General features: G+C 40.5%; 1 protein-coding gene across 5 annotated transcripts; it reads right to left on the bottom strand.

The window, feature by feature from the left end:
- Positions 1–18168: 18168 nt before the first annotated feature.
- On the bottom strand, positions 18169–51587 carry PCDH10 (protocadherin 10). Of its 5 annotated transcripts, none has more exons than XM_062611719.1 (7): positions 48084–51587; positions 46528–46586; positions 45852–45958; positions 37140–37469; positions 24125–24214; positions 22118–22192; positions 18169–19765 (listed from the first exon to the last, which is right to left on the bottom strand). In XM_062611719.1, exons 1-6 carry the CDS (start codon positions 50685–50687, stop codon positions 22158–22160), a joined length of 3225 nt encoding a protein of 1074 aa, XP_062467703.1. In that variant the 5' UTR covers positions 50688–51587; the 3' UTR covers positions 18169–19765; positions 22118–22157. The 5 variants fall into 5 exon arrangements, with proteins under 5 accessions (XP_062467703.1, XP_062467704.1, XP_062467706.1 ...); XM_062611720.1 differs by having other exon boundaries at positions 37140–37445; XM_062611722.1 differs by lacking the exon at positions 24125–24214.
- Positions 51588–72089: the final 20502 nt, after the last annotated feature.

Raw genomic sequence — 72089 nt, 5'->3', positions numbered from 1 at the left:
CCCAGGGCCGCACCCCGCCCAGCTCTAAGGCGCAGCTGCTCAATACCTTCCCCTCAGTCCGGTCAGACCCGCCTTCCCATTCCCAGCCTGGGTGGTCCATCCCGCACCCCCCTCCCAGCAAAACGAGGACCTAGTCTGAAACCTTCAGGTGCTGGTCGAAATAAAGTAACTTAAAGTAAGTTTTTAAAAGCCCCAAACTTCTCACTAATGTGTGACTCAATGGTTTAAAAAGGCATGTGTTTCAGGGGGCCTGAATGAAAACCCTTTCTGTGCAGACATGAATAAAAATCCCCATCACCTTAAACATTCTGCAGTTTAAAATACATTTTGATTGAAATACATTAGCTTAAAATACATTTTGAACAAAAATGGGCTATATATGCACGTAACATGGCAGGTTGCATGAAATTAAAATTGTAACTAGATGTTCTTCAAGCTGCCTTACAACCCAAACCATTCTAAAATGGACACATGAGAAAATGCTTTATATACAAAGGGACCTGATGTATTTGCATTCATGGGAAGAATTTGCGTGGCTTTACTTTCAATTATGGTGCAGGTAGCTATTTTGCCAATGTTATGTTTTCACACTGTTATAATAGTATCCTGTGGAACAGGGCATGTACCTTTCCCATCTCTCCTGTACTGCTGCCCGGGGTGTCCACCATGTCTGGGAGGCAGAAGTTGGCTCCTCCATGAGGGAAGAGGCAGAGCCCCACTCTTGCATGCCCAGAATGGTGATCCTGTCTGTCAGGGCTGGGAGCAGGCTTTCCATTTACACAAAAAGATAAAGTAATAAATAAATCAAGCCAGAGGGTGGTGGGTGGCTTCATGGCTTCCCACCTCTCTAGCCCACAGGGGCAGCCCTCAGCCCCCCACAAACAGGCTTCTCCAGCCACATTGAGGGTGGCCCCAAAGTCTGGGGTGAGAAGCACTATTGTTAGAAACACAGTATTTTTATAGTATATAAAATAACATAACAGCCATGATGGCAGGGGACTGCCTGGGGCAACGGTGGCCTGGCTGTTCCCCCCTGGTCCAGGAGCCCAGAGCCAGCCTGGGGCCTGGGGCCAGCCTGCAGATTGCAGCTTTCCTGGCGTTCCTCTTCTCCTACCTCACTTGGCACCTACTTACCTTTCCCTATTAAAAAAGAGAGCTGTAGGCTGATCAGCCCTCCCTAGGCAGCATTTCTGTGCTGCCCAAGACAGACTGTGGCTGCAAAGATCCTTCAGTAACTTGTCAGGAGCTGACGTCTCTGTGTAAAGAGGTGTTCGTCCCTATATCTCATTTTAGAGGGATGTACGTGCCACTTTCATATCCTTCAGCTCAGCATAACATTTGCCCTTTCATGTTCTCATTTAAGCTATTGGGAATTCAAAGCCTGTTTCAAAGCGTAATTATAGCAATCTGCATGTAAAAGGCTATATGTCCTACGGAGGGTTCAGGGAAAGAAAAGGGGAAAAAAAAGGCAAACTCCTCAAGAGAAGAAAATTAGGAGTAAATCCCACATCTAAGATTCAGTAAAGTGAGTACATTTTTCATCTGATGTGAACAATCTTTGGATTCATAAAGCCACCAGAAAATTGCCTAAGCCACTCCACTGAGTCACTCTGTGTACAAAGGGAGGAAAATGTAGCTGCTACAAGGGTCCCATGGTTTTAAAGCTTGCTGCCAGAAGGGGTGTGCAGTGGGGTCTTGTTAATCTCAAGGTGCCCTGCAAGGTGGGTTTGTTGAAATAAGTTCTGAAGGACCCTCCTACCTTCATCACCTTACTTGCTGGGGGCTGTTGCAGGCTGTTGAGGAAGGAGGGGTCTGTTGCTACAGACCTACATTACTTGCTTAAGACATCATGAAAGAGATACAGAAAAGGACTTTTAAATAGGTACATGCATCGAGTAGTCCTCACACAAAAAAAAATTCACTGTGATAATTAAATGTATAATATTGGGTTTGACTGTATAATATCACCCTGTTATATAACAAAATTGAGATACAGAAATTATATCCACAAGCGCTATGCATGCTACATCACAGAAATCAATTCACTCTCTCTACTCCTTACACTGAACACTCAGAGTTAACCTCATGAAAGTCATGAAAATGCTAAAAGTCATTGGAGTGTTTTTAATTTACCTTACTCGCTTTATGCACTTGACTTAAAATCTCTTTGACAGCTAGAAATACATATATTTCTTAAATTTAAAGTTGAGCTGCACATAATCAGAGGACTTGAGGAACATGGTAATAAAACTTGAATATTTGCAACATAATCGTGAATGTTGGTAATACTGATTCTCTGGGTATTACGTTTCAGAGGGGGTTTCCATACCCTGCAACTTCTCCTTCCTCCTCTTTCTAATTTTCCTGGGACTATGTTTTCTGGGAATTAAGTTTCTGGGGTTTAAATTTCTGGGAGTATGTTTCAGAGGTGGTTTCCCTACCATATAGCTTTTCCTTCTCTCTAATTTTCCAGCCTCTCTCCCCACCTCCCCCACTGACTTGTCATCACACTCTACTTCATGCTAGTCACTTTTCAGTTCTCCTTAAGCTCAGTCTCCCTCATCAGCTTCTTTCTTCTTCATAAATTTCGACAGCATGTAGAGGTTGTTTTCAAATGAGCATAAAGGTACTGGGAAAGCGACTCCAGCAGAGCTGCCTTTTTCCTCTCCCACTACCTTCTGCAAAAGCAGCCAGCCATTTCACCCTCCCTAAGTGATACACTGCAGACAAATCCCTGTCTTTCTGTTTTTCTAGGAAAAGCGTGGTAATGATTGTTTGTAAAAAAAAAAAAAGCCATGCAACAAGTTAAAAACAATATTATCAATGATGCCAAAGAGAATTTGCATCTTGGATATTTAGAAATGCAGAGATGTATGACTTTTCTATACAGCTGTATTGTGCAGAGGCTTGCACACATGATTCCATTTTAATAATAGCAGATGACAATAGTCCGGACCCTCAAAGATACTAGAAAAATTTAGGGAAATCAGTGAAAAATCCAGGAAATTTACTACTAACATTTCTGTATTTATAGCCTCTTGGTAATCAAATACATGTCTTTTAACATTTACCAAATTTGTTTTCTCTCTCTTTGAGGAAGATATTGCATTGATTTCTAAATTGTAAGAAAGAACTTTTGATATGAGTTCAGCTCTGATTAAATTTTCTAGGCCAAAAGACGGTAGTGAAATTAATAACAATAATTGCTTATTTTAAAAAAAAACTTAAAAACATCTCTTTGATTATAGGCAATTCCAGTGTGAGCATGTACTGGTAAACACATAGTACAAAAAAGAATTAAATGCTGGCAAAAAAGATTACAAGTAGAAAGAGACGATTTCTCAGAAGTCCATGAGAAGCATCATTCAGTCCTGATTAAAAGTGTTTTCCTGCTTGTTATTTGCAAATGCCATAATTTGCTTTTATTTTAAAATCACATATACTTTAGAAAATGGATAACTTAAGGCTTTTAGCATAGAGCCATTGAAGCATATGGTAATCCCAGTCCCAAACACCAAAGTGTGCCTGTCTCTGCCAGCTCTTAATTACCAGCTCATTAACACTCAGGTGTCAATTGCTGGTGGCAAAGGCAATACTCAGTTGGCCTGGTTTCTGTCATGCACAATGTAATTAAATTGACCTCCGAAAAAGGAGCCCAGTAGTTGCCTGATACCACTTGGACACTGATTGCCGCACTAATCACAATCGTGTAATTTAGTGAATCACACAGTGTAATGAGGGAAAGACTCTGGAGAGTGCCAAATTGTACTTGCATATGTAATAATGACTTTAAGGACAATTAGGGAAATAATCACTGCTCTGTTTTCTTCCAAGCTAATAATGAACTGCAGTTAACTGTTTGAGTTCTGTTGTTGATTTAAAACTTTAGCTGCTATCTTCTATTTTAAAATAATGGTTAGAAGCAATTAAAATGTAAAAAAAGAATAAAATTCAATGCTGTTTTTTGGCTGGGGTGTAGTTAATTTTCTTCACAGTAGCTGGAATGGGGCTGTGTTTTGGATTTGTGCTGGAAAGAGTGCTGGTCGCTCAAGGATGTTTTCATTACAGCTGAGCAGTGCTCACACAAGAGTCAAGACCTTTTCTGCTCCTCACTCCACTCCACTAGTGAGTAGGCTGAGGTTGCACAGGAAGTTGGAGGGGACACAGCTGGGACAGCTGAGCCCAACTGACCCAAGGGATATCCCACACCCTAGAATATCATGGTCAGCACACAAAACTAGGGATGAGAAGAGGGAAGGGGAGGATGTTCTGAGTGATGGCATTTGTCTTCCCAAGTCACCATCGCTCATGTGGAGCCCTGCATTCCTGGGGATAGCTGAACACCTGCCTGACCATGGGAGGTACTGAATGAATTCTTTGTTTTGCTTTGCTTTCATGTGAAGCTTTTGCTTTACCTGACAAACTGTCTTTATCTCAACCTGCGAGTTTCCTCACTTTACCCTTCTGATTCTCTCCCCTATTTCACAGGGCGGGAATGAGCAAGTGGCTATGTTGCCACCAGGGACTAAACCACGACTTGTAAATTTAATACAAGTGAAAAACCTCCATCTTCATTGTTAATAGCCCCCCAACAGTTTATACCTTCAAGTACTACTGGCTGCCTGGTTAGTATCTGAGACCTGTATTAGATGGTGGGTCCCAAGAGGAAAGAGTGATTAAATGTACTTCGCTGATACTCCAAACGGGCCAGCATGCAGCCACCCTCTCACCTCATGTGCCTGTGCATGTGACAGTGAGATGAAGGAAACCAGCCAGGGCTATGGATAGTGGGTGACAATGGGCATGCCACTCCTCAGGTGCAGGCTCTAACTTTGGCATCAACACGTGAATGATGTGTACGAATGCAATTACTAGTTTAGCTGAGATTTAAAAAATGCAGCTTCCTCTGGTCAGTGTACAGCTTCTGAAGAGGACTCTCTGTCTTGGTACCTAAGAAGATGGGCACTTAAAAGAAGCATCAAAATTTGGAGCATAGTTATCTTTAGCTGCCTTTTGACCAAGCAAGCAGCACCAGCAGTCATTTCTGTGCTGCTTCAATTTCTCACTCTTCTCTCTTTCCCTGTATTATTTAGCACCTTACTGCTTTATGCTAGTGAGGTCACCTAACGTCAGTGGCTAAACTTGGATGGGATTGATCTGGGCTGTGACATGCAACTACAATTCAAACTTGTGAATTGCCAAAAGGTCACAGCCTTAACTCAGCCACACCTTAACTTCAGCGTTTTGTCTTCATTACTTCTGAAGGCTACGAGTCCCTGGGCAAAACTCTGGTCTTACACAAGTCCTGAAATTCTGGGCTTAATATTTCTATGGAGAAAAGCTCAGATCTTTAACTTTTTTTCATCCCTGCTCATTCTCTACCAGCAGGCCATCTTTCCTGCACATCTTTTATGCAGTACCACCAAATTTCAGTACTGTATAGATTAAGTTCCCACTTCTCATTGCTGGGTATTTTCCCTGGTGGTGCTCCATTTGTTTGTCTAAAGCCTGCTGTTGACTTTAATAATTAAACTGCTAAGATCAGTGAGGTGAGGGCATATCTTATAAGTGTGTTTGTGTATTACTAGTACAACTGTCTCTGCCTGTGAATGTTTTTTACCAAAGAATAAAAATCTGATGTCCACACTCAAGTATGAGTAAAACCAGGTATTTTGTCTTTGTACTGATGCACTGCATCCATTTAATTCATCAAAAAATCACATAAAATATGAAGCTGATTTTTATGATACATGCAAGTAACTTTTTTATATGAAATATGGAATGCCAAGTATATTTGTGTGGGGACACTGGATGATGTTGATTTGTAGCACACACTAAACCTAAAACTTGAAAAGTTAAGACTCTGATGAAGGCATTTTACAGATAATAAAAATCCAGATATTAGATTTTTCTTTTACACTGATACCAGGGGGATATCTGAGCCGTGGTCTTGTGTATGATCAATTCATTTGTCAAGGTGAGTGGTTAAAAATCCACCACTAAAGCATGCAAGCATCTGACAAATAGATACTGAGCTTGGAGAAGAACAAAGACTTTTTAAAAAGTGAAAACTTTAGTTCTCTGAGAGTGAGGTAAACAGATTTGCTGTCAAGTTTATGCAAAACACATAGAAGGAGCAAAATAATTTCTAGAGATGTTACAAAATCTACAGAATAGATGAAAGTATTTTGTCAATGATGTGTTTATTAAAGATTGTGAATTCTGGAGAAGTGATCCACCTAACAAAGAGAAAGCAATGCTGTGCAGGGTTTAGGAACAAAAGGGAAGGATCCTTCTTGAAGAGTGACAGGCCATCAAGGAAAGACACTTCCCAGTGAAGTGCTAACAGATGTAGCAGGTGCTCAAATCAGTTGTACCCAATCTACAAACATTCAGCATTGTTTCATGCAGAAGATCCTACCTGCAAAACAGCGCTCAGCATGGATCGCACAAATGTGCAGGTAAGGGAAGAAGAAAAAGGCACAGTACCTTCCCAGCCCACATTTGTAAACGTATCTTGTGTTTGTTGAACCAAGAAAGCTTAATGTTGAAATAAAAATGATGAAAGTACTACATCTGTAATCGTGGGAGAAAGGAAGTTGGACTTCTTTTTAGTGTACTACCTTACTTCTGGAAAACAGTGAGTATACCTGGCACCCTTTGACCTCTGGTTGCTCAGAAATCTTTTTAATCGTGACTTGGAGACATGGAGAATTTTTAGATGAAAAATACACTCAACAGCTAATTTCTGTTTGGTTGTGAGTAGTAAAGGAGCTTCTCTTCAGTTTGCATATGGACCAAGCGACAGTTCCACAGGAATGACCTGCTCCCCACTGTAGTCAAAGAAAGGTAACCAATGTGTGGCTCCACAGGGAAGACCCGTTGAAGTGAGCTCATGGTGCTAAGAAGCAGATGGAGTTATCTGTGACCTTCTGAAACTCTAAAGTTTTGCTTATTGTAGCAACTGTTGTACAACATAAGTACACATAAACAATCCTAATAAAAATGCTTGACATTTAAAAGCATTTTCCATTACTTTGAGAGGCAATACACAATGCAAATTCAGACAGAAGTACTGAGATATGTAAATGATTCTTATAAGGTACTTGCCCCATCCTCCTTTTACAACATTGCTAGTTATTCATTTAGCACCTGTGTTGTCTGTACTCCTCCACTTCTATTTCATTTTGCTTTCTTCCCCTAAGGAATCAAGCCCTCATTTTCATCTGTATGTTTATCCCCTCCAACACTGACTATCACTCTTCCTGATCGTGACAGCTGCTGGTGATTTAATGTACAAATGGCAGGCAGAAATCAGCAGGCCACAGATTGTCATTTGTTATGCCATTTTGTCTTTAACTCTAAGGGCAATAAAGAGAAGGATGGTACTGATATAATTCAAGGTGATGAGCAGACTCTTCTAACTTGAATGGGCTTCTTGTGATCTTCCATATTCTTTAAGGGTTCAAAGCCTTCTGAGATTTTGATCTTTTTAAGAAGACCATTTTCTCCCCATTTAGCTTCTGTATGTTGAATAAGTGGATGGAGAATACAACAGGGGATTAAAATACAAGATCAATCCAGAGAAGTATTCTCACCAGCAGCAAGACAGAGCAGTCTCTGATTCTCTCTTCTTTCTTCTTCAAAGACCCAAAGGCAACACAAATCCTGGGAATAGGATGGGAGAAGGGAGAGATCTTCACTTCTAGCAATATAATCCGGAAGCAGTATAGTCTGGATGTCTGCTGAAAAATAGACAAGCTCCTGGTACAATCAGCTTATCTCAAGAGTGCAGGGTGATTAATTCAGATAACCTTTTAGATCATCTCATTTATTCTTCTCTTTGAGTTCTGTGCCATGGCTTTGAGAGGCACAACCCCTTTTCTCACTTTTTAATTCAGTTTCCATTCATTGATTATTTATGTATATTCACTCAACAAGAACATGATAGTTTTACATAAATGTTTGTATTTTGGTTAATGTGTCAGTTTACCTTCTTTATAATGGACCTTGTAGGGCAAGAGGTTCACCTGTAACAGACTGGAATTACGCAAGTATACATAGGCTAAGAATCCGCCTTTATTCTGCTTGTTTTATTTTGACTAAACTGGACTTGAAGTAGGATTTTACACGTACAACAAAAAGTGTGCAAAATTCTTCAAATTATTTCTTTCCCCTATTGTCTCCTAATTTCTCCCCCTGTCTTACTTGCTTGTGGTACTGCTAGGCCAATTTAAGTGTCTTGTGAGGACACTGGGGAAAGAGGGAGAGACAGAAATGTTATAAGTGCAAGGATTTTCTTTAAAAGCAAACCAAGACCAAGAAGATAAACCAAGGACCTGGAGTAACATTAACAGCAACATATGCTCAGGAAATATTCTTGTCTGTTTTACTGGAAACAGCTATTATACTGCAATCTAAATACTCTAGTGTTTCACAGTCACATAACAGCAATGAAATAAAACTATCAAAACAAAACTCCATCTCAAAATGAAATATTCCTTTTTCCATCCTGTTTGGAATCTGTCTTCTACAACGCAGGCTTGTTGTGCCCACAGTAATACAGTCTGTAAGAACAGGTTAGGTAAACACAAATTGGCAATGGCATTCAACATGATGATCCTGCAGCAAGGCAGGAGAATTGGGAATGATGAATTCCCAGTGCAAGGGTGCTGAGGGGCTGGGGGCTTCCTCGGGACTGAGGCCTCCCAGCCAGGAGAAGGGCAGAGAGCAGCCAGGGAAAGCCAAGGCCCTGGGCATTGAGCATCTCCCTGGGGAAGGGCTGTAATGCTGGCCTATGGGTGGAGGTCAGTATCAGGCCTGGTGAGGGGAACCAGGGAGAGACGCAGTCCTTCCTGATAATGTGTTTTGTTAGTGTAAGATTTTCAGACTGCTTTTACCACCATTAGGTCCAAGTGTTTTCTGATAACTGTAGAATCATATCACAGAATCATAGAATTCTTTGGGTTGGAACGGTCTCTAAAGCTCACCTAGTTCCAACCCCCTGCCTCGGGCAGGGACGCCTTCCTCTAGACCAGGTTGCTCCAAGCCTCATCCAACCTGTATTAATGGAATAATACATTCATCTGTATGACTAAGATGTCAGGTGTGGTTTGCTGTCTTGATCTCTCACTTTGGCAGGAAGGCAAGCTCTCTCAACAATTTTGTTTTATGCCTAGTGTCACTCTGTGTGTCATGTACAATACCTACTGAGCAAAATTTGTTATACAGTACTAGATACTCACTGAAGAGCAAGAGAGCCTATATTTAATCAGTGATTTGCCGTAGAAGGTGGCACACATGCCGAGTTCCTGCACCAAGAGATGTTTAAATGCTTTTCTAGGCTGGAAAGCGCAACAGGAGATAATCCTCCAACTTGCTGCTTAGAAATTCTTTTAAGCTGGATATGGAGGAAGAAGTTATCTGTGATGGAGAGAAGTGAGTACAGATTGCTCACATGCTGAAAAAATATTCCAAAAGTCATACCATCTGCTCTGCAAATCTTACGTACTTAACAAACATCCTAACAAAATAGGATCCTATTTTCAAGTGCCCTTTAAGTGCCCTGGGCAGACATGTATTGAACAGAAAAATGCCACAGAAAAAAATGCCGATAGAGGCCCTTTTTGTAGCATAATGGTCATCGTATTTACCTGTAATGTGGGCTGCTGAGGACAAATGCTTCTTTTATATGATTGTGGATCTTTTTTTTTTCCCAGTCCTCCCTAGTCATCAGATCCAAAAGGATTTAGGCTCTGAGTGGAAAGTTGAAGAGCTCTTCATTTTTCTTCTCAAAGCTGTCCCATTTTGCAAAGAATAATTATGTATTCTTCAGACAGACAGACCAAGGGCACCAAATTACACATTGCTTTCTAGACTACTAGTTAGCTCATTAACCTGCACATTGGGAGAGCTCAGCATTGTAGCATTCATGTGGTTTTACAGTATTTTATATCATAATCGTTGTTGTGGTGGGTTTTTTCTTACTATTTTGATTTAGTAACTAGGTTCTATTCCCACCTCTGCAATATACTGCATTATGAAATTCCTCAATTATGGTTCAGTAAAATAAGGATAGTGAAGCAGGCATCTGTCATAACACTGAAGTATGTTTTGCTTACTAATAAAGGATATAAAAGCACACAGAACAGCAATCAATAGAAATCTGACTTTAAAATAAATGTTTTTTCGATTTCCAGCTCTGCGTAGATTTTCCAGTGCTCAAGATTATTTTTGGATGTGAACATTAAGATTTTGTTTTTTTTTTTTTCCTGAAGCTTTAGACCTGTGAATATTAGCAACACGTGCAGTGAAATTGTAGATTTCACTCTGCATATGAAGAATTAAGCACCTGACAAGCCTGCATGCAAATGGTGGTTTCCAGTTTATTCCAGATGATAGAATGCAAACAGGAAAGGCATTTCCTCATTCCAGTAACACATTGTGCAGGCTTCAAATATTTTCTGTGACTGCATTTCATGTCCTTACCCCTGAAAATTGGCAAGTCCAGAAATCATTTATACAAATGAGAAAAAAAACTGTAAACTACCTGGTTTAGCCCGGATTTTTTTCTGGATAAATGGTAATTATTTACTAAACAAACCTTTACTTCATTTTATTTCATTAATAATGACATGAAATTAATTGCTGTGTTGTCACCCAGAAAGTGACAGTACAGGAATTAAAGTAGCAAAATTAAACCCAGAAACTTTAATATTGGCTCCTATATGATAAGGGCTAATTGAACTCCACCTATAATTATAATGGTGTAATTTGAAAGTTAGACTAGTATGTCTATTACTTAACTATACATAGTGGCAGGAAGCCCCAAAATACAGCTGACCATTTTTGTGAAAAGCACGATGAAGTAACATCCATTACAAGTAGTATTTGAAGCAGATATAATCATAGATAGAATCATAGAATCATAGAATAATTAGGGTTGGAAAGGACCTTAAGATCATCTAGTTCCAACCCCCCTGCCATGGGCAGGGACACCTTACACTAAATTGTATCACCCAAGGCCTCGTCCAACCTGGTTTTGAACACTGCCAGGGATGGAGCATTCACAACCTTCCTGGGCAACCCATTCCAGTGCCTCACCACCCTAACAGGAAAGAATTTCCTCCTTAAATCCAATCTAAACTTCCCCTCTTTAAGTTTTAACCCGTTACCCCTTGTCCTATCACTACAGTCTCTAATGATGAATCCCTCTCCAGCATCCCTATAGGCCCCCTTCAGATACTGGAAGGCTGCTATGAGGTCTCCACACAGCCTTCTCTTCTCCAGGCTGAACAGCCCCAACTTCCTCAGCCTGTCTTCATATGGGAGGTGCTCCAGTGCCCTGATCATCCTCGTGGTCCTCCTCTGGACTTGTTCCAACAGTTCCATGTCCTTTTTCTGTTGAGGACACCAGAACTGCACACAATACTCCAGGTGAGGTCTCAGGAGAGCAGAGTAGAGGGGAAGGATCACCTCCTTCGACCTGCTGATCAAGCTCCCTTTTATGCAGCCCAGGATATGGTTGGCTTTCTGGGCTGCAAGCGCACACTGCCGGCCCATGTTCATTTTCTCATCAACCAACACCCCCAAGTCCTTCTCCACAGGGCTGCTCTGAATCTCTTCTCTGCCCAAGCTGTAGCTGTGCTGGGATCGCTCCGACCCAGGTGTAGGACCTTGCACTTGGCATGGTTAAACCTCATGAGGTTGGCATCAGCCTACCTCATAAGCGCGTCAAGGTCCCTCTGGATGGCATTCCTTCCCTCCAGCGTATCAACCGAACCACACAGCTTGGTGTCATCGGCAAATGTGCTGAGGGCACACTCAATCCCACTGTCCATGTCAGCAACAAAGATGTTGAACAAGACCGGTCCCAACACTGATCCCTGAGGGACACCACTCGTTACTGGTCTCCAGCCGGACATTGAGCCATTGACCACAACTCTTTGTGTGCGGCCATCCAGCCAGTTCTTTATCCACCAAGTGGTCCATCCATCAAATTGATGTCGCTCCAATTTAAAGACAAGGATGTCGTGTGGGACAGTGTCGAACGCTTTGCACAAGTCCAGGTAGATGACATCAACTGCTCTACCCCTTCCATCAGTTCTGTAGCCCCATCATAGAAGGCCACCAAATTGGTCTGGCAGGATTTCCCCTTAGTGAAGCCATGTGCCTTAGCATTCCATCCAGGAGAATCTTCTCCAAGATTTTGCCAGGCACAGACGTGAGACTGACTGGTCTGTAATTCCCTGGGTCATCTGTTTTCCCCTTCTTGAAAATGGGGGTTATATTTCCCTTTTTCCAGTCATCGGGAACTTCACCTGACTGCCATGTTTTCTCAAATACGATGGCCAGCAGCTTAGCAACTTCATTTGCCAGCTCCTTCAGGACCTGCGCATGGATCTCATCAGGACCCATGGACTTGTGCACGTTCAGATTTTTAAGATGGTCTCAAACCAGATCCTCTCCTACAGTGGGCCCAAGGTCTTCATTCTCACAGTCCCTGCATCTGACTTCCAAGACTTGGGTGGTTTGGTCAGAGCCTTTGCCAGTGAAGACCAAGGCAAAGAAGTCATTCAGAACCTCAGCCTTCTCCAAATCCTGTGTAGCCAGTTCTCCTGAGAGATTCCTGAGGGGGCCTACATTGTCCCTAGTCTGTTTTTTATTTGCTACATACCTGTAGAATCCCTTCCTGTTATCTTTAATACCTCTAGTTAAGTTTAATATCTGGGAAGGGAGTTTGTAAATTGTCTAGATTTCATAATAGGGTGAGATATTCTCCTGTGGTATTTCTGGGGCTCCGGGCTCAACAGCAGCACAGGCAAGGATTGCCCATTCTACTGGGCCAGGGGTGGCCATGGCCACCTGGGTCCCCAGGGAGCTGCTGGATGTCCACTGGAAATAGGGAGAATATGACATTTCCCATGTCACTATTTTTCAGCTCAGCTGTGATTGATCTAAGAGTGATGTGTACTTAGAATGTCAAGGAGGAGATGTAATTTTTATTTGGGTGGGTTTATTTGTTTCTTTAATTTTTAACAGACGGTTTCCAGAAACTCAGTGAGGTTTAATGATATCATTACAAGGTATATTGCATTTTCTCCCTAGATTATACTAATCAACTTACGTTTACTTCCAGCACTCTGTCTCTCTTTTCTTTGTTGACAGTCAGAATATAAACCAAACCAAGCCTCTTACAAAAACTGAATGGCCATGAGTTCCAAGGGCATAGTTTAGCCTCATCTTCAGGGGGTTGAGCAGGAGAATGTTTGCTTGCATTCATAAATTGTTTTGCAGATAGCATAAGCCACAACAAATATATTGTTCTCATGGTGAAATCTTTCTCTTTCATGATATTTATGTTCCTGAACCAAGCACTATTTAAGTACCAATTAGTGTACTCTGTGAGACGAGGAAAAGCAGAGAATGTTCTCTTTCCTCTCTTTTTCTTCACAGAGGAACAGTGCCACACTACTGGTTTTATGTCAGCATCCCATAGAGTTTCAGCCGTAAATTATTCTGATACCTGTCTGGAAAAGATGTAGTGATGGGAATGGATTTACTAGGTAATTTTGACATCAGACTTCATCTAGGTCTTTTTTTTCCATGCTATTCTCATCAAAAGAGAATACCCTCCTCCCCACCACACTAAGGTGAACATGCAAACCCTTCAGACTGCTTTTATACTCCAAGTCAAAGTTAGACCAGAAAATATAATAGGAAACATTTTTCAGTATAGCTGCAAAAGGAGATGCTGTGCTTAGGATCTTTGTTACCTTCCAAAATAAAACTTTACGAAACATTCATTGTTGAGGCTGGTATTTTCTTTGCTTGCTTTACTGACATTTTTAACCAACAGCTATGGCAATGTAAGAATACTCTGCTCCAATGAATTTTTAATTATCTGCCTTTCTGCACAGTAAAAACGCGTCTGTCTTTTCAGGACTATATTTCTGTCTTTGTCTTTTTAGAAAATCTGAACAGTGGTATTATTTTACTTGTCTTTTTTTGCTTTGAGACAAAGCTATTAGAAACACGTCTGTTTTAAGCTGACATATAGCCATGCCCAGATTTCCAAACTTGATTGTGCAGCTTGTTGAAAGCAGTGCTGGTGAAGTTTATGTTTTCTGGTGTCAAATAATTTTATTGTAGGCTGCTCTTGCTTAAAAATGCATGCGCATAAAGAAAGAAATGAAGACCGCTTTTTGCTCTCCTTCCAATCACTGTGGCTTGGGCCACTGCCTTTAATGGAATTAGGCTCTGATGCATATAAAATACAGTTCAGTTTTGCAACCTGATTGTTTGGATCCAAGACTTCTAAAACTTAAGGTTGGCTTGGTTACATTCCCTTCATCATATTGTCGTAAGGCTTTGTTATAGAACACACTTGGCTGTTAGTGCAACTCAAAGTTGAACTATCCAAAATACACTTTTAAGTTGATCATCTGATGAACTTTAATCTTTGAAGTGCATGCATTTGGAAGCATACTGTTTCACTGTTTGGCTTAACTGAATTTCTCATGTTGTATAATATGCATTAATATGTTAATATTTATTTACCTATTGCCTTTGGATCTCCTCAGTCAGAATGTTAAACGTTGTCTGAATCCTGTTTGCCATTTTTTATACCTTTCAATTGGTTAACATCCAGAGGACACTTTAATCAGTGCTGACTCAGTGAACAAGAAAGCTTCAGCACAGTGTGTTTCATCTTGATTCAGCAAGATTTCCAGCATTCTCATTTATACATTTTTCACAGGATGCTTCCTAAAGAAGCGTTTGCCTTTTGAAGAACTACACCCACATAGATTTAATTTTTCCTGATGCCTATCAATATCATGATCTTTATTAACAAATTCAAATTCAAAATTTCAAGAAAGCTGTCCAAGTTAGTTCTTGCTCATTTCTTATATAAAAGGATATCTACAAAAACATAGATGCTCAACAGTGGATTTTAATGGATGTATTTGTCTATATATATGTATCCATTTCATACCAAGACAGATTAGAGACAAAATAAAATGAAGGAACTCTAACAAGAATCTGAGCTCTGACTGTAGGGATCAGTGCAACAGATTTAACTTACACTTTCAGAATTTCCCATAGCTTAATATAATAATAAAGTCTTATTGGCTGCCTTTTATGTTACTGGAAATAGCATAAACCACTTTCTATTCTCCATGGATGACTGATGCCAATGTTTTGCAATCAAATTGCAATAACTAAATGTATATCAAATATGCTTATTTTAGCCCCTATGCCTTTGTCTAGATTTTAATTCAAAAGTCCCAATGCTGTAAAACTCAAGACTTGAACATGGAACAGTGGCAGGATATGATCAGCTTTCACCATGTAAGACATACAAATATTTAACAGCCTTGCAAAATTGCAATGACAGCTTCTCAGCCTAGGAAGACTATTTATCCACCCTTTACCCTGAGGAATGATAGTACTTTAAAATAAAATAATGAAAAAAAAAAAAAATAAAAGCCTACTATGAGCAGGTAAAATTTTGGAAGTCAAATACTGAAACGTGTGCTTGATTATGGATATAACCCATGAAGAACAGGCTGAATTAGAATCTTGAATGTAAAACTCCATTCTACACTAAGGAACAAGTCTAACTTTGTAATATCATAAACATGTTTCTACCACTCTCTTTTCATTTACGGATAGGAGCGTACTCCTGGAAGAAAAACTCCAGTAGGAACTAACTTACCGGATTTTGAACTATAATTCTTTACACATGCACACATCTCTCCCCACACACATATATAATGACTATAATGCAGGAAGCATAATCTTTACAAATTGTATTTATCTGTGTATTGTTGTTCCACTTTATTTTGCAACAATACTTATGAAAAATTACTACACTTTGTTCAAATCAGCTGAGAATATAGTAATGGAAATACCTCTTTTTCTTTCAATAGGCAGCTTAGTAAAAACCTGCATTAAGTAATTGGACTTTTATTTCAAGTAGTGAAATGGTTTTATTTATTTCTAAGTTTTGGAAGAAGCCCTTTGGAAGAAGCTAAAGTCTAGTTTTGAAGAAATTGAATAGGCAAGCTGCTTAGAAATCCATTGTTATGTATCTCAATCAGGAATTGAAAAGAATAATAAAAAAGAGTGTTTACAGATCTGATTCCATTTTTTTTTAAATCCTTTATATGATCCTGTCTTCTGTGCTGGAACTCACTTCAATTGGAAGTGGAATTCACTTCAAAGACAGCTCTTCACCCAGACAGCTTGTTCTATTATGCTCATAAACTGTAAATTTAAAAATTAAATATTGCTTCTGATAGCTAATTGAAGGATATAACATTCTTATCCCTACAGCTGTGTACAGATCACAGCCTCCAAAGCTTAGCGTGCCCCAGTAGGGACATCACAGAACAACAGGGCTGAGAGGATATTCCATGTTTTTCCTCTGAGGCAAGTTTAAGTACACTTATATCAACCCTGACAGGTATTTTCTGAACTGTTTTTGAAAACCTTTAATGAAGATTTCAGAACCCTCCTTATCCCATCTTATTGGTATAAGTATTTTCCTTTCATATCCAATCTAAACATTTTCTGACTACTTCAGTTTACTTTTCTGTCCAATATGCAAATCAGAGTCCTTAGACATTTGCATCGCATATGCCTGAAAGAAGAGGCAAATACAAAAGCTAATGTTTAAAGGCATTTATCACTGCAGATAGGCACCTAGTAGCATGATGAAATCTATGGGAGATGAACAAGACAAATTCAGTGGGAGTTGGCTGGGTGCAACAGGTATCTTCCCACTAAAACAAAGAAATGGGAGAAATTGAGCCTGTGCTGTCCAATATTCTTCTCAGCACTTCCCCTGGGACACAGCAGCTACGTACTGTTTTGTAATGTGTCCTAAAGTTCATGCTGTCAAACGCTATCATGCTGAAATTCACAGTGAGCTAGGGAAATCAGTAAAAGCTCTATCTTTAAATACCCTGGGATCCCAAGCTGTAGTACTTCAAAACTTCCTTTTCCTCAAGAGTTCTGCATCTATCATGATTCACTCTGGGACTCGCCAATGAACTCAGAAGAATTTCTGTGCATAAGTGGACCAATGTTTACATTTAACATTTTTAAGAAAGAAAATAAATGGGTACGTGTATCACATACACTGTTCACAGGAAGAGCTTAGTTATGGAAATGAACAAGGTATGACATAGTCAAGTTTGTCAGAAAAAAAAATGGTATGCAAAATGTGAAGGCAGTTTCATTAAGTAAAAACACTTCAACTGTCCATGAAATAGAAAGGAAAAATCTTTCCTTTCCCTCTCAAAGACTTAAACCATCCTTAATTTACAGTATATGTCTAATATTAAAGAGATACTTGGAATTAAAAACAATTTTAAGAAGGGCAAGGACTTTCTTGCTGTAAAAGCAGAAACAAGAATTTAACAAACCCCTTTAAATGAAATATTTGCCACAAATTTCATTTTTCTTCATAAAATTAACAAAACCTGTAGGAGACTCAAGGTCCTGCTACCTACAGCTAAAGAAATATTTCACTGCTGTGTTTGCTCAAATCAACAGCTATTGTTGGTGCTTTTAAATGGTCATGTTTTGTATAATATATAAATTTTAAAAAGGATCCCACAAAATATTTTGTAGTTATACAAACGTGCTAGATATACACATTAAAAGTGTTTAACAAGCATATTATTTTTGTTTGGAACATTAAATTAACAACTTCAGGTCTTGATCCAGTTTTTGTTTGCACAAAGAGCTCTCACAAACTGATCAGAAGTCTTGTTTGGGTCTGTAGGAGGATGGTTCCATAAAGGTGATTTATATACTTCTATCTAAAAGAAACTGTCATTATAAACAATCAAACAAAAAAATGGTAACAAAAGGAAGAAACCCAAACTTTTTTATGATATAGCAGTGGCTAAGTAACTTCCCCCATGTTCATCCTATTCTAACATTGTTGGCGATATCAGAATTTCTATATAATGGCATGGTCTGAACTCCACTGCAGTTGGTGAGAGGTTTCCCTGTCTTCCTGAATACTGAATCATTGCTAGGAATTTGTTCAAGTTTGACTAGGCATTTGCTGATAACACAGTGTTCTCTCATTTGTTTTTGATATCAGACATATTAAGATACATTGGAGGAAAATAACCACAATACAAAAAGAAAAAAAAAGAAAAAACATTTTACTAGATTTTTACATTTAGTAAATGGTACTTAAACTCCATGGACATGAAAGTAATTTTAAACTTTACCTTTGAAATTTTATCTTTTTCAATATTTCATAGAAAAGAAACGCTCTAAGATACCGTTCCAGACCACAGAATTATTACAGAACAGAAAGAATATATGCAAGGGCTTCATCCTTTTCCCAACAAAGATGAGAGCCAACCCTATTTAGCTCCAATGGGAGAAAGGTTAGCTGAGAATGTGCCATGTTCCTAATTTCAAATCTCCTTTGTGATAAAAGAGTCAATAGCTTGGCATATACTTTACCTTTGCAATTTGAATTCTATCAACAACTATTCCTAGCCACAAGAGAAATATTTTTAGGCAATATATTTGTATAGTTTCACAAAACTATGTCAAAGAGAGATGTGTGGGTATTTGTGTGTGTGTATGGACATATGAATACTTATGAGTTTGGGATGATTTTCTTAAATTACTTAACTTCACTTACATTATATCTTACACTGCAAAATGTACAGACACCCAGTGTTCTTTTTTAACAACATATACAGGTGAATTTATAGAGCCTTATAAAAGATTTTGTGATTCCAAATTAAAAACCATAGAAATATAATCAAAATAATGGAGAGTGATTTATACCTCTGATAGTACATAGCGCTCATTCTGGTAACATTGACAGCTGTATCTTTGGCATTGAAAATTCATTACAACTTTTAGACAAAATGTTGTTGCTTACAGCTTTTTTTTTTTTTTTTCAACAAGAAAAAACAGGATTGACCAAAATATGAATATTGGGGAAGTACTATTAAAGTTTTAATTTATTTTCGGTTTTAGCAAGGATAGCTTAGGAACCCTGAATTACCTTCTCAGTTTAGTGTATGGTGTAGACTGTATGAATCCATTTAAAAATCAACTAAGTTGTACCACATTTTTCGGAAAATTATATATAATATAATATATATATTTTATATTTATTTAGAAGCTTTGAAATAGTACAGTAAACACTTTGCAACACGGTGTATAAACTACAGAATGTCTTTGATAATTTTGTGGGTCTTCAGATTAACAACATTTTTATGACCCACGGGTGAAAAGAACATGATCACAATCTCTCTTGTAAAGTTGGAATAGTTTGGGGAACACTCTATCACACAAAAATAATATAAAACAGTCAAGTTTAAAACAGTGATATTGCATTTATAATGCACATTTTTTTTATCTGTACGATTGGCTTCTTGTGGTGAATATAAACATCTAAAGGGCTCAGTGACATTTTGGAGAGAGAAAGATATATAGTGCTGTAAACAGGCACACACTGATCAGAGAGGCAAGATCAGTTGCCTCTGAAGTTCCTACAGTTCTACACATTTCAACTCATTTCTCAGGCCTGCTGAGAGCAATTAGGTCCTATTGTTGGCCATGATGTCTCCAACAGCACACAAATCCTTCAGTTACACAGAACTGGATGGCCAAGATAATGAAGTTGAAAATTGATGCTTTTTGTTGGTCGACTTTTGTGCAAATCATGCTGCTTCAGGTAAGTCCTGTAGAAGTGACTAGCATATCCTTTTCCGTGCTGCAGGAAAGAAAGAAAGACACTTCTGAGAGAAAAAAAAAAATATGTATATATATATATATATATATATATAAAAATCAGTCTCCAACAGTTCTTAGGTTTAGTATTTCCTAAGAGAGTAGAGAAACAATCAAAACTTGTCACAAACTGTTGCTTAAAATCCTCATGGTAGCAAACAGTTTGATATTGATTCACTTTTCAGACAAAAGTCTTTTGGAGGCTTGATAGTCTGAAAACCAAACTTCATATGCTGCTTTATTATTCTGTCTGGCATGTCATGGCAAGTATTCCAATGTGCCTATACAGACTCAGTATAAGAACAAGGCAAGTAGCCAGACTTGCAGGTTCTATATTACTGGCATTTCCAAGCCCATTTTTTCCCAGTTCAGCTTGTTATTTTAAGCTAGGTCTAGAAACCCCCAAAGATTCTGAAGTCGGTGTTCCTTCTCTTTCAAACTGAACCATTATCCTCATCAACAAATGACCCTTTAGTCTGGTTTGACAGACAAAAAAAATGGTGCATTAGTGCTACAATTCAAATTTCAGCATTTACTGTCAGGCTGGAAATTAACTCATGTTACACAGATGAAGAAGGTCAATGCATTAGCAAACCCATATCCTAATCCAGCAGCTGCAGTAGCTTTATTACCTCAAGACACTGGCTATTTTAACTGTAATTGGGAGCAAAGGTAACAAATGATTTGTACTAGCATTCAGGAAGACCCTGGGTTAAATTCTGATCTCAGTCACACATGAAGCTGGGACAAGGAACTAGCTCACACTGAAGTATTACTATCATCATCACCTTTGTTATTGTTTAATAAAGCTTGTAATAATAAAATCAGGTTTTACCTTAGCTCCAAATCAGCTAAATCCCTACCTGAAATTCAGTATATTTCTATGCACAAAGTGTTACAACTAAAACAGAAAGCAATTTTTAGAACAAATCCTTGAATCAAACCAGCCATGTATACATATTGATGCTTGCATGCTGACACACAAACACATCCATTCTCCAATCCATTTAACATAAATATATACATTAGTCATACTCATTCATGATATATATTCACCAGTAAACATATGATATGTATCTACAGTATCACAGGGAAGTTAAGATTACTTATAGGAACATGTTAACCTGGGTGTTTTCTGTTTGTCTAATCTATCCTGCCTATGCCACAGGAGGTACTAGAAAAATGGGGAAGACATTTCTGTATAATCTATCTGTTTAACACACAGACAATTGCCAGACATGTTATTAACATTAAAACATCTAATATATTATGTTTGGGATGTTTCAATTCTGTAGCACACTAGTAGCATAATTAGGATTTTTTTAAAGTTTTTGCAAGATATTTTTTAACATTGCAGTTAAGGCTGAGATCAGAATCTTTATGATGTTTGGATGGAGTATATGATCAGACCAATCAAGTTTCTAGACATCTTTTAAAATATCTTTTTAAACATTACAAGACACAATCATTCCAGTTATAGTAATAGCAATAACAAGGCTTATATTTGATCCTTAAAACTTTTTTTACAAAAGTCCACTAATCACTTCTCCTATAAATATGTAAGTGCAGTAGTCTAGATTGATGCCTGATATTGAGGAACTCACACTGCAGTACAGGCACAGTACTTTTCCACGGTAGAAAACTATCCAGATAGGCAGCCAGGGCAATTGTTGCTTTTGTGCAGCACTACTGTCCTTCTGCTCCTGTCTGAAGCTGAGCATTGGTGGTGTTGATGTGGAACTTGAGGTGTGCAGCAAAACCTGATTACACTATTCTTTCATATAACACAGAGACTGAGTTACTGGCTGTGTCTAGTCTTTTGCCATATAAATTAGTGCATTGTTTTCATTTCTAAACTTCAGTTAATATGCCTATATGACATACCGGGCCATTTTATAACTAAATATTACACAAGACAGTGCAGAACACCTGCAACTTTTCCCACCAACAAAAATCCTTGTCCCAAATCCCAAAATACCCTCTGCCAACACATAAAATGCACTGGATTTCAAAGGCAACTTTTGTCTTTGGTGTTTTTTTGGTATTTGCACAGAAATTCATGTGCAAGCAAATCTTTCCACCTTTACACCAGCGTCTGTCTTTTTACAGATGGGGAATATAAACCAGAGAGGTTAAATGGAAAGGAGGATGGACTTAGCTTAAAACGGAGGGGAATGAAAGTTCTGACATCTGCTTCTGGCTCTCTGTGTGTGTGTGTGTGCGTGTGCATGTGTGTGTGCATGCATGCGTGTTCATAAACAAGCTTTAAGAAGAAATACTAAGCCTCTCTGTATCACAATTTCTCCATCTGTAAAATGGGAATAATATTGCTTACCTATCTCCTAGAAGTGCAGGAAGGTTTAAATCACTATTCTTTATAATCCACTTTGAGATCCAGAGATGGCAAGTGCTATAGAAATGGAAGTATCAGAGTCAGTGTAAGAGCTGGAACAAGAACACCATCATTTCTGGTGCCTAATATCTCCTCTGAGATCACAGCTCTCTCATCTCTATTTTATCTTCTGTTCCGAACTCTCAAAACTACTGCACAGGGAAGCTTCAAGTCTGTGCGAGTATGGATACCAGTTAGAAAGAGGGGTTTAATAATAAGCAGGTTCATAATTCTGTTAATGACATTATATTGTTTGTACATATATTCTAATAGTATTTGATGTGAACAAGACAATTAAAGAATCATAAGTATTCCAGTTAAAATTCTTAGGATACGTGATTTGTGCTGTACTAACTACCGATTCTTCCCCAAAGACCTTAACAAAAATTTTGAGTGTTACAGTAAGAGCACTTACTGCATAAAATTTTTACGGAATTGCAATAAAAACTGGAAATAAAACCCAGCAAAAATATATTAAGATTCATTTGATCCTCAGTACACATTAGTAAGGCTCTCATTCAGCGAGATAGTTCTGTGTAGACTGATGAGAGAAGACATGTAAGACAACAGTGGCAGATGAACAGAAAAATAAATGAAAAACACTAACGCAAGAAACAGAAAAGAGAAAATGAAGTATGCGATGATTATTCCTAGCTTATGAATCAGAAATGAACAGAAAACACTGTATAGCCCTAGTCTCTTTACAAATCTTCCCCCTGTTGTGAATCATCCTATTGCATCCAAAGTTGATGTCAGACTGCTACTTTACAGCCATGAATACAGTCATATACATTTCCTCTTTTGGCAAACTCTAGAAGGGATTGCCTGTACTTGGAAGATTTTCAAACTCTCTGAATCAAAACCTTCTCCTGCTTAGTACTGCTAGCTGATCTAACTGGGGCAGAGAGAAGGCCTACAGCTTTCTTCCACATCTGACAACCAAAGCAGCAGTAGGAAACACATCCTATACCTTCTATAACAATTGTCACTTTTGCTCTAGACTATATTTAAGAGTTCCATAAACTCCCACAGCATTATATGTGCTGTAACAGAATGACTGCTGAGCTCCCTCAGGAGCCAACAGTCTAAAGATCCAAATGAACACCTGGGTAATAAAATCTCCAAAGTATATCAAGTGCCAGGAATGCTGCTGCTATTACAGAAATACTGCTGATCCCCATTCATTTTGGAGAAAGAAGACACTTGAACTGAAAACCCTCTCTTTTAAATCAAAGAAAGCCAACCAACAGGAGAACAGGGGGAAAAGCCAGTACGTAAACTGCCATCTTGCTATTTCAGATCCAAGTGCTGTAAGTTAGCACAGTATTTAAGGAATATTTGTCTTCATGTGGGCTTTCAGATATGGCCTTCTATGCAAGCACTCAATGCATTATGTTTTTTGTATGAGTCTCCTGTGAAAAATGTGTGCCTCCTTATGTCACATTTTTGCAGATCAAGTGGTCTCCATGCAACCCTGCAATTGATACAGAGATTACTGGGAGGCTGTCATCTCCTCCACTGCATTCAGAAATATCCCAGGTATTCAGGCTTTACAACGAATGCCTTTCTCTTGTAGTGAACAATAATTTAAAAAGGAGTTCATTACCTCAAGTACACTAGGGCAACGTTGTTCTTTAATTAGCAGTATTAATTTTAACACTACTTTTATGGTTTGGTTTACAGTCTATATGTTAAATGTAGCAGATGAAATATTGCCCTTCACTAAGTCCCATTAGCTTTGACAGAGAAATGGACTATTCTAGTGACAACCAACAGGCTGCAAATTCAGCAATCTTACACCAATTGAATAGAGACTGGGACTTAAGTAGTGGTAAAAGATAATCTATATGAAATAACGTGGAGCTCTAGTTCAGTTATCAGCAATTATATTTTTGGAAAGAGGTCAGCAAGTGAATGGGAATGCAGAGTAAACTATTATAGTTCCCTCACCCTTTGAAGTGGTGCATCCAGGTAAAGGGTGAGACACACGGCTTGGGCTGGGGGATGAAGGATAGGGATTACTCTGCAGCCACCCATGTTCTGTGGATGAAAATGCCAGTCATTGCAGGTGTCAATTCAGTATCTTTTGCAATCCATAGTATTTTTTTTTAAATGAGTTATTACTTAAAGAGGCTTTTTAAAGCACTGCTAGTATTTTATGAAAATTCCACTACTGCTGTTACAAAAACAGATTATCTAACCAAGTCCAATAAACTTTGGTACACAAATATGAAAATAGCATTTTACTCCTACACTTCGTCCTCATGAACTAGTTTTAAGGGGAAGTTTTTTCCCCGTTTTCTTCCATGGCTTTATTTAAGAGATTTTGTGCTTCAAATCTATGTACTCTGTAGAGCAAGCCTGGGTAAAATAGCTTGTGTTCCAGATGCCCATGTTACATTTTACACAATAAATGTGATCCTGTTGAGTTGGTATTACATCAAATAATTGACAAAAAGATGGAACATACTTACTTTTGTACTTTAAAAAAAAGAAGCCAACTCTTCCCTAATCTCAGTGAGTCAGCTGGCTCTGGTGGCCACTGTTTATGTGCTTATGTATATGTCTGAAGACTCCTGAAAGCCACCAACGGAGTTAGGTAAGAACGAGACCACATTCTGCCTGATCATTTCTGGCACGTGACAAGATAGGAAAGGCAGGAGAGCTCCTGCAGGCGAACATGTGCATTGCACCAAGGCAGACTGTCCCTAATAAAGATACGGAATTCAGTATGACTGAAAAGTTCTTTCTGGGATCTGCAAAACCCCAAATACAAATTTCGATTCTAAACCAAACAAACAGCATCTGGACTGATGGGTACAATTGCCCAGATTTCATTGAAACAAAGAAAGAAAAGAAGTGAGCCTTAAATCTTCAGGCTGTGAATAAATGAAGTAGGGTAAAATGCAAAAGTTTGCAAATATTGCACTGAATCTTTTCTGGAAATAGACTTGCTTTTAGCTAAATAAATAAATCCCACAGACCATTAAAATATTTCCTTCCTTTGCAAATACACCTTTACTTCTGGAACAAAGGTGATTATGTCAAAAAGCTATCTTTTGTAAAAAGTAAAAAATGTAACCACATATATTGCCCTTTTGTCTTGCATTAAATGCATACATTTCCATGTCTAAATTCAATTAAAGCGATTCAAGAAACAGTGATTCCCTGCCAAGTCAAAATTTGTCACTGGTGAACACTGCACTGACCGTAATTTACTGGACATGATTAATAGTGTTACCTGCGATAGTGTTACTTACAAAAAAGGGGAAAGAGGTTTGTCCTTTGTATTTAAATACAAAACCACCACTTCTGAAATCTGAACAACAGATTTTTTAAAAACAGTTTATTGACCAAATTTCTGACTGACACACATTGCCATTTCTATTAGCTTCAGTTCAAGATTAGAAAGTACACACTTAAAAAGATATTTTTGATGTTTGCAACATGTCTTGGTAAATATTTTCATATTGCAAGAGGGATGCCTGATACAGTGTTGACACATCACGACAGTCACTGCAATGTTTCTCTGGTACTACTGAGTGCTCTAAGATTTATACTGTACATGGACTTAGCTTATCCTCTGGGAAAAAAATCAAACCAAACCAAAACATTTCAGTACTTAAGTACCCAAGTCCCAGGTCATGCGACAAAATTTCCCTTTGTTTAGGCCTATCCTCAGGCATAGGCTTAACTTTAAGCACTGACTTTAATAAAGAGGTGCTTTACATTAAACATACGATTAAGAAGGATTTTGTTTTGAACCAAGTCCTGGGTTTTGCAATTACTGTTCTGGGGCACATAAGATATGTGCATTTGATTTTCTGTTCTAAATGTTGACTTTTTTTTTTCACTGCAGCAACAGCCCAGTGGCATAATACACGTCAGATTTGATTTATCTCTGGTTGCCATTATTTACTACAGAAACAATGCTCTAGCTACTACAATTCAGCACAGAGAGTGCTAAGCTATATTATATACTGTACCATAAAAAATACCGAAGACAGTTTTCCCACAAGATACAGTGAGCAGAAGAAAGCATTTTTGTCTTTCTGTACTATTATAACTATACTAGCTACCTGAAAACACTAAAGATAATACATGGCATTACCATTATATTCAGAGAATAATGGAATATTTAATTTTACATGAGTTCTTATAATTATGTATTGCATTAAGACCAATTAAATAACTCCTAAATTATTTCTGATATATGTCAAAATTAGCAATCATAGTCCCCAGGAATACTCCATATTCTCCATCAACTACTTGCTCTAGAAATGCATGCGCTTTCTAGTAGCATATTCCCAATCTTCCTGATTCACTCCAAGTTAACAATTTTGGTATTATCCTTAGTAATATCAGTACTGGATTCCCCTGGCTTTTATTTCTTTTCACAAAATTTGCTTATGTATTTGCATGCAGCAATGCCTTCTTCTCTTCAGTATTGTTCTTTTTTTCCTCCATGTGGTTTTCAGTTGGGTTTTGTCTGTTTGCTTCAAAATTCACCATTTTATTGCACTCTTCTGAAATCTACTATATAAATCTCTTTAAGCTGACAAGCCTAAAAATGAACATGTCAGTCCAAGAGTTAACCAATGCAGAATTCACTAAAGGCTGGCTACAATGTGACTTAAAATTCTCAGCGCCCTGGGGAGAAAAGCCATTCCTCCTAAATTGCTCCTAAGTGCCTAACTTCCCAAAAGATTCGAGGCAGAAGACATGTACAAGTCACCATTTGGTGGCCTCCAGAGGTGCCTAAATTAGTCATGGTGGATTTGGCCTGAAATAATGAAATTTACTTGTTCTTACACAAGATAACATGCATTACAGTATTACATCAGCATCACACTGTGTAATCCTACAAAACTTCTCGTTGCCTTGATCTTTCCTCCACCACCTCCCTCTCCTAACAGGAATTAGGTGGCATCAGGATCTGGCAGGTATGCCCTCTCTCTTTTTGTAAATGTTTTAATTTGCAATTTATAAAGGACAGTACTTAACATTATTTTTCATGAGTGGCATACACTCAGATTTCAGAGAGTCCTTCCCAGTTTACCAAGACAATATACTTAATTGTGTCATATAAACGTCTGACAATCCTTTTGAAACTTCTCCTATTCAAAAAGACATATTGGCTTCATTTCTATCCATGAATGAGGTTTGCCCATGCTTCTTTGTCACTTACGACTACAAGAATGAAATGATTTATATCCACATTATTAAAATTTCTCAGCCATATCCAGCAATATATGGGAGCCATAAAGTTCGACCATATTCAATCTCCTTCCAGGAATGGTTCCTGGCCTGTGCTCTGACACCTGCATCATGTCTAGGACTTGTTAGGGAAGAAAGCTAGCTGACACAGGCTACAGGCAGCCACAGAGCGCAGGAGAACAGAAAATAGCATTCCAGTGCTGGGAAGGATGCTGTTTAATAATTAGAAGCAGTGGAGCCATATCAGACATGAAGAATATTGCAAGTACAAAGCACACAGCACTTCACCTCAGGTAGAGCAGAAAAAGCAGTTATTACTGCATCTCATTTGTAAGCAAGAACTTCTTTAGACCTCAGTTCCTACCAGTACCCGCAGCTGTGTGCAGTGACATTCAATTGTTGTCTAAATTCCAGTTCAGAATAGATGGATGTCAAATTAAAGCACAAACAGGCAACTAAAGAAGTCACAAAGTGACAGAATTTTACCCTGACATAAGATGAATCCACAGTATCAACACCTACAAAATTCCTTATGAATAAAGAAAGGTTGCATTCAAGCAGTTTCCTTAATAAATCCTTTTCCAGTGCTGAATGCAGCCATGATGCTGGAGGTGAAAAGATAAAGTCAGAGGACTCAGGTCACTTGCTAAAACAGGAGTCTGTCATCCCTGTAACTTCTTTGGTGAATCTACTCTGCATCCATTTTTTTTCCTTTCTAATTCACATTATTCTTGATTACCTGTGAAAACGTCATGTAAAATAACATCATTTACACATACGAAATAAATTCATGCATATGCAAGAAATGCAGATTTACTCTTGCAACTCATATATGCACAGAATTTTCAGGCAGAATTTAGGAAGCAAGTTCTGCAGATTTGCCTCCCCATGTCCCTAATAGTTTCCCCAACCAATAAGCACCGTTATCCTATCAAAGAAAGAGTTTGAGAGTTTGGATTTTCAGTGAATCCACACTGATTGCTATCATCGCATTTAGTTTATTAGGTACTGAAGTTAAAATTATATTCTAATTGTCTGTATCTCCTACTTCCTGTCTTAGAATAAGGTACCAAATACATCATTTTTCACTCTTCTGACATCACCATACTACGTTTCTAAAACAAATTAAATATATTGACAGGTACTTCCCAGCAGCAGCCATGCTACTGCTAGCGGTGGATTCTCAGTGGCTAGTGTACAAATAGAGCTGTTTATATGCTTGCCACATAAATAGCAACACCAATCCCTGTAGCGTGCTTGTCCAAACACAATAAATAGATGCAGTTCTTTCTTTTACTGGCTATTTGTTGCATTCTTTAAATGGCTTTCCCTATTTTTCCTTCTTTGGCTAAGAAATTGAAAAAGGAACAGTGGATGACATTGGAAAATCAGAGTGACTGTGTGCAGCAAAAGGGACAGAAACAAGAGTAACTTCCTCTGCTGTGCAGGCCAAGGAGTTCCTCAGGTGGACGCAAGCAGAGAGAAAAAGACTTTGCTGAGAACAAACCCAAGATTAGGCACACATTCAATTCTCCAGCTCCTGACTGTCACAATAAAGAGGTTTGTACATTTAAGAACAGCATTTATTCGCAATGAATAGAATTTGCCTATCAAAAATAAATAACTTTAGTGCCTTTGAAAATTTTAACTGCAAACATCTTATTGGTTTCCAAAGAGACTCATGTCAGTAAGTGGCTAAATTACTTTTGTCACAGGATTTAAATTTGTAGGACAAGAAGCATTTTTGAATTTTTAACCGGCGTAACACAGTAATCTCAAAAATTACTCCTCAACTTCAAGCAATCTTTGGGCTGATCTTTTTCATAAATTACATAAATGAATAAATATCGCACCAATCTGAGATAGCCAGATATACAAGACTTCTATGTGTTCCAGTCAGAACTGGCAAATACAGCCTTCTACAGCTACTAGAGGACAAGAAACAGTCGGAATGACATGTTTTAAAGACAAACTAAAAATATAATTTTCTTTCAAGTAACAGTTACTCAGGTTGTTTTAACTTGCTCAGTTATTTTCCTGCACTGTAGTTGCAAAGAGCTCTAGAGTTGTCTAAGGTAAAAGATGCTATGTAAACCTAAAAATGGGTACATGTTTTCACCAGTATTTTGTGCAGTAGAGGGTACTGTTAATTCTGTCCAAGATGACAGTTACATAAACAGATTCAAGCAAACAGTATTTATATATAACAGCTAACCCTGTGCTTTGAAAGTAAAACAAGAATGCTTTTTTTTTATTGTTTTCATTGCATATTTATATATTCCTTTCTAATTTCACTATCTGAAGTATCCATTTCCTTTCCATTATTGCAGTAATACTCTGTAAGTGTTCCTCCCTTTGAGCAATAGCTGCAAGAGGAGTATGTTCTGATGAAGAATGCAAACCAGTTATGAATGTGAGATAAAAATACCTTTCAGAAGTTATGCAATAATCATTGAACAATGAATCATTATAAGTGGTTTATTCAAAACACAGAGTGCCAACAATAACAAGTAAAACTACATCATAGCCTTGCTCTTCCCTTATTATATTTTAATTGGTATTACCTGTTTATTTTAGGTTTTGTAAATCTTTAATTACCTAATTGAGATGTTGTATCTGAAGTGGCAAACTTGAGGTGTAAGTGAATAAATCTCTTAGCATTTCAGATAAAGCAAAAAAATAGAGACGTTCGATTGGATTTTTTAGAAAAGTATTTAATTAGGTTTCCTAGCATTGTTAGATGTCATCTTTTCAACTCAGCCTCCACTTTTGCTGAGCAATTTTGCACGTACAAAGCCATTCTCATTTGTCCAGAAATAAGAACTGTACCCTGTCCCAGAGATAAACTCCTGAATATAAGTGAAGAGTTTCACTGTCTGTAGCAGGAAATGCAGGATATTCAGCTATGCAGATCAGAATTAAAGTTGAAAGATACAATTTTAACATTCTTTTTGAGTACAAAACCATACTATTCAAAAAGGAACAACTCTTTTACTATGCACACATCATTTGTTTATTCATACCAATAAAAATTGCATTTGAATGCCAGTTCAGTTTGTTTTGTTTTTTTTTTAATCCAGCATCACAATGTTTCCTTTCTTCTTACCCCAAGAACTGTAATTTGTACATGCAACTTATTGGTGCCAATTTGTTTGCTTTTATTTCAAAGTATATTGCATTTCTACTTCAAGTATGTGTGAAAATCATAACTCAAGTTAAAAATTATTAATGAAGGGATCAGACAGCTCACAAGTTTACCTGATTTGTATTAGAAACCAAATAGGTTAATTTTAAAAGTAAAACTATAGACAGGCCTAATTTAAAAAAAAAAAAAAAATTAGCAAGTATCCCATTCAAAATAGCTATTATGTTTATGCAAATGCAATGCTATAGTGTCTATCACAGCTGTGACAAAACTACACAAATAATCTCCAGAAAGGAGATGTAACTAAACAAAAAAAAAAAAAAAAAAAAACACCCCAAAAACCCAAAGAAATTCTTCCATTAGTAGATACACAAAATTGTAATTTCCTCTTTTTTTTGAGAACTTCTCCAAAACAGCAAAGACTACTTGCTTAAAATATCTTTCCTATATTTATGTTAAACATCAGCAGGAAATGTTGTGTTACATATCCTGCCATGCAGAAATAGGCCTTTATGATCCTAACTAGATCAAAATACCCCAAAAATATTTACATGCACTTTTTTTATTCCTTTGAAAAATGATCAAAGGATCGTGAGGCACTTCTTGTCCTGGTATAAACACATGAATGTTTTTCTCCTCTAGGTCATTTGTTCTAATCTAATCAGGGCGATGGATAATGACTGTAAGTTAAACTGTTCTTTCTGCTAGCTCTGTAGTAGATTATTGGAAATGAATTGATGGTCCAATTCCTAAACACTGAATTGTGCGTAAGACTTTTTAAAGCTTTTTGATTTCATTTGCACACCAACTTGACTAGTATAAGTCAAGCTGAACATGTGAAAAATATTTTGTAGAACAAGAATGTCGGACTACATCTATAGTTTCACACAAACATAGAGACTTTTGCTCAGACCCACGTTTCCCTGACTGCACACAGAACTTCACAGTACCTCTACTGCAGGGTGAGTCGATGGCTACAGAACAGAGGCTATAGTACAAGGATAAGTTCACCTTTGAAGATTTTGGATAATACAAACAAGTCCCATGCAAGTCATTTGACTCTGCTACCCTGAATCTATGTGCATCTGTCAAAGGTAGTGTTGATGTTTAATAACTATGCCACACAAATCAAAAAATCCCCAAAAAGGGGATATTTTTCCCCTTCCAATTTGCTTTGCTTAATGGCCGGCTTTTTGGCGAAGCGACCAGCTTTTTTATTCTCTCTCTATATATACCTATGTCATACCTAATACGATAAAATCCTCATACGATAAAATCCTCACTCAATGGTTGATGGTGTTGGCAATAATTACCAAGATAATGATATAGTTTCATCAATGAAGATGAAAATGCTTGTGTGTATGTAGAAAATATTGCAGAGCTAATTAGGGGGCTACTTTAAAACCCTGCTATATTTCAGAATATCTGCTTGTAGAAACACTGTTAATCTGCGTAGTAAAATTTGCCTTTATGTAGTTTATTTTAACTGGCTTTTGAAGTAGCTTAACCTGTGCTAAAGCAATTTTTTTAGAGCAAAGTAAGTATTTCTACAGACAAACTTAAGGTATTGTGTCAATTTTTAACTGCGTTCATATATCAAGATTCTTAATAGGAAGAAAAAAATGTTCTATCACTAAAGTGAGTATGTAACACTAGGAAAATTCTCAAGTACTATAAAAGGAATGCACATCTAGAATGATCCACAATTACATAAAAATACTGTAAATTATAGACCAAAGCACTACTGGATGTAATGATGCTGATCCCACTGTTACCTTCTCAGTACCTGGACCAAAGTACTAGAAATAAATCAGAATCAGACTGATCAGGTATTCATTGTGAAGACAGTCTCTGTTAGATAATTTACAGAATCCAGCACAACAGTGTTTGAATTTTGCATTAGGTTTCGGTCACTACAATAGGAATACTTCTAAAAATAATGGTTAATATAACCACCACTGCATAAAAAAAAAAAAAATAAATAGAAATGCTCAGAATCTACTTTAAACATATAGGAACTGTTCAAAAGGTAGGTCTGGGTTTTTTTTCCTCATCAGTGTTATTTCACTGATTTTCTCCAGTCAAGTTCAGAATCTCGTATTTTATGAACATTCAAATCATTATGAAAATTTCTTAACTGTTTGAAGAAGGGCAGTATTCAAATCACATGGATGAGTAAGAAAAGTTAGTGTAAATTATGCACTAAGAAGTGCGTATACATTGGAAGAATCCTGGACACACTGTATGTTTTCAATCCCACCACAATTTATTGATTCCATCACAATTTTATAACTTGTATTCATAATAAATACTTAAAACATGAGTGAAAATATATTCTTTATACTATATTATTTGAGTTCAAAAAGTACAAAACACTTTTGAGTACAAAATACTTTTGGTGTACTCTACTAAAATAATGAACAGAACATGTATGTTTACGTAGAAATTGGTGTGTGAATAAATCTAATGGCTTAGACCAGTAAGGTGAAAATTTGACAATGGGATACAGAGAAACCCTTTCCAGTATGAGCATTTATATCCTTTTCTACAATATAATTTTAAACATAGCTGCTTCTGGTTTCATTTATCCATGCAATGACCTCAAGCAACACAGAAAAATACACCCAAATCCCCAGTAGTGAGCCTTTGGTTTCAATCATGCCCCAAAATAATAAATTTTACAATTACTGTATTATTTGCGTCAAGTGTGTACCATCTTATCAAACATGAATGATTTTACTAGTTTATGACCTACCTGCCCTTCAACTTTTGCTGCCTTGTTGCGCTCTTATCACTGAGAATGGCAAATGAAAGTGCCCAGCTTTCATGCAGTCTCCTTTTTTTTTACTTCATGTCCCTATCACAGATTGTCTGAATTAATTGGTAATAAACTTCTGATATGAGTTTGCATAGAAATATTTTTAGCATTTTTGCTTTTATGCTATGTATTTCTATGGCATTAATAAACTAGAGCAATATAGGGATATATTTTCTGTAAGGTTTTTGTAATAGTTTTTTTGTATTTTTAATCCAATTCCTTTTTACAACCTGGCATTTTATTTGCTTCTTGCTGGCTTTGTACATTGGGGGATACTTTTCCAGGAATTACTCGAATTATTCCATGGTCTTTTTTCCTCAAGAAGAGTTCAAATTTCTCATAATCTACATCGCCTTCCTCGTCTGTCATTTCCAAGGTTCTGCACTGAACATGTCCATTGGAACACAGTGAAGGAACCACCAACCTGACACAAACCTCAGCAGATTCACTCATATGGCACAGTAAAAGCTCCACATAGAGATACTGGTTTATATTTGTAGCTATTGTGTTAATGGCACAACTTAAAAAGTAAGCTCACCCAGTTGTTCCATTGTGTTGACACTGCTCTGCAGCTTTCAATTCAGAGCAAGCTAGGTCAGAAGCAGACTTTTTTTCTGGACCATGCACCGCTGTGCAATGTGGGCATACTTGGTTGTTGGAAACTTGATTGATCTAAACCATTTTCTGTCATCTGCAAATACCGCATCATTTCTCTCATTTCAGCTAATTAATTCTTTTAACTCCATGGATCTCTGCATAAACACTTGGGGAACTCTGCTTCTGCTAAAATGTTTTATTTATCCTTATGAATTTTTACCTTGGGCAGAGAGTCTGGTAATGCTCTGCCCTGTGTCAACACTTGCTTACTTTTGTAGCTTCTTCTACTAAACAAAAGCAATGTTAAAGGCTTTTTTTTGACAGTTCAAATACACTATATTGATTAATTCCCACATACTCTACCAAAATTCTAATAGCTTGACAATCTTTCTGTGCAGTTATCCTGGACAGATGCCAGCTACTTTATTCCTGAACCCCCAACGTTATAATTTTGTGTCCTATGCATTTCTCACTGGTTTCTACTGTACAAAATTTTCTAGCACTTTTTTAAACAATAAGCACATTATCTGTCATTTGTTATCTGTCATTCTTTGGTTACTAGCTTTTGTTAGAAACTGAAAATTAAAGAAACACAAAAGCCACTGACTTCTAACTTGTTTTAGTCAATTTTTCAACAACATCCTCTTCCATGACTTAGTCATGCACATTTATTTGAAATGGCTACCTGGGACTGTGGCTTTCTGAATATGGCTTTCTTCCTCCATCCCTCCCTTAGTAAATATAAATGCAAGAAACAGTTTAGAGTCTCTGCAATGTCCCTGTCCTCACTAACTGCAGCTCAAGAGACCCACCAACTCTCTACTAGCTTACTACACTTGACGTCTTAAAAATTGTCTATATTCACATGCCTTTGGCTATTTCCCCTAATCCCTCTTATCTCCACTAATTGCTATCCTAAAGTTTACCTGCTAGAACTTATGCTTCTTTTGTGGTTGTTTTGCTTAAGAACATTTCTTTTTTTAAGAGACCTCTTTAGTTCATATAGGCTTTGTATTCTGCAATATACTTTTTCTTCTTTGCTACTGATTTTTTATATGTCCATTTTTATACATGCTGCAACTTTTTATACAGTATTTTTGCTGAATATGAAGGTTCTGTTTCATACTTTTTTTTTAAATCATTTTACTGACAAACTGATTTTGATATGACCTTCTTTAGTAAGAAGTTGAATTTAATTTTATTACAGCTGCAATTACCCAGTGGCTCAACTAAAGTTCCTTCTGAATGAAATTCGTCTTAAGAATTCTTCTTGCTTTATTAATTATTAATAATTATTTACTCATTGTTACAACTATTGTGCTCACTTTCTTCTCTTTGCTCTTGTTATTTGCTATACAACTATAATATAAAATTTTACTAAAGAAAATATTCAACAAGAGAAAATAAAACAGCGAAATATTACTCTTGTTTTTTAGCAGTTTTAGCTTTGAGGTCAAAGAAAAAAAGCAAAATTAAACCTGGATTATTAAGTGTGGATTATGTAATATCACTCCTTTATATTGTTTACTTCCCACATTTTACCTCCAATTTTTATGCCCTTGTCCAGGAAAGTGTAAAATGTAGACCAGTGTCTATATGTAAGCACGTTGTTCAATAATACTGCTTATGTTAGCTGAACAAAATATAAAATCCCTAAACTGTCAATAAAATAGGTATTTCACTGTTGTTTCAAATAAAACTCCCAGGCCTAGAATAAACCAGAACAGAACTACCCTTGTTGTGTCACCAGATAAAATCACCATTGTAATGCACAGACTACATCAGAACTCTGTTTTGATTAGACCATCGGTGCTACAAAACAAATTTTTAAATGAAGTGATGGAGATTGAATTAGTACTGCTAGAGTACATCTTACTACTAAGATTCTTAGATGTAAATGATGGAAGACCAGCTTGGGAAAAACAGTTATGAGTTGTTAGGTCATAGTTAAGTGAAGTTTCACACTGGTCTTTAGAGTACAACCAGGTGATTGACACCTGACAGCCTACACAAAATAAACTGATCATATCGGGACACGTTTTTTAGGAATGGCATTCACATATGAGAATTAGTTTCCAAATTTAGAAGTTTTCAGTATAGCAAAACTAAATAAAGTGGCAAAAAGACCTTTCTCAAAGACTGAAATACCTGGAAAACTAATTAAGATGGGAGAACTGACCTGTCTGTTCTGAGTATGATCTGTAGCAAAGATCTTCACATGCCAGGACTGCCAGTGCAGCACCCCTCAAAACAACTAAACACTTTATTAAAATAAAGAAATTAATATGATTCAGTGAGATTCTCTTTTTTTTTTTTACCCTGATCTGCTGTCCTAAAGGACTCCTGTTGCTTTAAAAAGGATATGTGTTGCAGTGTTAATGTCTTTGGCTTATTTGGATGAGATAAACATTGTAAACTCTTGAAGTCAAGGAGATTAAAGTCTCTAATAAAACACAGAAGGCTGCTAAGTAGAATGAAAAGACATATTAGATCAAAGTATTACTCAAGGGTTCTACAACTGGCTGAGACTCCAAAAGGAATTATGAAGATCTTTTTGAGATCTATCACACTCTTTCATACCACCCAGCCATAGTCAAAAGGATTACTAAAGAAAAAGGCAAGATTTTGGAACAAGCAGAAGGCACAGAAGAGCACTGACAAAAGTCAGTACTATGTAGGCTGAAAGATGATCAGACTGAAGGCAAAAAGTTTTGACTTCTTCCTTGCAACCCTGAATGCTAACTATGTTTATAGTTACTTCAAAATAACACACACACTGTTTATTCACAAGATACTGCTTAATCATAAAAAGAAGCTCCTAGGACAGCTCTCTCAATTTTAGTCTCAAAAAATGTTAGCTGGGCGATGTCAATGTTTAAACAATCTATCCAAAAAAACTTTGGAAATAATCCAGCATCAGAAAACAAAATTGAGCAACTCCCCCACTGATATCAGCTGATACTTTTGTTGTTGACTATCATGTCATACTAAAAACAACCAAGGTTTTGTCTTTTTTTCAAAAGCACTGAACAATGCCTTCTTCAGCGGTGCCTGAATCCAAGAGAAGCCATTTTTCCCCACTGCTCCTAAAATGATGTCTGTATTATCCCTACTATGAATAGCAGAAAGAGCTAATTTTTATTCCCGCAAAGGGAACGCTTTCATGCGGCTTTTTGAATAGTACTTACTCAAATATGGTGGTTTGTAAGGCGCTCGTGTATTAGACAGCAGTCCATCCAACTCCTTCCTTTCCAGAGTGTTGTGAAGGGCCTTCTCTTTGCCGAAAGTGGAGAAGGACCTTTCTGCACCCGGCTGGGCTTCTGGTGTTTCAAACACTTCAGTGTCTGGAACGGAGTCCATGCCAGGTACATGCAGATTGCTGCGGTAATCTGCAGCTTGGCGTCCATCGGATGGAACAAAGGAAGGCATCCAGCACCGATCTGAGTGGCCCAGTGCTTTACATTCCTCTGTGCAATTGGAGAAGAGATCCATGCCTGCAAGCATGAGAGAAAAAGAAACTACACATATAAGCTTCAGCATCATGAACAGCTGCTGACAGATAAGAAAGATTATGCCAAGACAAGAGAAAAGTAAAAAGAGGAAGTAAGAACTTCTTCCACTACTTTCATCTCCTCAACAAAAAAAACATCTGATTGTCCAGTCTTCAGGATTCAAGGACAACATTTAATAAGTGTAACTGAATTCCAGAATGTCACACGCACACACAAAAATATCACAAGAAGAAAGGTGTTGGAAAGTCTATCTCAACTTGCAGATCTCACTGTTCAGAACCCATTAAAATAAGGTTCAGTTCCACTTATAAATTGATGTCTGTGATTCAGCAGTTGAAAATACTTGTTTAAGAACACGAAGGAATTGTTTCTACATAAATGTATCCCTGACCAAAGAAATTAAATGTCCTGATTAAGGAACCACATATTTCATTTATGAGAATGAAATATTAATGAGTTCTATAAAGGAACTATCTGTGCATATGTTAGTCTCCAGACAGAGCCTACTGATAGTAAAAGCAGATGTTACAAAGTAGGAATACAGCTTTTAAGTGATCAGGATGGCTTATTTAATTGTTACATCATTCAGAGATAGTTTCACTGCTACTGCAGCAGCCCTTACTATTGTAAAGTCATCCAAGTAAGGGGACAGAATCCTATAATAAATTACTGTAATTAATGGTACAAAAGTAGCTGTAGTCCGATGTGACATGGCTGTGGATACCTTGACAAAATAGTTAATGCTTCCCCTATATAAGTAACTGTTAGTCCCTGCCAACAGAGAACTGTTTGCTTACAAATCTTTTAAGGCTATTAAGATTTCAAATGACAAGTTATGCTTCTATTGATTACCTTCAGATCAGCTTTCCAAAAGAGTCTTTCCTGATTGTGAGTCACTAAGTTGCTGGATTATAATTGTTTTGAGAGGAATGGTGTATGAAATCATAAGCATAGAGTAAAATAAACACCAGCGTATCCAAGTTGATGTTCAACATCGCACCGAAAAGCAGAAAAGAAATATCTTTTTTCTGGTATAAAGAGGACTGAGTGTCTTAGAATAGCTGCATGTCAAAACTGAACTAAATCTGTTATAAACATTGCATTTACAAGCATTGCATTAGAATTACAAAAAATGACACGACTTGCAAGAGAAAAAGGCAAAAATTTTGAACATCTGTAATAAGATTCATGCAATGTAGCTCATCCACCAGCCAACACTGTAAAGAACTGGATTAGCTTGATATCCAATGAGAGGATTAGTATTAAGAATTCTACCACTGTTTTGAACCATAATTTGACTTATATTAGTAATATTTATGTGGTTATCTCACACTACAAATAACAATCTCTTCAGCAAGCAAGAATCCTTCTGAGCTATCAACAAGTGATTCAGTACTAAAGGCAGTTACTTAGAAAAAATATGAAGGAAGAAAAAAAGCTTTTCATCTCAGATTCATCTAACTTCATAATGAGTTTTTAATTTTAAATTAAGTAATACACAATGCTAGGTCCAGTTTTGATTAGAACCTTGCATTGATAATTGGCATGCAGAAGTCTGAAAATAAATTACTGATTAGTGAACTGTTGAAGAATACAAATGTGAACTGCAGATATGATTAAGGAATCAGATGAACATCATCAGGCAAGCCGTACAAATTGTAGAGTTCTAAATTCCGTAGTGGTAGTAGCTATCAAAGATTGAAAAGAAAGATTTAGATGTGGGCTTCCCAGAAGGAAATTAATATATAACAATATCTATGAAACTGTATGTGTGTGTATCTTTTGTGATGAAATGTCTGCATAAAAATATATCTTATGCAAGACATTTTATGAATCTGATGACCGTTTTTCATTCAGAAGATTTCACTGAAAATTAACACAAAATGGTTATTTCAATGCTCAGACTTCCTAGCAAAATTATATGTAAACACATATATATGCTTTCCTACTTTTAATAGGAAAATTATCACACATTTGCTAACAGTGTATCAGTGACCATATTCATTCAACATTTCACGACAGACAGCAGAAGAAAGGAAAACTTATTGTTAAATATTAAATTATATTCTTTAGTCAGTGAGGAGGTAGATATTATAATATTATTGGGTTTAAGATATATAGTCAAAGACAGACCCTTTCTTTCCCCATCGTGAATTTTTATTTCCTCTGGAAAATTACCCTCCATTTTACTATTTTGTTTTCACATCAGCTGCTAAACTGCCTCTATCCAAATATTATTTTTCTAGTTCCCTTTTGAATACTGCTTGTCTGCTGCAGTGCACTGAATAGCATTATATAACAGTTTATTATAAAGGAGATGTTACAGCCACTATAAATCAGGATTCTGAATAAACAAAGTAATGAATGTATGAGACATAAAACGCAAGCTTACATGACAAACTTCCCTCCCCCCCGGTGAAGGAAAGAATTTGTAAAATAAGAAAAATTATATACATATAAATCTGAATTTTAATATACACTGCTGGAGCACACAGCCAGAATGTAAATGCTTGTTTAGGATGGGAACACAATGTTCAAAGAAGCCTGGGCTGGGTATTCCTTGTACTTGAATCACTTGCAGTATTCCCTAAGAGTTTAAAGGATGCAGATCCAAGCCCTTGGTTTTAGCATTTTGACAGGAGAGAAATTAAGATTGGCAGTCTGAATTTGAAATCCCTGGGCACCCATGTATATTTACATTGACTTTGTTATGAATGCTGGCTATGCTTCCTCCACCTGTTTCCTGCAGGTCATGGTATAGAATTCTCTGTTTCTAACTGAAAAACATTAAAAACACCAGGCAGGGCTATTTGCTATTTTCCAAGAAGGAAGGATATATCATGCTTAACGAAGTAAGACATTCAGCACAGAACTCCTTCATACGCCAAGAATCATGTTCTTGATTTATAACAAAAAGAAATGTTCAGCAATGTAACACTTTCATCTCATCTCCCTCATAAATCTGGTTATATATATGATCCCTCAGAACTAACCTATCATAATTGCAAATCCACATTACAGAAAAATGCTTTGTATTTTTCATTTAGCTATCATATTAGACCTTGCACACAGTTAAACTGAGATTTTAAAGGTTACTCCGAATTATGAATTTCAAACGTCCTCTGTGGATACAAAGAGAGTGCACTTGAAGTGCTGCAAAATGATTAAGTACTGCACTGTTTCAAATACAGTATACATATAAAAGCTCATGGCAAAGGACACTAGTTCATTCCTGTTTGCTTAAATCTTTATTACTAGAGAGGCCAGTGGCAATATGAGCTCTCACACAACTCTAACTTTGCAGATTTTGAAGGAAAATGAGCCTCTGCCCCTCCCTCCAATGAAATCCAAAACTAGGAAAGGACTTAAGTATCTGATATCTGCATCTGAACTTCCTGAACATAGGTGCTTTGAATCAGATACGTGGCAGTGTTGCATTTCTGAAGCATAGTCCCAGTTCACTTCTTTTTTTCTATTATAAAAGGGTAAATTAAAATTTTCTATTTTTATTTAATTCTAATTGGTTTTAAAGACAGTTTAGGCCTCAAACCATTTTAAAATAATGCATTCTTTCTTCATTTAATTAAGAGAGAAGAGCCATACACCAAGCCTTTAGAGTAATAAATGAACACGTTCATATGTATTCCTGAGTAAACAATGTAATAAAAAGATACAAATTAAATGTTGACAACATATTTTCATAGTATTGTTACTGAGAAGTGTTTTTTTTTTCTCCTACATGTGTAATTTTTTCCATAACTTTTACTTGGAATTAAATGGCATTTTCTGTTTCTTCCATGGTACCTTTTCTTAGAAAAAACTAGCTAGATGCGAGATATGTATGTTGTAGGGAACCAGGCCTCCTTTTCAGAGCTCCATTACCAGAACAACTATTTGGTTAGTATAACCTTGAGCAAGTTACTCATTTCCCTATGATTCATGTTTTGTGTCAGTAAATAAGGATAATGATGTTAACTTCCTTTGTAGAAGACTCTGTCTACTGAAGAACTAGACTTTATGAAAGAGAGTTGTTATCACTCTTTCTTACTACGTAATTGGTGTGCTGCCTTGGAGAAAACTGACTTCATCTGCATGAGAACATGAATAAAGACCCAAACATCTTCAATATTCAGCTCTTCCAACTTCAAAGCCCTATCTGGACCATTATTAAGCATGTAGCCCAAGGAAAGAAAATAAAAAGAAACTGCCCTCAACTTGAGCCAAAGCACTCTTCTAAGCCATTTTAATGTTTGCTCTCACTTTATCCAAGATAGACTCTTAGCCGAAGTGATCTTCAAAACTGATTTTGGCTATCACTCTGTACAGGCTCAGAACAAATACTGGTTTTCTCTGTCCCTTCATAACTAAAATTCTTCTTCTGACTTCTCAAATTCTTCTCTGTATGAACACTGAAATATCATAGCTTTTCTCCAATAATGCATACTAACCATCTTAGGGTTTACCTAATCTGTACTAGAGAGGTGTGGGGCAATATTTCACCCTGTGCCTTTGTATTAGACCCTTATCAATTCCCTTCATAAAGTCGACTAGTGGAAGCCTGATTTTAGATCTCAGCCAATATATACTGTCCAGGGGATTATATATTAAGCTGATGTATTTTATAGTATATACATGACAGTACATACTTGGCTTCCACATCTTGAGTATTTCCTCCCGAAGTGCATATCATGCCAATTCAGTGAAAAAGGTGAAGCAAAGGTAGTATTTTGAAGAAGTCTGCATGTGTGGCTTGAGAAAGCTGAGCAGCTACTGAGCAGCCATATGAAAAATGTTGATGGCATGAGTCCAGATCTTGCAGGACAGGTGTCTAATCATACAATTTAAACATACATGCATGCAGAGTATTAACTGGCACCCAAGCTGGCAATTTCACAAGGGAGGCCAAGAATTTAATCAACCATAGGAAATAAACTAACCTCATGCTTAGAAATCACTCCTACAGAACATGATTGAAATATAGTGTGTTAATAATAGGTAGTAGTGTTGTATTAGCTGTATTTGTTCTACAACAAATAGTAGCTTTTGTTTCAACAATTTTCAAAGAAGAGCACAAGTAATTAGAATACACACTCTGGGTTTGAGAAACACCTCCTCTGCTTGCCAAAAACATCTTGCGCTTCTTCACTTTCAGAAAGTTGTTTTGCAAAAAGCTTAGATTCCTATCCCAGTTAATGAAATGACTACTCAGTCCATGAAAATTAGGCTCTTGAGTACCCCACTACTTGCCATTCCCCGCTAAATGCAGATGACAGTACTTTTATACTTCATGGACATTAAGGTAGGTAAGAAGATAATTAGGAGGCATTCAGGTGGTACCTTAAAGGGAACAATACGAATCTCTTACATACACTCCAGCATGTTTCAAACCATGATTAAATCACTATTAAGAAAATACATTTTGTGAAGAGGTGAACTAAAATCTTATTTCAAAACATAGTAAAACATATTGTCACTAAATAACTGTGCAGGATAAATCAACAAAATGGTTACAGATTTTCATCCTGCATGTTCTCCTTCACAATTAATAACTGACTGTGACCATGGCTAGTCAGCTTGGCTAGCAATGGATTACTACATAATAGCTACTTGTGTGCCACAGGACTGTTCACTATTGACAGTAACAAAAGCCATGTACAGAACAGTAAAATCACGTTTTGTAAGCAGAACATGCTGCTGATTAAAACTGGTATGGAGTGAGTTCTACTTGTCAATGTGAATTACCTACTGAGTATTTCTGGATGAAAATGAAATGCTTTGGAAAATGAATAGGATGCTGCATGTTATCAGAAAACAGAAAAAAATCCAAAACAAACCAAAACCCAGAACAGCCCAAACTTCTGCCATGTTATCAACCACTGTGTTTTCCTTCAATAATTTAGAAGAAATTGATCAGAGCACCAGAACAACTGAAAAACTGGGAAGGCGTTCCCTCAGATATACCCTTTAGCCATTCAAGATTATGCTCCTATTTTTCCCCATAAATTTCACCACAAGAGTGGTGAAAGAGTGAACTTTTTGTATCAAAATATCTCACCATTGCTGAGGTCAAGGGGCACAGTCTTTGTGTCATGACAGCAGGATTCAGCCCAAAACTTACAGGAAAACTGTATTCGATGTATGTAGAAAACTAAAGCAGTTTTTACAGATACCTGTATTTAAATACTTATCTAGAACTAGCATTTAAAAACTGTGCATGTGAATTATTGTCAAATCACAGCACCAGTATGTTAAATTGGAAGTTCTGTGTATTTGACGTTTCAGTTCAGTGACTTGTGAGTAGAGCAAACTTAATTATCACCTTTCATTACTTCATATGTAATCACCATGGAAAACACAGAAGTTCATAAATGGCATTAGATTCTTAAAGATTTGAGATTATTTTGAAAATATAGGGTTTTTTTTCTCCTATTTTGATAAAACAGAGATGATGAAAGTGAAGTATTTACCCAGCTAAAGACTAATGCCAAGTTTGACTGTAGTTCCAATGTTCGTATCTGAGATATAGACTACTTTTAAAATGGAGAGAATAAAGAGCAGAGGCACAATGAGTACCGAATGCATCTAAAAGAGAATAGCTTTCAGTTAATGTGCAACTATATGGTTATATTCCCACCATCAGTCAAATCCAGCCCCTTCTGCAGATGTTTATTCTTTTCTCTCCTGTTTGGTTATTATGGTTCATTATGTTGAGGGACTAAGCTGACTGAAATGTTAATTGAGATGACTGCTGCAGTAAAATGTGTAAAGGAAAAAAAAAATGGAATGCAGGGAGGGCAGCAGAAGAGGGAGCTTTTTATAACTCAGTAGCACTGATTGCTGCATCAGAAACAGTGCAAAAGAAAGTGTGGGGGGAGTCTAAATACACTGCTTTTTAAAGCAACAATAAATCATACGCCATATATAGGCCAAAAATGAAAGAGGCTCTGTGTTCAGATGTAAACTTCTGGCAAGACCTGGTTTGTTGTCAGGTTCCCAGACACAAAATAGACACTGTTCACTTAGCATGAAGCCCTGCAAGAAGCAGGGAGCTCCGGAGACTCTTGGCTCTTCTCAAGTCTCATTAGGTCTGCATATTAATGACTTGCAGCAATATAAAGGGGCCCTCTTCCCCTGGTGCCTGTGTTTCCCATGGTTAAGGGCACAGTGACTACAGCAGCAAGAATCACAGAATCGTGGAATAGTTAGGGTTGCAAAGGACCTTAAGATCATCAAGTTTAAACCCCCCTGCCATGGGCAGGGACACCTCACACTAAACCGTGCCACCTAAGGCTCTGTTCAAAAAAAATAAATAGGGGAGTTTAACAGAGCACACGGGTGAGACAGCACTGCTGTGACAGTACTGAGTCCCTTCCCCTGGTGTCTTCTAAGATGGGAGGCAGGGGAAAAAAACTTACGACTGGAGAGACTCTGGCAGGACTTTGTATGACACACTTGTAGCGGATCCTTATACATGATAGAGCAAACAAGGGAAAAGAAATCACTGTATTAAATTAAGACACACCAGACAGTTGGAGATTGTGGTAGGGAAGAAAGCACAAGCATTGGTGGCTAAAATGCAGTGTGAGGGTGAGAATGAATTCTAATGCATAGACTGTAAACAAACGTTCCTTTCAGAAGAAAGCTGACGGTATGAGAGCAAAGACAGAAAGCTGTACACATGAAGATAACACAGCAATGTACGTATTTTTGAGGTGAATCAAATCACAGTCTTTTAAAGCACTTATTTTTTTCCTCAGGACTGAGAGAGATGTACTTAGGAATACCTTGGCCTTATTAACATGGAGATCACTTACACTATATGGCGCCTCAATTTAAATTAAAAAACAATCCTCAAAAAATGCTACAGTATTACACATTCAGAGCACCCAATGTGTCTCCACTGATCCCCAGGAAAAATCCTCACAGTCTGGCTGTCATTCAATCCCTGGATTCATTCTTTCCCTTGGGAACTCCCCCTGCACTTCACACTGCCATGCCAGCTGAAGTGCCAACTAAGCAAAATTGCCTAGCGCTTTGAAATTCTGCGAGGCTGTCACTGGAAAAAATGCATTACAAAAGGTAGCAACAACTTTGTTTTAATGTGCAGGAAGTTTTGCTACAGCAAATGATGCAGAATAACATACTAACCCCACCTTTCACCTCCTCCCCCCAATGAGTAAAATGAACTCTGCCCCATGAATAAAAGGGGTTGAAAATCATCTCCTTGCCCAGGTAGATATAGTAGCAAGCTGACTTAAACCCAGCCTCCCCTACAATATGCTCACATTATTTATGCCACTCTTGTATTATATTCCTGTAAGTAACTGTTCTTTTTTTCTAGGGTCTCTACCTAAAGAGCTACTATTTCCATTCTCTTTTCAGACTTACCAGAGGATTGACCTCGATTAGTGGCATCATGATCACTGTCTCCTTGCTCACTGTCTCCATGACCACTGTCCTTAGAGCTTACTATGTCTGCTTCCTGGAATGCAGAACTAGACACAGAAACATCTTCACATTAGAATCATGAAAGAGGAACTCATAAAACATTCTTCTGCCATCACATGGCCAAACACGGTGCTGCATTCACCCACTCGTGCCTGCTGCACTGCTGCTGCAGAGGTGCTCTGCCCACCATTAACAAAGCTGGCATTTTCAGACCTCAGCACGCTAGCTGAAATGGACACTAAGTGCTAGCACTCTGTCTGGTCTTCATACAATCAGTATAAAGAATTTCGCAGCTTTTACTTAAGCTGGATAGCTCCACTTTACCTCGAGACGCCCAGTGTTTTCTGGAAGACCCTACAGAACCATTCTTAAGTATTTAAAGCACATTTTAAACTGATACAATATGAGATTTTGTTCTCTTTTCAGCTGGTTTTGAAACCAGTTCAGAAAAGCTACAAATCAAACTCCTTCAGTCGATAGTGTTTTATTTAGTACAACTACACGACCAATTTCCCATGGCTTTACTGGTATTTTACATCTGCAGTAAACACAATTCTGCACCCCATTCCGACTTGCTAAAGCATGCACAAGGAAAACAATGCTAAGGGGATCATACCTGTTTACTCGTCGGGGTCTGTCAACTAGATAACTGAGCTCAGCACGCTGATGTTTTGTCTAGGAAAAGAAAATATTGGGAAGTATTTTAACTCTTTGATATTTCTATAACCAACCTCAGAAAATATACCAGAAAGCCTCACCATATTCACTATAAATGGTAATGTTTAGCTGTGAGTAGGCCTACACAAGCTGTTTCTAGGATGTTAAGGGGGCGAAAAACACAGCTCTTACTCGCACAGATGGGAAGGCATGAAGGTTTTTTTCCTGAGTTTTTCTGGGGTGAGATTCTGACATGTTTTCGCACAGTGCATGTTGTCAAGCAACACAAGGACTCCCACAAAACCGAGCAGAACTATTTCTAGAGTTGTGTACTACTTAGTCTGAGAGAAAACTTACTGTAATCTAGTTTTCAGCCTGGTTTAATTCCAAGTGTATAAAAATAGAGAGAGACAGTACAGTTACTGCGCCCTAAGGAAGAAAATACTTTGACATACCCTCAAGCCCTTAAAAAGGCAACAGAAGACAAGACTTTCATAAGTATTTTGAGGAAATATCAATCTTACAAGCCAATATTAGGAATTTTACTGCAAAACTCAATGCTTTAAAAAATGTCACTCAAACCACTTTTGCCAGGCTGGGCCAGTATTCATGTTTCAGTATTCATGTTGATAGGGAATGTGTTGTTTTCACTAGTGCACAGGCAGAGAGGTACTGAGAGCTTGCATGAGCTAATCTAGTAGAAAATGATTAACAGGGTAGTATTATGGCATGGCGTATGCTTTGATAGAAATTTTCTACACACGAGGTAACACAATGCAGGCAACATGTTTAACGGGAGGGGATGTTAAGTCTCTGCATATAATTTCACGGAAACTCTTGATGCTTTCCTTTGTGAACTCAGCTTTGGGTTATAAAGAGCTGTTCAGATAGAGGAAAGAAAAGTCAATTAGTAAACCCTAATCCACAAATTAATTAAAGTTGCTGCTAACTGTAGAGATTGTCACAGTCCCAGAGGGGGGTTCCCCCAAAGCCTTAATCGCACATCCAAAGATTCCAAGAAGAAAAAAAAAAAAAGACAGAGGTTTAAAGTGTTTCTTCAGACACCCCTGTGATTACGCCTCTGAGCACACACACTCCCCCCGGCCCAACCCAGAGGCTACCCCTTTGTAGCTAACGGTCCCGCAGGATCCCTGCCCCCCCACCCGACGCTGCCCGGCCGGGGCCAGCTCCTCTCACACCCACCGAGGCGGGGGGACGCGCTTGGCTGCAGCGGTACCAAAGCCCGAGGGAGAAGGAACCATGAGCGGGGGGGGGCGGGCCGCACTCTCCTGCCCCTGCAGCCTCCCAAGTGTCAGATGTAGAAGAGGAGAGTGGCGGCAGAATGGATTAAAGGGGAAAGAAGAAGGACGAGGATCAAAGCACAGGGAGAGGGGAGGGCGGGAGCTCCGAGAAAGCGACGCGGGCCTGGGGGGAAAGTCCGCGGTGCAGCGGCGGGGCACGGCCCGCCCGGAGGTGCGTGGCTGAGGGGAGGCGGGGGGCACGGCCGGGCCTTACCTCGCTGGACAAGATGCTGCCGTTGGAGATGATGTCGGGCTGCGGGTCGGCGTAGCCGGTGACGATTGCCCCGCAGGGGTTGTGGTCGGCGTCGGTGCTGCGGGAAGGGCTGCAAGGCTTGAGGAACATCAGGTCGGTCTTGGCGGACTCGGGGGTGAGGCAGACCTGGTAGCAGTAGTTCTGGTTGTGGTGGTGGGATCCGAAGCTCCCCGACTCCTCCACCGGCACCTGCGCTGGGTTGCTGGGCACGTTGGAGCTCTGCACCAGCATGATGTCCGACTTGCTGAGCTTCTTCTTGCGGGCCCGTGCCTGGCGGCTGCAGCAAGGGCAGCAGCAGCAGCAGCCCAGGCAGCAGTCGCTGGCCAGGCAGGTGTAGATGTTGAGCTTCTTCTCCTTCTGGCAGCGCACTGCCAGCACGATCATGGCCAGCAGGAAGATGAAGGAGACGGAGCCCAGGGCTATGATGAGGATAAGGGTGAGGTCGAGTGAGCTGTCCCCCCCAGAGCGGCTGGGGCGATGCTCGCCGGACCCGCCGCCGCCGCCCCCCGCGCCCGCTCCCGCTCCCGCGCCCAGGCCGCCACCGCCGCCGGGCCGTTCGGCCGCGCCGTCCACCAGCACCACCTGTATGGCGGCGGTGGAGGAGAGCGGCGGCTGCCCGTGGTCGCGCACCTCGATGACTAGCTCGTAGGGGCGCTGGGGGTCGCGCTTGGCCGGCACCCTGCGCGCCGTCCGCAGCTCCCCGGTGCGCCAGTCCATGCGGAAGAGGCTGGCCTCATTGCCCCGCACTATGCTGTAGGTGAGGCGGGCGTTTTCCCCGTCGTCGGCGTCCACCGCTGTCACCCGGCTCACCAGGTAGCCCGGCTCAGCTCCGCGGGGCAGCGCCTCCCGCGCCGGGGTGCCGTTCCGGCCAGGCAGGGGACTGACAATGGCGGGAGCGTTGTCGTTCTGGTCCACCACGATGATGTTGACGGTGGCGTTGCCGGCCAGAGGCTGAGGCTCCTCACCAGCGTCGCGGGCCTCCACCTGGAAGCTGAACTCCTTGAGCTGCTCGTAGTCGAAGGAGCGGAGGGCGTAGAGAAAGCCGTTCTCGGAGTTGATGGAGACGTAGGTGAAGACGGACATGCCCTGGATCTGACTCTCCAGGATGGAGTAGGCGAGTTGGGCGTTGGCGCCCTGGTCCCGGTCGGTGGCGCTGACGGCGTAGATGTAGGCGCCGGGCACGTTGTTCTCGCTCACGTAGACCTGGTAGACCGGCTGGCTGAAGCGCGGTGCGTTGTCGTTCACGTCGGTCACCCGCACCTGAATGGACTTGCTGGTACTCAGCGGCGGCTCGCCACGGTCCCGGGCCACCACGGTAAGGGTGTAGGCGTCGCCGCCCGGCTGCTCACGGTCCAGCGGCCCCTCGGTGACGATGGTGTAGTAGTTCTTGAAGGAGCTCTTGAGGCGGAAGGGAGCGTCGCCCTGCAGTAGCTCGCACTGCACTTGCCCATTCTCCTCCGAGTCGCGGTCCGAGACGCTGAAGAGGGCCACCACGGTGCCCGGCGCCGCCGCCTCGCTCACCGCCTCTTTGACGGTGGAGAAGCTGATCTCGGGCGCGTTGTCGTTGGCGTCCAGAACCCGCACCAGCACCTTGCAGTGCGCCGGCACGGCGTTGGGCCCCAGGTCTTTGGCTTGCACGTACACCTGGTACACGCTGCTCTCCTCGTAGTCCAGCTCGCCGCTCACCTCCAGCCGCCCTGTGCGCGGCGCGATGCCGAAGAGCTCCCGGGCGCGGGCCGAGATGTGGCTGCTGAAGGAGTAGATCACCTCGCCATTCTGACCCTCGTCGGGGTCAGTGGCGTTGAGCTGAAGCACCAGGGTGCCCGGCGGCGAGTTCTCCGGCAGCGACACGGTGTAAACGGGCTGCTCAAAGGCGGGGACGTTGTCGTTGGAGTCTAGCACCCTGATGGTGAGCAGGGCGGTGCCGGTGCGCTGCTGGGGCTGCCCGCCGTCCACCGCTGTCAGCACGTAGCGGTGCACTGCTTGCTGCTCTCGGTCCAGAGGCTTGTCCAGCACCAGCTCGGCGAAGCGGTTGCCGTCGCCCTGCGTCTGCACGTCGAGGGAGAAGTAGCTGTTGGGGGTGATCTCGTAGGTGCGCAGCGAGTTGGTGCCCACGTCGGGGTCGAAGGCGCTCTCCAGCGGGAAGCGGGTGCCCGGCGTGGCGCTTTCCGAGATCTCCACGGTGAGGTCGGGCTCCGGGAAGGAGGGAGGATTATCGTTGATGTCCAGCACCTCGATCTCCACCCGGAACAGCTCGAGGGGGTTCTCCAGGAAGACCTCCAGATGCAGCAGGCAGGAGGGGCTCTGCTTGCAGATCTGCTCCCGGTCTATCTTCTCATTTACGTAGAGCACCCCGGTCTCCAGGTTGAGCTCCAGGTAAGGGCTGCGGGAGTTGGGCGCCGTTTGGAAGCGGCGAGCCGAAAGTTTTGTAATGTCCAAGCCCAGATCCTCGGCGATATTCCCCACGAACGTGCCATGCTCCTGCTCTTCCTGCACCGTGTAATGGAGCTGGCAAAGGGCCCCCTCCACCATCCAGAGCAAAGCAAAGAGGAATAGCACAATCATCTCCAAACGGGGAAAGAGATCCCCCCTCCCCAACACCACCTCTTCCTCTTTTTCCAAAAGCCACCACCACCTCCTCCTCCGAAAATACACACTACAGCGTGTGTGCCTCTGCCTGTCTAGCTCTGTGTGTGTCCGCGCCTGCGAGCGTGTGGAGAGGGATCGGGGGAGGGGGAAGGAAAGGGAGGGGGGAAGTGGTTGATTTAGGAGGGGGGTGCTAGATATTATTTCTTCTGATTCATGTTAGGATTTTTTTTCTCCCCCATCTCCCTTCTTTTTGTTACGAGTATTATTGTTTCACACGCTGACCCAATGAAGAAGACAGGCGTCCCCACTTCATCTGTGATCTTCGAAATAAATGGACAACTAATAATAGCTATTAGCTGGATGGATCTAGAGATACACAGTAGCCTGCTTTTATTTATTCCGAGAGTCCTGGCACTGCACCGCGGCAGCAGCAGCGGCGGAGGCAGCAGCAGCAAATCCCAAGGAGCAAATGGTTATATTTCAAGATTGTCCTCGGTTTGTCTTCCTGGTGGGAGCCGGAGGGGTAGGTGCTGCTGGAGGAGCCGGCGGACATGCCCTCTTCAGATGCAAGGAAAAGGCAGAAACCCGCCAAATTGAAAAAAAAAAAAAAAAAATTATAACCCGCAAAAAGATTTCATATCAAAAAAAATGCAGAGCGCAGCTTTGCTACCCAAAACTTTCATTCCCCGATTTCTCAGGGCTTTCCTCTTTTTTATTTAAAGATTTTAATTGTTTCTCTCTTCTGTTAATAGTCTTTCATTTTCTTCTTTTATTGTTATTATGTTCATCATCACTCTTTTTATGGACGTGCTGATGAGTTTTTTTCCTCTCTTGCTGCTTTTGCGTCTAGCCCCTCTCTCTGTGTCTGTCTTTCTGCTTGCTTGCTTGCTTGCTTGCTTGCTGCTGCTGCCGTTGCCGCCGCTCGCCTCCCGTCCCGGCTCCGGTCCCGGCCCCTGCTCACGCTGCAGCTCCTCTGATCTCTGCCGACAGTTTCTGAGCCGGTAGCGCTCAGCTTTTCTGTTTTTGCGCAGCGCTCGGCTCCTGCCAACCAATCAGTCGGCAGCAACGCCCCCGAGGGCGGCACCCTATTGGCCGCGGAGCACGTCGAGTATCTTGCGTCAGAGATAGGAGAGCGGGCGAGCGCGCAGGCAGGCAGGCAGGCAGGCAGGCAGGCAGGCAGGCAGGCAGGCAGGCAGGCAGGCAGGCAGGCAGGCAGGCAGGCAGGCAGGCAGGCAGGCAAGCAAGCAAGCAAGCAGGCAGGCAGGCAAGCAAGCAGGGCAGGCAGGCAGGCAGGCAGGCAGGCAAGCAAGCAAGCAGGGCAGGCAGAGCAGGCAGAGCGACGCTAACCCTGCAGCTCCCGAGGCTCTTTCCGCCTCTCTTCCCGCCTGCAAGAACATTCGTTCTCCCACCGCAGCAGCTGGGCAGGGAGATCACCGCACGTCGTCAGCGCAGACACACGCATAATCGTTAACAGCCCTCTCCTTGGAGAGGGAATTTCCACCAGCTTCTAACTTTCCTACCCCAGGTCGCGCGCTGTAACGTTTCTAGGGCATAAACAAGGGGAAACATGAGATTATTTACACACACCCGCAGCGGGCCTCCTTAGCTCATTAGTCGGTGGAGAAAGTGCAACTTTCCGTCAGTGCAGTGTTTCCAGCTCCAGCCAATTTAAAGTATCATGAGCCTGCGCCGATTTTTTTTTCTCCTGATTTACACTTCGGAACTTCCACGAACGTAACGGAAGAGGGAGGCCGGGCATGTCATATATTCTGTCACTGGGTCCCGCGGGTGCGGCGGGGCCGGGCAGGGAGCCTTCGCGGAGGCTCACTGCCCCTGGCCTGGTGGTTTTCCAGTGTTGGTGCTCACTGTACTTGCTTTCCCTGCTGCCGAAGCCGTTAACGGCGGTGGAGGCTCCGAACCTACACCGAGGGCTTTGGGCTTGCGGCGCCCGCGGATGTCGGTAACCCGCGCCGGCTACCCTCCCGCCCGGCTCTGCTTCCTCTTCTCAGACAGCGAGGAGGCAGCTCCGTGCTAAATAAAGTCCATCTACCAATGGTGTCTATCGCACGTCAGGTGCTCGACTGACACGTTTGTGATCGATGCCTTTGGCTGCGAAGCCGCACTGGCACTGCGGAGAGCGTCACACCCGGGGGGGGGGGGGGGGTCAAGGCGGGGGTTTGCGGGTGGAGCCCAAACATCTGCCAGTGCTCGGGGGTGGCGGGGTGGCTGCCTAGGGGCTCTGCACAGCTGAGAAGCCAAGTCCGAAAGTTCACAAAATGGAGAAAGTAACAGTAAAAAGGATGAAATACTCGTGTGTTTCCCCCCAAAATGTTACTTTATTGTTGATAAAGAGCAACATAAAGCAGGTACTAGCAGCTGCTGCTCTGACCTCATCTCTCATCCCTCGGCAGGCACCGGCTTCCTTCCACACATATCAATGAACTGTACGCTCGGATGCGTTTTCCCTCGCGGAAACGCAGCTCTTCGCATTCCCGAACTTGTGCGTGTCGCACGCCTGTCACCGCGCTCCCACCTCGGGGAGGGGAGCTCGAGGCCATCGGCAGCGAGGACACAACCAAGCTCACGCCACCGCGCCCAAACCGACCTCGGCGTCACGCCAGGGGCCAGCAGTTCTTGGAAGGGCCCCGGCGAAGCGGGTCACGGCGCACAGGGCGCACAGCCCCTGGGGCACAACCGCGCTGCTCAGCTACCGGCCTGCGCGCAGACGAGGGAGCTCCGGCCGCGGGCTCGGCGGACCGGCGTCTGGCCCTGCGACTGCTACGAGCTCCCTGCTGCCGGCCCCGCCCCCCGCCAGCGGCCGCAATCGCGAGCGGCGGGCACCCCCCAGCGGCGGCAGCGGCATACTGCGCCCGGGCAGCAGCACCGGCTCCGCTCCGCCGGGTCTCCCGCCGGCCCCGGGCCCCCGTCTCCGGCCGCCAGCAGCCCCGTGTGTTTCCTGCCGCCCGCAGCTCTCCTGTTACCGCGCTCACGCCCGCCAGTGGCTACGCGGCTTTAGAAGCTCGGCCTGGCCGTACCGGGTGCTGCCGCGCCGCGGGAGTGTGATAGCGGCAGGACAGCGGCAACCGTGCGTGTGCGCGGGGGAGCCGGCGATGTTGCCTGCCGCCGCGGCAGGCAGTGAAGTACCCCCTTGGTACACCGTTTTGCCCAGCGCTTATAGCGGGGCAAGGAAGCGCCGAGGGGCGATTCCGGTGAGGGCTTCCCAATAAAACGGATTCCGTCATGAAAAGCCAGGCCGGCGCTGTCCCGTGGATACGTAAGGGAGCCGGGTGTGCTTCCCCCGCACCAGACTCAGACACGGCCCCCCGAGTTCGTGCCTTTCTTGCGTGTCGGTGCAAGGGGCTGGTGCGTTCGAGACACGGCCGCCTCCAGCGAACTGCTGTGGCCCGAAGCAGCCCATCTCTAAACGCTCCCCGCTGCCGGAGCTCCGGCAGCGGCGACGTCTGTCCACTTCGAGGAAAGCGGTCAGTCCGGGCGCGACCAGCCTACCCCGGGGGACCTTGCCAGAAGAGGGGCCCCTGCCCGCCCGCTTGGGGCCGAACCCCTTTTCCCCACTGGGGGGGGGAGGAACCGGAGGTAAGCGGGAGGGGGGTGTCCGGGCTGCTGGCGCGGCATATCCACCAACCCGCATTCCACCCCGCGGAGGCGGCGTCGGGGCGATCTCCGCGCAACGCTTCTCAGTTCCGAGGGCAATAACTACGCGGGGCCATACATACATAGATATATGTAGGTGCAGGGGAACCACCTTCCTCCTCCTTCCCTCCCCGCGGGCGCAGCCCCAGCGGTGCGATTCCCCCCCCCCCCGGCTCCTCTCCCCTCCATTTTGCGGCGGGAGAGGTGGGCTCCGCAGAGCGGCGGAGCTCTGAGGCAGCCCTCTAACGCGGAATGACAAATGGCACTTCGGCGGTGCATGAACGAGAAAATGATTTATGGATTTTCACGACGGCCTGAGCAAATGAAGACGACATGAATTATACATCCTAATGTGCAGTATATCATTTTCTAATAACACTGTTTTAGTCCTAATGCCGTACGCTGCTCTCTTCAATAGGGGGTATCGATTAAATAAAACAAAATCCGAGGGCTGTCTTTAGGTTGGACGTGTATCTGCTGCAGGCACCAGCTGAGGTTCATATATTTACCTCTTACTAAAGCAGAGGGCTGTCACCAGACCCCTGACACCACAGCACTTAGTTTTTCCATCTGTCATCATTTAATTTGGCAGTTACTTTGCCAAATGAAGACTAATCTTTCATACTGCTGCATTTTGCTCCATACTGTGATTTACAAATGTAAATAGATGACATCAGGTTTGTAAAGCCACTGCGCTGCTGGGGATAGCACCTGGGTAAGTCAAACCTTTCCTCCCTGCCAAAATCCTCATGCGCCTCTTTGGCACCCCAAATGCTAAGGGGCATTTTCTAGCAAGGAAAACGTATGGTAAATAATACTCCTGCTCTCAAACAGAACTTCCCTAGCACTTTATTTACCAAATTTCAGGGATTAAATGTAAAAAACTCTGTGTGTAACTGGCATACGCTGGGAGCAGGAATCAGCATGACAAACAGTACATGTGGATAAGGGGAGGAAAAGCTATTGGCTAGGGAGGGGGCTTCACCCGCAATTCAGCCTGCATTAGTGTCCCAAGGCCAGTCTCCTGCTCCCACAACCAGATTCTTTTGCCCTTCATCACAGAGTAGTGATAAAGTCATAGTGACATAAGCTGTGAACATCCCCAAATATTTCAGTAGTTCCTAGCCTGAAATATCACTTGTCATTAAGAACGACAAACAGGTCCTGGCCTTTCATGAAACAGTATAGAACAGAAATGGGGAAGGTGGAGATAAAGGATTTATGCATTCATTTGTGGGGAGGGGGGGTTTAAACCAGCAATTGTTGGGGAAGAGGTGAGGAAATGCTTCATTTCTCATTACCGAAGTGTAGCATTTCCATTGTTCAGACAGAAAAGGAGTCACACAAGTAAGAAAATGCCTAAATGCTGAGGTTTGGATTAGGCAATCACTTTTCTAACTTGGATTTGGGTGTAGAAAGCTAATCCCCATTGTTTAGTTGAGCCACCAAAACGATCTTTTGGTTCTATTTTAGGTATCAGTATTGGTTTTAGGCTGAGCAACATCACAGCCTCTGTACTGCCTGGATGTTAAAAACAAATTGAAAATTGGACACCACCACCCCACCCCCTCCACCCCCCCCCCCCACCAAATCTCCTGGATTATCATTACTTGGTTTAATTTTAATTATCTAGGTTTAAAACTGCCCCAACAAAACCCACCCAGGTTCTCCTTCAAGGGAATTAGTAACAGCTCTTAGTGCAGGAAAGATTACTGAAATCAGTGCTGTGATTAGGATTATAAATAAGAAGGGAAGGATGTCACCAATAGGAAAAGCCTGCTTTGCCAATAGTAAAATGTGTATGTTTTACCGACTCCCGTAGGATGAAAATCCTGCTTCAAAAAGAGGTTAACACAGAACAATTCCAGAAATTAACTAAGAGGCCTGATTAAAGTTATTTGTATCAGAGAGAAAGGTTCACTGCCACCACTCCCTCAATGGATTTCTCCCTTAATTGCCAGTGAGGAGACAAAACAGGAAGGCTAGACAATTTGGCTAATCAATAAGAAAGAAGCCTGCCTTCATGTTAGCCTGAGGAGCACTCCTTGGGTCAGATCAATGTAGAAGCCACCAAAGTTCTTGCAGAGATCACCAGTGATTAAGACATTTTCTGATGGCTTTTAAACAACACTGGAGCCAAGCATCTGCTGCGAGGTTGCAAATGTAAGCAGAGCTGGAGAGATGATGTTAATCATCATCCTCATGCTTATGGGAGTACTCCTGGTGATAAAAACAACTCGTTGTATTTATGACCTCAGACAGCTGTTTTAATAAATGAAGATGAAGTATTACTTCATTACATGTTCTGTGCTGCGCTAGTGATCAGATGTGATGGAGCCTCTCCAGAAGGTGCCAGCAGTCTTTCTGAATAAGAATTGTCATGGGTGCACCACAGACCAGAGCAGAATCACAGTGGATGCATCGTATAGTGGTTTCTGTGGAACCTTTCTGCCTGCTTTCCGTTGCTTCCCCAGATTCGTGCATATTTCAGGGAGATCATTCGCGCAGCAAGAGTCTGTTCAGTGGAAACACCAGATTGGTGCAGTCCATTGCTATTATCCCACCTTTTTGAGCTCTCAGAGTCTATCATAATGTTTATTAAAAAAAAAAAAAAGTAATCCCAGCCTGTTTTAATGACTTGTGGTTTTAGCTGATTTAAGTCTGTATTGAAATAACTATAGGAAAAATCTATTGTTTCCACAATTAAGCTGTCATCATTTTCTAGCAATCAGGCCTTTTTACAGTGTCCAGATCAGAGCAGCCAAGGTCCTGGTCACTTCAAAACACTTATTTCTATATGAATGGCTTTACACTAACTAACATACACTGGGCCCAATTCCTATAAGTTAGACTCATGTCTCATTATTTTCAATCTATTAATTAGACAACCCTGAACTTAACGCTTATTGTAGTGCTGCAGATGCATTGTAGACCAACCAAATGACCTTACACAAGGTGATCAGTTCAAAAATACATATTCCTTTTAATTTATCAGTTTACTTGCAGCGGAGGGATGACAACTGTATCAAACTTACCTTACAGAAGATGTTTCTTGACAAAATACTTTTCAATAAGGCAAATTTCTTACCATCTAACTAGAATTTTCAGAAAGATAGCTTACTCCATAGTTAGAAACCTAGTATTTCATCAGCTGAGAGGCAAAATAGTGTCACATTTATCAATACAGGCATAATCCAACCACTATTTTCTGTATACATTTCTTTTTTTATGATATGGCTCAATCAGCTGCACCTGTTTCTTTGAACTTGATCGAAATACAGTTGACCTGTATTTGAATTCAACAAATGCTGCTAAGCTTGAATGATTACTAGAGCAAATGAGGACAAAACTGCAGTGGAAAACTCCAGTTCCTTGAGACTCTCTTAACCTTCTTATGATACACTCAAAGCCATAGGTAGATGTAGTTACTCACTATAAAGAAAATTGCTCTGCTGGTTTTCTTTTCAACAGCAAGTTCAAGCCTTAAACTAAAGCATAGCTTGTTTTGAGGTTCAGCTTGAAAGCAATAGTTAAAAATATAAAACTTTCATTCTGAGCCTTACAATACTGTATGTGTAATGCTTGGTAGAATAAACACCACAACCCCCCTGGATTGTTTGCCCAGAAGAGTTTGCATTCTTGGGCCTCAGTGTTCCATGTATATATAATCTCCAGCATAATTCTATCATCTGAGTCATCATACCAAATATGCAGCTGATAACAATAGCACCAACTAGGAAGGGAGAAATATGGGAAAAATGATGTTATAATTATGTAGTCGCTTAGAAGGAGAGCACACATCTGTATTTTTATACCTGTTTAGGTGGACCTACTTAGACTGCCAATAGCTAAGACTTTTTTTTTGCCTATTTGAGTCTTCACATGGTAAGAACCTACACTCAGGTATTGCTTTTTCTCCTCAAATATAACATCTGGATGGTGTCAGCTTTCCCGTAGTGTTACTCACCTCAGTTTGAGAACTGAGAAAGTTCCAATTGGAAAGCACTTTAGTAATTTATAAGGCAATAATCGAGGAAAACACTTTTTTTTTTTTTTTTGTCTATACTAAAAATATTACAACATTCAATTCAGAAATTTTACCACCTCCACATTTTGGAAGAGTGACTTTAGCAGATGGAGGTCTCAAAAGTGCTTTTTGCCAGTCTCAGGAAGATATACCCAAGTGATAATTCCTTGAAAAGCCTCAGCTTCCACAGTCCTAGAAATTTATAAGTTGGTCCTTGAAAAATCTGTACTAGATGCCTTCTCTCACAACTCCTGCTTAGTGGCTGGACTGCATGACAGAAACTGTGCAAGTTCATATGTTCCACACAATTGCTGTGGAGGATGAACACCATTTTTCTCAGAATAATTATTTCCAGGGTACTGCAAGCTCCTCTGTAGAGCTGGATATAGATTTGAAGCATGTGTACACTTATCATCCATACACTTACTACTCCCACCAGTGGTAGGGAAGTAGGAGAAAGCCAAAAAAGAAAAGCATACATATAGAAAAAACGGAACAGCAGAAAAAGGAGGTCAGAAGTACTAAAGCATAGAGAAATGACTATAAAAGTTAAGTGCAGCAAAACAAGAAGAGAAAAACATTGAAAGAGCATTTACACTTAAAAGCGGAAACAATCAGACTATGAGCACAAAGCTAAATATCCTACAGATCTTTCAGCAGCTTCTTAAGGTCCTGCAGCCTAACAACAATGAAGCTAGAGTCCCCCTTTCCCTTTTATCAGCAGGATTTACATATGCACATGGACAAGCTCACAATTGCTACTTAATTAGGTGAAGTAGGAGGTAGTCTATGCTATAGATCTTAATGGTCCACATTCTATTTGTATGCAGGTTGGGGCCTGCTGTTGCTACAATTACAGTTTTTCAATTAAGAAACCAAACCAAAGGACTGTCTCACAACAAAAGTCTAAACTCGGGGCCCGGGGGGCTGTGAGGGCCCCGAAGCCACTGCCTCACGCAGCTGCAAGGTTGCTCTGCTCAGCACGATCTTGCAGCTGTGGGGGACAGGCATGGTATGCCTCACTCAGCAGAACTTGGGAAAAGTTATTAACAAAGTATGCAGGTTGCATAATCAGACTTAAGAAACGTTTGATTTCAAACTTACTTATGATGATGCTTCTAAAAAGCCTGTGTGTTGTGGTGGTCTGTTACTAAAAGGTCACTCTGCTGCCCACCAGTCCTGCAGTTTATTCCTTGGAACGAGGGACTCGAGTAGTACTAGATTTTTATTTTGGGACAAGATCTTTTTCATGAAAGCTCTTGTCATTTGATCAGGGTACACATTGAGCAGCTCTGCTGATGTTGAAACAGCTGGTTAGTACCTGCAGGACTTCTGCTAGAGCATGCAATGCATGAGGAAGGAAAGATCTTGTAGACAAATGCGTTGAATACTATATACTATTGTGTGTTAACAGATGTAACGTATGCCCCAGCGCCTTCACTTTAAGAAGGGCTATGACAGTACCGCTGAATGTATTTTGACATGAATGGGTGAATACTTGCAAATCAGTTGAGCATGATGAGGAGAAATCCAGAGGTGATTACAATTGTATAGGAAGTGGAGGGCTGGCACAATACCCAATAAAGAAGTCTGCAGCCACATGTGTCTGTCTTCTGAAATGCTCACAAGAAGCTGCTGAATCACACCTGCTTCCTTTAATACCAGTGTTTTCTCATTTTTCAGGCTTTACTATGCAAAGCTCTTTGAAGTTATGCATGCATATACAATCATATACATACGCTTATATGTAATTACATGAACCTTGATGTAGAGCTTGGAAAGAAATGACAGTACTGCAAGATGTGCGTGGGCAGGAGGAGAGGGGAATGCAGCTGCAATCGAGTTCAGCAGGAGCAACGGCCAATACAATGATTCTGTCTCTATGAAAGGGGCAACATCTTTTAATTCAACGCATTTGCAAGCTCTTGGGAGAGCTGATCGGCTCTGTAGCTTGAGACAGTGAAACGTTACCCCCGTGGTGGGCAGGGTCATGCTGCCATGGTGGAGCTCAGCACAGCAGCTGGATGGCCTTGGTGGCTGCTCTTCCCAGCTGCCAAGTACCAGTGCAGGGCCCTGCTGTGCAGGGAGGGAGAACATCCTTTCTGCAGCAGCAGCGTTTCTGCACCCCTGCTGTGCTTTGTGCTCCCAGAGAGCTACCAGCTGCAGCAGCTGCTGCTTCCAAAGGATGGTCCGGCAGATCCTGCAGCTGTGGGAGCAGCAGCTGGACTGCAGAAAAAGCAGTGTAGTGCAAGAAGAGGAGCCGTGCTTTTCACAAGTGGAAGTAGCAATGCAGCGTGCTGTTGCATAGTAATCTGCCCTGCTGTGTGGTCACAAGCGGAGTGTCTCTGTCCTGAAGGCAGAGAGCTGACTTAGAGAAGTGATCAGCTCAGTGGGGAAAAATATAACACTGGCACTGATAACGCTATGTGAACTAAGCTTGCAAGTAAAGAGATTTGCAGGAAAAGGAGGGAGAAGGAAGAGAAGGCAGGAAGGACTCAAGTTGTGGGAGGTGTAAAATGTAAGAATGAGCCATATAAATGTGATTTAGGGCAGAGTGGGAAGATGATAGAAATCTTGTAGGAAGGCTTGGATTTTCTTAGCTTTGAAAAGCATTTGAGAGCTTGCTGGCTTTCAGTGCTTCTTACAGTTTTCCCTGTAATTGGGGAAAACTTGGTGAAAGGGGATTGTTGCTCCCTTAAAAGGCAGTGTCAAGAGCAGAGTGGGAATATTTTGGAACAACTTCTTCCTATTACTGGTTGTGTCCTACTATTGGCTTTAACTGGGAAAGCCTCTTCTGGAAGAATGTTAGGAAGTTTTCTGCACCTCTCCCATGCTGCTGTAATGTTGGGCAGTAGGGATCTGGAGTGCACTTGTGCCCCCCAGTTTCCATGACTCAGTAGTTTCTAAGAATCTGGAGGTGACCAGGAAACTAGTTTGTAAAGTTCAATTTGCTGGAAAGAAACAATATATACTTTTGACCATTTGCCTTATTTTGCTCAGCACAGAAAGGAGCAAGAGCACAATTAGGAAGGAAGAAATAGCCTTTATGGCATTACCAAAGGGTGAATAAATAGCTTCAGAAATGTTCTTGTTACAAGCAAAGATAGAAAAGCCAAATAATAGTTGCATGCATTGATTTCTCAGTGTAACTAAAGGTTTACAGGGCAGTATTGAAGGATATTAACTGAAAATCCTTGACCAGAATTCAAAAAATTACAGTATCATCAGAAGTTCTTTACCTATAGAACTGTGTATATAAAACTGTAAATCTTAATGCCCTATAAGAATTTTCAATAGGCAATAAATAACCACTTTGTGTTAAGAAGAAGAGGGAGAATAATACCTGATTAATACTCTGAGAAATCATAAAAAATGGGGCTAGGGGAAAAAATATGACAGTATTTGTATTCTGAGACAAAAAAATAAAAGCTTTCTGTATGATAATTTGATTTTGAAAATTTCTAGAGGTGGTGGTTGTAATAGCACAGTTTCCAGAGCTTATGTGCTTTTAAGGCCAAAAATTGCCATTTGTTGTAGTACCAAAGTTAGAAGACAGGTTTGTGCTCTTGCTTTGCTAGTGGTGATGATTTGGAAGAACTGCTTTACTTTTCCATGCCTCAGTCTTTATATATAATAAGTATAATATTGTTTCTGCCCTATGAAAAAAAAGAATTGGATCCATGAGAAAAAAGTTCCTATACAGGAATTGGACTTCATTACTGTGTATGAGTCCAATCTGAGAAGGGTTTTCTGTAAGCCTGCCTACTGAAATGAGACAGAAATATCTGCTTTGGGCATCTGAACAGCAGAAGTTTGGGAACTTTTTGTAGGAGCTTGGTGTAATTTGGCAGTATGAAAAATGCAGTGTTAGAGCTTCCAGTGATGCATCAGAAATGCTGTGGCCGTGGCCAAAATACAGCCTGTTATAAGCATGTTTGTCTTATTCAGATGTCTTCAGAATATATAGAGAAGTTAATTTCGTAGTGGCAAGGTTTGCTGATTGTCTCCTGTATGCTGGATCATGGGTAACATCTGTCTTAACTTGGAGGAAGTTGGTAGAGATTCCATATTGCTTGATTTGTTTAATCTACTAGGGTTGTGATTGTCTGATTAACTTGAACCTGATCCACCTTGTTATTGCTGGGTGATCAGATAGCATATATATGTATATGTATATGATCTATCTTCTCATGTATAGAATATGCTAATCGTAGCTTACTGATCTAAAAAAGATTAGCATAAATTTATTAAAATACCTGTAAAATTAGAACAGAGGTTTCCTCAGCACCATCTGGTTGCCAAATGTGGCATTAGGCAGTGATAGCTTTCAGTCTGTGAGAGTGGTAGGAAAAAATATATAAAAGGATTTACCTTTTCTGGCCGTAAGAACATCGTAACTTTGGCATCTGTTCTAGTCCCACTTAAATCACTGGAGTTTTTGACACAGATTTTTTTTTATTTGGGGTAAAATGAGATCCTGCTTGCAGACATAGCTTCATTTGTCCTGAAAATCTGTGCGTGTTTGTCAGCCAGTGGACAACCATTCTTTGTGTTCTTTGGGTTTTGATTTTCTTTTTTCTCTTACAGGAACAATAGAAACACATTTTCCCTGGCACTCACTGCAGACAGTAGAAGCCTTGTCTGAAATTAGGAAGGGCCAATATTTAATTTAACCAGCTTAAGTTTTAATTTTGGAATCAAGTTCCCTGTTTTTTATCATTTCATGATATATAAATCATTTTTGGCCTTACTCTACAATACATATGCAAGCACACACATGCATACATTGAGGTGGAATTAAAACTATCAGTGGCAGAAGTATGACCTTGCATTTAGTGAACATGTGAAACTGTGATGAAAAGTCTATAAGTAGTTGGACCGTGGAAGAAATGCAGAACTGGGACCCCAGAACCAGCAATACAGAGAGCATTTTCTAGAAACAAAAAGTATGTCCCACTATCCCTCCAGCTTTTGGCAAATAATTTTTGGCAAATAATTTTGCTTCAGCATCAAACTGAGTGATAAAGTAGTAGTTATTTTCACTGTGAATAATGGTACATCTCAGAATAGGGAAGCAAACTTCTATGCTTTGTGTTTTCCTTCTGTTTCCTCAGACCAAATGAATTGGTTTGTATTGTGGAGCAAAATGCTGGAAGTTTCCATTTTAAAAATTATGGAAAGTAAAGTAAATAGATCAGAGGCATGTGTTCCTTTTTTATTGTACTTTTATGGAGGTTGTAACCAGAGTTGCTTTTGTACAGGTTTAAGCTGAGTTGTTATGAGCAGTTACTCTTACGGAGCCGATATGGACTAGATCCAGAGTTGTTCTAGCAAATAGCGAGATTTCCAGCAATTTCAGTGTTCTTTTGATCAGGCCCTTAATCTTCTAGAAAATGGTGGGCTTAACAGGACTACTGTATACGTGGTGCTGATGGTGTATGTAGTTCACTTTTGAGCCTAAAGGTGAAGAAGGTGGAGATTTACTAACTGGTTGTCTGTAAGTATTGTTTTACTTAATTGTCATTCTATTTATTCTATTCCCTTTCCAACTGTTTTTGTATATAAAAAATTCAAGTAAATCCACTTTAAAAGGTCTGCTTTTGTGTTAAGGTACTTAAAGTTTAATGTCTTTGTGTCAAAGAGCTTTTTTGAAAGAAGATTTGTCCAGACATATCCTGTAATAAACATCTGGAAACTGCAGGGGTTGGCTAATGGTGGCTATATAGCAAGTATACAGTTTAACTAGCTGGCTTTATATCAGGATTAATTTTCTCTCTTAGTTATTTTTTTTTTCTTTTATTTTTTTTTTTAAATCTTCTCAATTCACTTATTTTTTCTAATCTGGATATTTATGTCCTATTGTGGTTGAATGGTCTTAAATAGTCTTCTGGCTCATAGGTAGTACAGAACACCTCATCTTGGCTTGATGCAGGGAGGGCTGGATGAAGGCAGATTACATCTCTGCATGGTATTCACTGATTGTTTGAAGAGCAAAGTTGCTCATCTTTAAAGACAACTTCCTTTAGTACAAAATATATAGAAAAATGAGTATTTCTAGATTAGTCAAAAGCAAAAGCTGCCACCAAGGTAATAGGCATCATTTTTATGTGGGCCAGAAGTTTAATTAGGATTAAGCAACACAAAAAACTAGAGCTTTAGCCTGTCTGATATAAACCAGAAGTAAAAGCCCTTACACAGTTTGGGCTGAGGAGGGAAATTAAGGTTTTTACAAAATGGAAAGACTGTGAATAATTTCAGTAGTAATAATGGAGTAGAGAAGGAATTGAAGAAAATACCTTAAAAGAATAATATGTGTTTGCAAAGGTCCAAGAGGGAAAATTAGGTGAAGAAAGTTCTAGCAAATAAGAAATAGAATATGAAGTAAGAACACCTTCACTACATTTCTAGTCCTGCGAATGAACAAGGAAAACCAAAATGCATGTTTTGGATGTGATGATGCTGAAAGGTAACGAGCTGTAATGACAAGATTCACTGTCAGAGCTCTGGATGACAACAGGAGGTTTTGGAAAACAATTTTAAGTGTATGACTTAATCGGTAATTCTTGGAGAATTATTATCTCTGACAGATTGTTTGAGCGGACATGCAGAAATAAAGTTATCATCTCCCAAATGTAGCTGCTCTTACCTAAAGTACAGCTTGACTGTTGCAGACAAAATGGGTCTGGGTCAGTCAGGGTGGAAGTCAGTTGAGTGAGTCAGCCCTTGGGCAGAGGCACAAACCTGGATTGTCCACTAAGCAATGGAAATGTTATTTCCACATGCCACCAGTGTCTGCTGAGGCAACACCAAGAAAGGTTTATCAGGAGCTCTGCACTGACAGCAGTACAGTGGAGATGATGCTGACTGGGAACCTGGAGGAAGTTTGTTCACCTTCAGGACCTTCTTGTCTCTCAAAGCAACTTCCCTGCAATGACTCCCTCACTGAAGACCTTCCAGCAAAAGGAGGATTTTAATTACTTTGAGGAAGGAGAAAAATAAAGTTGTAAATGAGAAATGCAGGTGGCTACAGATGCTTGCAGGTATTTGCTGTCAATCCCTTTGTTCAGAAAGTCCTCAGCCCCATTTGATTCTGAAGGAGGAGAAAAATCTTCTTCTGAGATATTTAAAACTAATTTTCTTCTCATTTATGTGGGAAGATAAATTGTCATACTTAAGAAATTATTTCATATTAATTGTGTATTTTACAAGATGTTTAGCATTCAAGGATGGTCTAGATTTAATCCTGGAAAGTTTATCTTATTGCTCTGTGTCATTTCACCTGTGGATCCAATTTTGAATTGTCCTTCAGATTATGAACAGATTATGAAGCTATAAGCAAAGTCTCATTGCGTTTCTGTGCTGTGTTACCTCAGTTTTTTCTGAAGAGGCCTGCCTTAAGAGGCCACACATAAGAGGACACACTCTAAACCCATAGACTGTCTTATATCTCAAACTGCTAATAAATGCCAACTACTATTAATTACTGTGTTGGTGTGTGGTTCACATTAAGAACAGTGTTAAAACTAGAGTGGCTGCAGTCTGTAGCAACAGTATGAGCTGCAAGTGGGTTTTCCCAAGTAAGGGTCAACCACAAATAGACTTTCTCAGACCAGAACTGTGCAGATTTGTACATTTTGAGGTTAATTAGCACTCGTGTGGTGCCTCTCCTTTCGTCATCAAGCTTTTAACAAATAAAAGCTATGCATAGGCACCATTGAAGTTTGGGTTGTGTTTACCATGTGCAACCTGTGGGCTCATGCTTTTATCTGAATCCTGAGTCGGTAGTGGGAGAAGGCTGCAGATGTTAGGTCTTCTCTACTCGCTTTCACATGGGGAAGAGGGATCCCTTGTGTGTCCTCTCCTGTTTTATTGACCTCCTCCTAAACACAGGGGCATTTTCTGTTTTCCCTTCCTCTCTTCCCCCCAGATGTGATTCTGCCATCATTTTATTATATGTGGAGGTGATTTTCAAGCTTACATGGTTTAGGTTTGTCTTTCTTTTCTGGCTTGGCAGGTTGTATGGAGCCTGCTTGTCCACACAAATAATTAAATTAAGTGCCCAAGGTTAGCCAGTGGGGAATATGCCTTGAACTCCCTACCAGAGACTTCCATATGCTGGACCAGATATAATACATGACTCAGATTTAATAAATGTAAGTATTTTAATTGCACAGATGCATGTTGCCAATGAAGGAATGGAATAAAATTTAATTTTAATATTATAGTATGTAGTAGTATAGATTCATTTTTTAGGATGAAATGGTCTTACGTAGGGTCAGATTCTTCAGAGAATTCCATATTTAAAGTTAATTGATTCAGATGATTCTTTTGTTTTTCATTCATGGAAAAAAAACCAAACCCAACATACTTGTTTGAAACTGACTGAAATGAAGTTTACTTCTGGCTTTCACAGTTTCTGCAATTACATGAAATAGTACAGTTTAATTGACCATGCACAGTGTGTTTGCACATTACTAATTTTAAAATCCAAGGCTTAATGTAGAAGTTAGAATTCGAATGAGATAAGTAGACAGTTACAAATTCTTAGTGTACACTAAGATTTTCACTCACTATGATGCTGATGTTTAAATACCCTGTTTAATGATAGTTAATACAATGATACTGATTTTGTCCCTGCTGTGTTCATTATTAACCCCAGAAGGTAATGGAAATCTTATTAGAGTCTGTACTGGATATTAATACTGTGCCTGACTATGGTATGAAAAAAATTAAGAAAGAACCTGCAAACATTTGTGAGTTAATTGCCTGACTTGGAAGCCACTTATGTACATGAGTAACATTTCTTCATGCAGATTGCCTCAGTGAATTCAAAATCCCTTCATTGGGTGGTTGTAGAATAAGGCCATAAATCACACCTTTATGGGTAGTCTTAAGAAATGCTAATGGGAAGGTGCCCACAAAGTACTATGGAAACTTAGTAAGTTTTCATGAACAGTATTTTGAAGGCACTTATAATTAAATAAAGGTACTGGTCACTGCTTAAAAATAAAGAAGAACCAAAAGTTGAGCTTTTAGTATATGCCTACATGCATTAAAAATAATAATAATCTAGAGCAGCCATCAGCTCACAGTAGTTATTTCTATCCTGTGTGACAACTACAGCTACAGTGTCCATGTTCCTTCACACCTGATGAACCAAACTCAGTGGCTGGGTGACCCATCCTGCACATAGGTTTTTCATTTATTTCTGTGGCTGGCCAGCATCGCAGTAGCATCAGTGGTTGGGCAGACACCCAAGACACAGAGGTGCTTGGCACCCTACTTTCAGATGGGAAGTGATGCCAGGACACACTCTGGTGGTGCCTGTCTTTTAGATAAGTAAAAATGCTGTGATGGGTTTCAGCTGTGCCTTGTGTACATGAATGATTTAGCGATACCTAATGAAGACAATGGCAGACTGATGGCCAAACATGGTTGTCTGAGAAGGTGGTATTTTTAACCACCTCACTACAAGTTATCACTGCCCTTCTGGGCTGATTTATTTGAGTGCTTGTAGCAGAGGTGCTCTGCAAGTGGCGTATACACAACTTGAAAGTATAAAGCACTTATTTATTGAGCAACACACATGAAATATAGCTGGGCTCTAATGAGCTGCTTAGGACCATGCTTGATAAGGCATCTTGGGATGGTTTGCTCTCTGTGTAGGCATTAGCTGAGGGGGAAAGGTTTTGGTGACTTCCTGAAGCAGGTGCTTTAGTGCTGTTCACCTCATTTGGTATGTCTGGATGGCCAGGCTAGATATCCTAGTATGTTTGTTTGTTAGGGACTTTGTTTTAGGATTGTATATCTTTCTACATTGGTGTTTTTGTTTCTGGGTTGAGAGCTAAGGGCACCCTGGTGCTGTTAGACAGGGGCTAACGGCACCCTAGGCAGAGTTGTAGTGAGAGCCGGTGCTGTGGCAGCATGTATTCTCACCAGTATGCTCCTTGCAAGCATCATGTCATGCCAAGGGTGGCTGGATCCTGTCCGAGCTGGAGGATGACAAGCCTCTGCTGTATGTGCAGGCTCTTTGAACCCAGGGCCAGTAACTGTTTCAGAGGGTGCTGGTCTCGGCCAAAATGGTCCTTGTTGCTGGCCATGTGAGTTGAGCAGAAGGTGGAAGAGGAGAGAATGGGCCTTTCTGAGCATAACCCAGGGCTGACTTCAGATGCTGGCTAAGCCTACAGAGCTGTCATGCAGGACAGTGAATTCTGTAATGTCAAATCTTTTAATGTGCAGTATGTCACACAGGCTGAGGTAGCCTCTCAATGCGGGTCTCTTGTGGCCATGCTGCAGCTGGGTGCTGGTGGCCACAGGCAAGGCTCCAGTGGTTGCATGGCCATTGTGACAGGCCCTGCTCACGGCCAGTGTGAGGCTGTGGCTGCAGGAAGTTGGTCCCTGTTGCCACAGTGGTGGTTGGGGAGCTCTTGTATTCTTGTAATGGAAATAAAATGTATGTAGTGTTAAATTAATTAGATGGCATTAGAAAGACTGAAGATAATCAGTATCTTGTTTAATTTCCTTGCAAAGAATCAATTTTCCTTATTCTATTTTAAACTTTTAAAGTTATCCAAACACCATGCCTGTATTTTGGGGCTGTGTGTATGGCAGGTGGCAATAAACAAAGAGGCTTCAAAATGTGGGCCAAAGACTTGTTCTTTTTCTGCAGTAGGAGCTGTGTTTGTAACATGCTTATGGATGTGGGGAAATAAGAGAGAGGTAAAACAACTGATGCCAAAGTAGGAATAGTAGAAAAGACTATTTTTTTGTTTGCTTAGTGTTGGTGTCACTTATCACAGTAGGTAAGTCATAGACAAAATATACTAGACAGATTGTTATTACTGTGTTACTGTATTTCATGGGTTTGAGGAATGAGTCTATGGATGAAATAAGAATGGTAATACTCCAAAATAGCAGACCATATCAGTATTGGGTAGGAGGAACTCTTGAGTATTAATAGTCTAAATACAGTGTCAATCTGTGCTTCTATCTAGATTGCATTATCAGAAATAACACATTGCTTTAAAAAGGATCTTCAGGTTGGCCTTTTTTTTTTTTTTTTTAAACTTCTCAGAGGAAAAATAAATAGCTTTTCGCTTTTTTGTACTTTTGTCCTATTATCAGTTTTACCTGTATCACATTAAACTTTCTCTGCCAGTATGAAGATAAGCTATGTATAGCACAGGTTGTAGGAGAAATTCTTCACTACCAGATGTAGAAGAGCACCTGTTTACCCTGGGAGTTGTATATCTAGAAGTAGCTAAAGCAACAGCTTATGCCACCTACAAATTGTAAGTGCGTTATTCAAGATATAATTAATGTTATTTTTCCTTGAACCCAAATAGAGCATGCTAAGATTTAACTAATGGCATGGCTAGATACAACATATGGCTACACAACAATGTGGCTACCAAAGGAGCAACAAAAATGAGTGTGTTTGCACAGAGGAAACATCCAAATAACAAAGGTGCAAGAAAAACGCGCAAAGCGTCCTACCAAATGTGCAGGGGTGAGTGGCAAAATCAAGCATTATTGGAGGCACATGGGCTCCCCTTTTGAGGAAGCAAGTTGCACAGAAACCTCAAGGAAGAGGAAAGGCAGAGAAGTGAAGACAAGTCTGTCTCTGTCACAACTTTCCTACCTGATGAGCTGTCAGTAAAGCCTGATCACGTTCACCTCTGCAATGAAGAGCTGCCACCAGCTCTGTGGTGCTGTGTGCTACTTGCAGCTGGTTTAGAATAGAGATGTGAAAGGCTGACGGTTCTGTCTGCAGCTACAATGATTAAGAAGATGTAAGGCCTAACTGTTTCCATGTTGCTGCCATCGGGTGAGCTTAGCAAAGTTGTGTTTTAAAGTTTAAAGGTGGCCTGATTTGTCAGTCTTCCAAGCCTTTGCAGCATAGTGTGCTCTAATTTCCTAAGTGATATTCTGAGATAATATGTATTAGTTTGCAGCATAGAGCTGCTTTTCTTGACAAAGTAAAGTTGCAAGCAGAAGGAGCAAAAGAAACCTAGCATGTTTAGAGGAGATGGTTGTGCTCTTCTACTCTGAGGAAAAAATCTGTGTCACCACAAGACTATGATAGTTGGCTTTGGCTTGAAGACAGTTGTAGATGGGGTGGAGGGGAGTAAGCTAAAGTTTGGGGGCTGACTGTCTCATTAAGGGTAAGTGCTTCACTATTGTGATTTAAAATTCATACCTTCTGCTCTCACAGAACTGAGGCAGGGCTTTAAAACGGACTGTGTGTGCTTAGCCAGAAATCAAAGAAGGACTAACTGCCAGCAAAGAAGGACTGCCTTGGGAGGGGTGCCATTTATAATGCATCATTTGCATTGGTGGAAGTTAGTTGTGTAAGCTGCTGGTGCAACTGGTTTTGCTTTGCTTAGCATTTTACCTGTGATGATCTGTGCCTTGCTGGGGAGCAGAGAGTCTCACACCTTGTCCTAAGAAGTGTTTGATTCGCCTTCAGAAAGGTGGTTGCTCACAGATTGTTCTGCTTTTAAGCAGTTAATGTATAACTAGGACGCTTACGTTAATGGCTGTTACCTTTTCATGTCAAGTAACTGAATTATTGGCTGGGATTGGATTATTGGCTCATGTAGGAAGAAGGAAGCTTTGTGCAATGAAAATGCAGGCATCCTTTAATGATGTGATTGCATTTAAAAAAAAAAGTCTGTTACAAACAGAATATGGAGCAGTAACCCTTGCTACTAAATGTAGGCAGTAATCTAATTTCAGCTGTAGAAACTGACTTCTTGAGCATTTGGTGAAACTTCTAATCCTTTTGGGAAAATAATTGTGTGTTAATTAAGAGCCGGAATTCCAGAAGGCTTATTAGCTGTCTAGCTGGATCTCAGAAGCAGAAGGTTGAACAGAGTTTAACTAAAATTTAGAACTGTTAATTAGTCTCTTTTCTTCCTGTTCTCCTTTCTGTTTTCTTGTTTTAGGCTTGTGTAGCACACTTTGAATGACCCGTGAGAAAGTACTGTGCTTCTGACATGATAGCTCCCAATTGTAAATGCTGTACTTTACTAGCTGTGAAAGAATAAAGATTTAAAAGGGCTTGGCTTCCCTTAGCTACAAGTGAGCTTGTTATGGGAGAAAAAAATGACAAAGTGGAAAAGCAGGCTTGCTGATCTTGTTAAATTGGCTGAATAACATTGCATTCAAGATTTGTGAACTCCATACTGGAACACACAGATGCTGTAATAAACTTAAGATGACCTGTCTTAGTTTAGTGCTCTTTACAGGGTTCAGAAAATGTTTAATCCCTGTGAAAACCTAAACATGAAACAGTCTTTCTTACAGCCTTCCATCTTGGTAGTTATGAATATGGGAATTTGTGAACATGCGAAGGTTGTACTTCACTGGTTCATGCCTGGGCAAGACCGGGGAGGGGAAAGTAGACCCTAAAGCCTGCTTTAGTATCTGTGAAGTTCATTAAACAACAAACAGATGTGAACAGTTTCCTGAGTTTTTCACTTGGATATTATGACTAAGTTTACTTTTTGGCAGGGAGGGGCGAGATGGATGCTAGCATGCAATACAAAACTCCCTGGGATTCCGGCATGAGTTGAGGGGAGCTGAGCAAAACAGCTGCTATTTCAGCTCAATATCCCCTGTACCCCCCAGTGAAATCATTTTGAGCCTGCTGAGTAGGAAGGGTTTAAAGGTCTATTGTAAAAGGCACAAGAATTCTA

Source organism: Pezoporus occidentalis, unplaced genomic scaffold, assembly GCF_034315485.1.
Source record: "Pezoporus occidentalis ecotype Australia unplaced genomic scaffold, CSIRO_AGI_Poc_V1 ctg156, whole genome shotgun sequence".
Lineage (NCBI taxonomy): Eukaryota > Metazoa > Chordata > Aves > Psittaciformes > Psittacidae > Pezoporus > Pezoporus occidentalis.
Note: the sequence above shows the minus strand (reverse complement) of the source record. Positions and strands in the feature narration are given on the sequence as shown.

What these genes read in the sequence shown, in the direction of transcription:
- PCDH10 (XM_062611719.1), bottom strand. Translation starts at nt 50,687, where the DNA reads ATGATTGTGCTATTCCTCTTTGCTTTGCTCTGGATGGTGGAGGGGGCC. An exon ending in GCAGCATCTTGTCCAGCGAG is followed by an intron (nt 46,587 to 48,083) that starts GTAAGGCCCGGC and finishes TTCTTTTCCTAG; the next exon opens with ACAAAACATCAGCGTGCTGA. An exon ending in TTACAAACCACCATATTTGA is followed by an intron (nt 24,215 to 37,139) that starts GTAAGTACTATT and finishes TTTCATCCACAG; the next exon opens with AACATGGGTGGCTGCAGAGT.